This window comes from Columba livia, chromosome 5 (genome assembly GCF_036013475.1).
Source record: "Columba livia isolate bColLiv1 breed racing homer chromosome 5, bColLiv1.pat.W.v2, whole genome shotgun sequence".
NCBI classification, from domain to species: Eukaryota; Metazoa; Chordata; class Aves; order Columbiformes; family Columbidae; genus Columba; species Columba livia.
This window is the reverse complement of record NC_088606.1, coordinates 21,882,489-21,954,577: the sequence shown is the minus strand read 5'-3', so window position 1 is coordinate 21,954,577 and position 72,089 is coordinate 21,882,489. Positions and strand designations below refer to the sequence as shown.

The 72,089-nt window shown below is 38.5% G+C and overlaps 2 long non-coding RNA genes across 5 annotated transcripts; one reads left to right on the top strand and one right to left on the bottom strand.

Annotated features, from left to right (window-relative positions):
- Positions 1-24,851: 24,851 nt before the first annotated feature.
- LOC135579553 (uncharacterized) lies at positions 24,852-48,175 on the bottom strand. 4 transcript variants are annotated; one of them, XR_010472841.1, is made up of 5 exons: positions 47,366-48,151; positions 43,307-43,485; positions 41,180-42,129; positions 35,484-35,712; positions 24,852-32,083 (listed from the first exon to the last, which is right to left on the bottom strand). It is a non-coding gene; the product is annotated as an uncharacterized LOC135579553 (long non-coding RNA). The 4 variants fall into 4 exon arrangements; XR_010472842.1 differs by lacking the exon at positions 24,852-32,083 and having other exon boundaries at positions 32,095-36,255; positions 47,366-48,175; XR_010472840.1 differs by lacking the exon at positions 24,852-32,083 and having other exon boundaries at positions 32,095-35,712.
- Positions 48,176-52,334: 4,159 nt separating this feature from the next.
- Positions 52,335-58,202, top strand: LOC135579696 (uncharacterized). The gene is made up of 3 exons (XR_010473298.1): positions 52,335-52,433; positions 52,527-52,701; positions 57,650-58,202. It is a non-coding gene; the product is annotated as an uncharacterized LOC135579696 (long non-coding RNA).
- Positions 58,203-72,089: the final 13,887 nt, after the last annotated feature.

The following is a 72,089-nucleotide window of genomic DNA, read 5'->3' as shown; positions in this document are numbered from 1 at the left end:
CCCAGCCCCCACTTCCCATACCAGTTGTCCCTCATATCATATCCTCATAATATCATATCATATATCTCATATATAATAATCTCATCTCATCACCTCCATCTCTCTTTGTAAAGGGAGTGGCTTGACCAAGTTTCAGTTCATCATTCTGGGAGGAGGCATTGACCACTGCTGAGAATCCTTGACCCTACATTCCTTCAGACTGGGCAAGCCAGAGGGCTCCTAGATATTTCACCTAAAGTAACTCAAATTTGTGAATTAAACTGTTGAACTCAAGACAACTGTCATGAAGTTTGACCCCTTATAATTGGACTATGGTTTCCATAACATAAAGATAGAGGAATTACTATTAAAAGATCACTAGCTGAAGTACATACAGAATGTCAAGGAAGTTCTTGTGCTGAGGTGTTGAGGGTCCACTGTGCTGGCATTTTTCTCTCAGTTTGTATTAGCACTTCGAAGGTGTATTTCAGTACTTTTTATTGATAGGTCATTGAATCTTGGCTACAAGAATGAGGGTCACTGTAGCCAGAAGCTGTGAAAGTCAGTTTTGACTTAACATCAATGCTGCTGCTTTAGCTCTGGGACTCTGCTAGTTCAGACACAACTCTGTGGCAGATTGACTGGGGTGTTGTGAAGCAATTACAAGAGCACTTGGATACTTGGCCAAAACTGCCAAACTCTCATTACTTTCCATCAAAGTCAGAAACTCCAGGTGGGATGCCGTGGGCTTGCAGGCTGATGCTTGTCTCACAATTGTCTCCATGCCCAGTATCTCCATTCCTATCGTTTTGTACAAGGCAAAAGCCTCATTAAATACCATGTTGATTTTCTTCCTTTTATTGCTGGATTTACTAACGGCATTTACTGTCAGTAAAAACACTTTCAAGCCTGCACTGAGTCTAACATTTAATGTTTTTGTGAGTTTTCTCTCTTGACTATACACAGCCATGGACATCTTGAAGAATTGCTTTTGGAGAATTACATGAAAGCAAGCTGGCAGATACCATAATGAATTGGCAAGTGTTTATACGCCTACCCTACGTGATACATGCCCTCTGTGGCAAACAGCTGTTTGAGATCCTCCCTGTACAGGGAGACAACTGCAGCACAAGAGAATTCCAGTGGACACAATTTACCAGTGGGGTGAAGGTGAAGCTTTGAGTAGGCACAAGCTTTCCAGTAAGTGCAGTGTCTTTTGTCTTGTGAGAAGAGAAAACATTTGTATTTAGAAAATTAATTATTAACTGGAAAGGACTCTTATAGCACATTTACCACATGCATGAGGCATACATGATAAATAATTTCCTTGCTGGCATATGAAAGAGTTCCTTCCCCTCTCCCTGCCACCATGCCCCATATGCATCTCTGCCTCCCACAGACATGTCACTAGGAGTTTCACCATGAAGAGAGCTCTAATATTTTCATGAACTGAGGGATAATGAGAATGGCCTAAGGCATTAATGTGTCTGAGGCAAATGATCATCCCCTGCTGCTACATAACAGCCAAAGCATTTATGGTTAGAGCAGGGGACACTGATCCTCTGACAGTGCTGTGTTATGATGTTGTCCCAAAGGACTGAGATAATTCCATCTGATGAATATGGGCACATTGGAGTGACAGTTGCCTTGTGTCTTAACTCTTTTCTTCTTCCTTAGGAGAGTATTGTTCATTCTCAAAAATACTGTACTTGCTTCTGTAACAGTATTGGTTCCCTGCAAACAGATTTTGGCTTTAAAATCTACTTGTGTTGTCAGTCTTGATAGCAGCCCAAGAATATGGCTGTTATTTTTCCACAATGACTGTACAAATAAATAACAAAGAAATAGTGGGTAAAAATCCTGGATTAGGAAGATGTTACTAGTCTCATTCACTTAAAAGTTACAAGGGCTAAAGCCTGACTCACTCCCATATGTCTGCTAATGTGGTGCATGTATCTCTGAGTCTTATTTCTACCCTGAATAGTGCACCCTCCCTCTTTGAGACACTTTATTTTGGCACCTTAGTTGTCAGCAAAGAGACTCTGCTAGCAGAACTTGAAAGCATAATGCAAATATTTATTGGATAACACACATAAGAGAGAGTGGATTTACAGAGCTACTAGTCTAAATGTTGGCAGGCTTACCACCCTAAAGCACCTGAAGAGCCTTTCTGGCCAAGCAGGCGTCAGTTGGGAGGGGAAGGGTGCTTTCTTGAGTCAGTTCTTGATCCCTGCTGCTTTCTTGAGTCAGTCCTCTCCTTAGGACTTTATACCTTTCCATTTTGGTGTTTTTCATCTTGAAGCTCTGAGTTACCTGCAGTCTCTGGCCCAGCAATCCTGTCTATAATTTTACCTTTCTTGTCTTGCAGACTCTGTTCTATGGATTTTCTCACAGCTATTTTTCAGAAGTAACTGATTTCATGAGAAGTCCAAGCCAAGATGACACAGCTGTGTCAGATCAGAGTTGGGCCTTGAAACACTGAAGCGCAGAGCTATTCCCAGAGGGAGGAAGGCTACAGAGAAAGTAGCTTACAGCAGAGTTGGCCCTCAAAGGCCAGGATCCATAGGCAGTGGCAACTCTGTATTTTATCAAATCACTCCACATACACAGTCTACCAAACCTGACAAAAATGGGCAGCCAAGAGGTTTTATGATATACTGCTCATATCAGCTGATGCTGTACATGAGCTAATTCTGTGTATGGGATTAAGCTGCAGACTGTGATCACTGGTTTGTCAGGAAATGTCACCTTTTTTGCCATGTATGTGGTTTTTACCAGTTCCTTAAGGGACCCAACTTATTCTTCCATAGGCAACCTCTAGCACAAAAACAGCCACAGAAAATTAACCTGCAGCTACCAGGGTGCCATTTGCTAGACCTGGTTAGTAGTGTCTACAACACTACAAAAAAAGAGCTGTGTGAAGATTTTCTGTGTGACTGATGTCCTCGATGGCATGTTGGATGGTGTGCCATGGCATGGCATTTATTTGTCTTGTATGAATGAGGAAAAAAGGGATGAAGCTAAGGCAAGATATATTTGTATCTTCCAAACTACACAAGAGTCTGTGAAAGCAGAGAAGACTGACAGGAAAGGCTTATACTGGAATATGGGAAGACCAGTAATAGAAAAATATTTTTTCTCTCATTGAGGGCTGGGTAAGTTGCAAAGCTCCTTGCCACAAGTTGATATGAATGCTGGAAGATTGTGTAGGTTCAAGATAAGATGCGATGTCTTCTTGAAAGATAAGTCCATTGAGAGTCACCGTATTCATAGGAACATGCTTGGCTTCAGAGGTCTCTGAGCCTCGCAATACTGAAGCTTGCAAGGAGAACTTAAGTTTGCTGCACTCTTACATTTCTCCCTAGGTATCAGCAGAAAGGGACATTTCATCTGATCTATCATTGCTGTGCTTATATTTTTGTGTACCTTTTTGAAGGTCCTTTGCTGAAAAAGCACTTCTTATTTGTCAAATGATCAACATGGGGATGCTCTGCTGTAGAGGGACAGCAGCTATGGCCACTCTTCTGTAGTCACTCCATTGCTCAAAACATCACCAGTTCAGGAGATTGCCTCATATTTCTGCTTCTGGTTCATGGATATTTGGGAGGTAAGAGGGTGATCCCTAACATATGAATTCTCTAAACTCACCAGGGACACAGACTGGACCCTCCTGTTGCCTCTACCCACCTTGGCACTCATTCACTCTCCCAGGTCAGCATGAAAAGGAAACTCCAAATTATAAGGGATAATATGAAAGACTTTTCTGTGGAAAGTACATAATTATCAGTGGACTATAACCTTTGTATACAGTGAAATGATTACTTTGAAAAATTTTCTGATCCTGATCTTGATTTTGTATTTCATACATGACTTCTACCACCAGACTACCAAAATCTGCTCTAGCATCTCCCTACCTCCTTCCTTCCCTTATTAGCCTAAAGACCTCAATTTTCTGACCACTGTCACTAGCGTCTCTCATGCATGAATACAAGTCTTCATAGATACCCCTTGAAATCCTAATGAAAACCTTTGAAAAAATTACAAAATATGCCACAGAACAGAACTTTGAACTCTATTTCTTATAATGTCTGGGTATTTACAGTTATCTGCAGCCTGTTTACATCTTAGTAGAAGAAAAAAAAATAACTTCAAGATGTAGGAAGAAATTTCAGGTCCTGTGGGCTTGACTGTCAAATTTTCATACCTCCAATCTCAGTAAAAGCCTTTCTCTTTCCCCAGAGGTTTGTGGTTCTCTCAGATCAGACAGCATTGCTGAACATTTCTGATTATTCCCAATGGAGGAGGTTTTTCAGGGTCTACATAATGTGCTGAGCATTCCTTAACAGGAGAAGGGAACACATGAATGATGAGGTAGGGTGCAACTCTGTAAGTACAACACCAGCAAACTTCAGGTTGGTATGAAAAGGAAGGTCAGCAGAGCTAATGATGTTTGCCACTGTTTTCACTCTGATGGCAGTTTGTCCTTCCTACTCTTTAGCTAAACTTTAGTGGAGACACCTCCAAGCTAGAAGGTCTGTTACGTATCTCTTAGTCCTACATTTCCCTTCATGTACTTATGTTGGGTTTAGACAGTATAGCAAATCCATCAGCAGGCATGGGTCTCCCCAGCACCATGTTCTCCACTGCTGCTTCTGAGGGAATCTGTTAGTTCTCATGAGCTACATCTGCTAGTGCAGAAAATTCAGAGGGGAAAATAGAAGCCTTTGTCTGCAAGGTGTTTTGAGATGTCATTACCAGTTCTTCATGACACAGGAAAATGACTCACCTGTGAGCATAGGTTGAAGGACATTGGCTTGAAGCTACTGGTCCTGGTCCGGAACTCTGAATAGCCATGAGAGTGGAGCAGGGCAGTGGTGTTGTTGACTGCTACCATGGTGATCAGGACACAGCCTTGGTTCTTACCACACAAAACATCTGATGGCCAACAGAGACCCAGCTGTTGTTGGTCAGGGTTCTTGTGACTGCTTACAGAAGGGGTGTGAGGTGGACTTTTGATGTTCTAGTATGTCAAACAGGGTTGGTGATAGGGCCCATATTTAATGGTGCATTGTTTCCCTCTCATTAGGCTAAGTTCCAAGGTGACAGTGACATTTATTTACCTCACTAGAGAAATGTGAGTATACATGTTTCAATCAGTTTGTGAGCCATTCAGACTCTGGTGATGCAGGTCTGAAGTAGGTCAGTTGGAAAGGTATCTGCCATTTATGTCTACCATGGCAATGTGTATGAGGGTTGTGGCAGTCCTGAAAAAACAGAGAAAAGTCTTACAGCCTACTGTTGCATATATGCACATTTTGTAACTCTGGGGAAACACCTGGAAAGATGGGTTGCTGAGATAAAGCTGAAAGTCTCCTGTTGCTCAGTTGTTTGTAGCAAGAGGACTGTGTGTCACCTGCTATTCTTTGACCAACTCATGTGAAAAAAGAGAGATCCTCCAGTAGGCTTTTTCTATTGCATTTTTACTGTTGGCAGTTGACAGTTTATTTGCAAGCCAAAGAATGATGTTACTGCTCAGTGAAGGGGACCGCCCACCAGTTTCACAGCTAAGCCAAAAATCTAACAGAAAGCAGGCTTTGTTGTGAAATCTCTGACACCTTTTACAAACAATTGTTGCTAGAACACCTGGAGAGCAACTTTCTCTCAAGTACTTATGTTTCTCTTGTTCAGATGGAAACCAGAAGGGCTGAAAATCACATCTAAGCTTTGCACTTGTGAGGGTAAAATTTAATGTCACCTGTCTTGATGGAGCTCACTAGCACTTTAGCTGCTATTCAAGGAGCCTTGTTAGTACTTGATGGTGCATGGGCTGAAAGAGAGTCAAGCTGCCTTTCTCAGAGCTGTACTTCTTCTGCCATGCTTTTTGCCTCTTCACTGGGCTAGATGTGGTGTTTAAAAGACATGCATTAAGCAGATGTGTTGAATAAGTTTACTCCATTTTCCTGACTTAGAACGATGTTTGTGATGTTTAAAATGGTAAAGGCAGTGGCCTTAGTTTAGAAATGGAAGACTGGATACATAGGGCTGAAGATGCCTGTATGTCTGTATCTTAGATTCATACACTGAGCACTTAACAGTACTGACTCAGGCACTCTTCCTTTCCAGCATGGACTTGTTGAGCTTAATGTAATGTGGGACTTTGAAGTATGAGGTGGTTTGCAGATGCGTGTTGTATATGACATCTGAGGTCGATGTGTGTAATAGTCTCCCTTGATATGTTTGGCCCAGGGTACGCTTTCCTGCTTCCCACTGCTGTGTTGATCTTACATTTTATAGTCTGATTTGTCTGTCCCAGATTTCCACCTTCCATTATGGGACTTTTTCTGTCCCTTTATAGAATTTCAAACCTTGTTCAGTTCAGCAAACAGTTTGTTCCCCCCTCTGTCCTTCAAATAAAGTTTTCTTTGGCAATCCCTGTCAGGATAAATTCAATAACTGTTTAACTCAGAAAGATCCCTGAGGAGGAAGCTGAGAGTCAAATGCTACAATTATTCACATTTTGGTGAGAGGAATCAGACTTCTCAGGAATCATTTCAAACAAAGCGGTAACAGTTTATTCCTGCTGGATGGAAGCAGGAAGAGTGCTGGAGGGAACCTGACAGCCTCCTGAGTGCCATCAGGAAGCGTAAAATGGATGGGCAAGGAGAGGAAGGGAGAGAGGTATTAATGAAGAAAAATGTCTCATTTCCTCTCTCAGACTAATTGGAAAAATGTGTTAGTAGTTGTGGCAATGGTAATTTCTCAAGGTGGTAATAGCTGCAGCCTGTCCTGGGCCATAGACTGGACCTCTACCCGTGATGACCGTGATCAGTGTAAATGATGGCAACTTTGCTTACAATATAAATGTACACATACACACACACATGTATAAACACACCTACATATACATATATAAGGGTTTTTTTTCAACTCAGGATCTATACCTCATTTCTAGTAATTCCTGACTATTCATACAGTTGCAGAATAAGAATGATAAAATGTAGCAGAAGACTTTTGTTCTTTATTTTTTAAAAATTTTTCTAAGTGTACTTTAATTTACTGCCTGTTCTCTGTTCTCATACCCGTTTGAGGGTGTCTTGCTCCATGAAAATGTAGAAAGGCATGGAGAACAGAAGTGGTGTGATCATATTGGACACAATGTTTACAATGTTTTAAAATAAAAGTGGAATTGCTTATAAATACTGATGCAAGTTCTGGACAAAAAGTAGAAATCAAGAGATTTCCTTTGACACATCAAAGCTTGCTCATATCACCCGCCCTCTGTAGTCTTACTGCAATGTTGATAAGCTCTTTTACATTTCCTTTTTGAGTAGGGCCAGCCCAAATTCAGATGTCACTCACCTGGACTGCTCTAATTCCACTGCTTAGCTGAAGACCTTTGATGGACTCTGTTCCAACAAAAATGCTCAGTGTAACCTCTCTGTCACAGCCTTTGTGCCTCAGATATCACCACTCCCAGGCCAGGGGAGAGGCACAGCACAAGAGTCAGCTTGTGATTGCTGGGACTGAAAGGGAGTTTCCTAACAACTGAACAATTTTCTGCTCATGAGTGTTTCATACATCCTCTTTATGCTGCCTCAGTGTCACAGCTCTCTTGCACAAGATGGGACAATTGGAGGGTGAGATGAAGAGACGCAGGGCACGCACACTCTTGACCACTCCATTATGTGGTAAAAACATTTCTTAAATTCTTGCATGAAATTTCTTACGAAAGCTTCATCCAAAAATATTCACTTCTACATCTCTTCGATTGTATTTTCTGTGCTGCTGATGATAAAAGCAAAACATACAGCCCGAATGCAAAACGCAGGTTCTCTTCCAAATAAAGGGATTGGCACCTATCTTTCAGCCATCGGATTTGAAATATTCAGCCACTCTGGAGGTACTCACTCATACTCTGTCATCATTTTCTTGGCTCTTCATCCTCCTGAGATGAATAAATGAATGTCTGTGTAGTTTTGTGTATATTCATGTCTTTTAGGTGAAACCTTAACAGGGATATAGAGTGAAACTATTAAAGGAAAACATGAGTAGTGTGTTATGCCATATACCTAGGAATATTAATATGAGAAGAGAATCTAAAATTACAGATCTGGAGGTTTAACCTGTGGAGGTTTAACAGAGGAAGTGGTGTACTGAAAATTCGCTATACCTGGATTCTTAGAATAGTTTTGCTTTTATTAAGGACAGAAAAGACATTTAAAGAAGAGATAAAACAGCAACTCTCTGTTGCAGACTTCCCAAATGTACTCAGAAGCCAGCAACGTTTTAACACCTCTGAGCAGAACCCCTTTCTAAATTAAACACATGTGCAAGTTAGAGAATACCTTGGAATAATGCATCACCTCCCAGTTTCCTTGTTCTCTGCTGGCAAATGAGAACACACAAACCTCAATTTGGAACATGCAAATGCACAAAAAGATAATGAGTTCTTGAAGTATCCATAGAGAAGCCATATTGTATAAGGTTATATAAAGTGAATACAGAAGAATATCCGGAAAGAAAGTATGAATAGCTCAGCAGCTGGAGAATTAGCAAACTGAAATAAGGAGATTTCCTTTCCAAACCCCAGTGGCTTTCATACCACATACAGCAGATTTGGAGATGGAGGTAGAGCTCTCCTAGAAGCCAGTGATTAGGATATTATCTTGGAAGGGCATGGGAACTATGTTCAAACCTGTAATTGAAACCAGGCGAGCATTGCTACTCATGGCTTCTACTTTTCATCTGAGTCCCAGAGGTCAATAATTTGTAAGCCGTTGGAAAAAGTTGTCTGGGCTGTGCCCATTTCAAGTGCAAACTTGAGAGCAGGCTCTAAACCAAATGAATTGTCTTAGTGGTAGCAACCTCCTCCCCTCTGATACCTCTTTCCCCCTCTTTCTCTGAACAGATTATGTCCTTTATGTTCTTGCTTTTGCATGTCATTTACACAGCTGTATATTTTATATTTGTTCAGATATGACTGGTTCCTACACGTTACATTTCCTAGGACTCAATAGCCAGGGCTTCACTTCAACGGATGGCAGCAATGAGATGGCTATTCTGTGACCCTGGTTCAGCAAACCAGCAACCAGGCAGTTTGGGTGTGGTGTGCGAAAGCTCTCATGGATGTTCGGGAGAGTTTGACCTCTACACATTCTTGGATAAGCTGTACACTTACTCTTTGCTTCCTGAACCAGCTCTCTGGATGGTAAATGCAATGGCTATCATGGACAGACAGAAGGAGAGAGAACTTTCAGAGGATATTTGTCTTCACAATTTCTTCTTCCTTTTTCTGTTACATGATGAATCACCCACCCAAACCATGCTCTCTCACAGAGAGAAGAGCACTTCTGCTCTTCACATGTGGTGATCCTCTTGTTTAATGCAATGACTGTGTTAGTCTGAAAACACTCCTTATATGTGGCAGAATGAAAAAAAAAAGCAGATCAGAAAGGAGGGAATGCACCAGTACGACTGTTGATTTGGGGTTTTTTATCACTTAGAGAATTTTTTCAAAGTTACTTGATTGCAGATTTATATGTTAATTTACCAGAGCTTTGCCCAGGTTTCCTGAGCAGACTCCACTTGGGTGATTCTGTCCAGGTTTGTTGTATGAAAAATGCCAGTGGCCCTGCCTGCTGCAGCCCACGTAAATGCACAGAATGACTCTGCTTCTGTTTAAGGGTATAGTTTGGGGAGTGGGAAGTACAGAGAATGGCCATTATTCAAGCATATATGACATTTGGTGTTAATTTAATTTTGTCTCACTTATTGAACAACAGAACAGTGGAAAATAACAAGACTTTCCCTGAGGTGGCCATCTTTCTATATAGATGAAGCATAACAGAAATGTAAACAATAAATATAAAATTATGTCTCTTTTAAGTCCAGTCTCAGTAAGTACTTATTTGTTTTATTTATGCTGACACCAACTTAAGTTAGGGTGGCTAAAACATGGCAATTTGTTTCTCAGATTACTCACTTTATAACTTTTTGCATTTTTTTCCTTACTCAATTAAAATCCAGCACATCTAGAAGATGTTTCTGTCTTAGACAAAACTGAATTCAAATATAGCTGGTATGACATCAGTGCATTGCTTAGCTGGCTGTGAAAAGTAACAGAGGCTCTGAGATGCTGTCAGTGTTCAAGAGGGCAAAGTGCTAAAAGAAAAATCAGTCAAACTCTCAGATTCATTATGACCCATAAACTGCCTGCCAGAAATGAAATACCTGGTGGAAGTCAGCAGAGTGTGTTTATGTGTGCATGTGTGTGATGGAAGTCGGAAATGTGTTGCTGTGTGTACAAGTGAAAGAAGGAAAGTAGAAATTGAAATTTCAGTCATAAATTCCTCTCTGTGCCAGGTGCAGGGTGAGATGTAGAAAGGACGGTCCTATATGCACAGTAAATCTACTTTCTTCTTTAATTTTTGAAGAGTTTTTCTTAGTATATTTCAGTGCTTCAGGGTGAGTTATAATAAGAACATCACAACTTGATCTGTTGGCTTTAATATTGATCCTCCTTTATTCCTTCAGAGGTGCAAAGGGCACCCCATTATATACTGACTCCCTCATCAAAACTACCCACACAGTGCACGGAGAGGAAATAAGTTGTCCTCTAAGAAGCAGCTACTCGCTACAGAGAGGGAGGTGGGACCCTTGTCTGCAGCCCTCTGGCACGTCCTTTCTGCACAGCTGGAGCAGCCAGACACCCTCATGAACAGGCAAAGATGACACTTGTTCCAGTGTGTATGTCTTTGGGTAGCAGTAGTTGACTCTGTCCTGCACATATAGGTTATTGCAGGACCACAGCTGGGAACTGAAAAGGGAAGACCTGCACAACACTGAAATCTAGTCCCAGTATCAGACACCTCATGTTCATTGCTCTCAGTCAGTCACATACAGGTTTCAATAAAGTGTTATGCAGAGAGTATGTATAGAATATTTTCATCAGGGAACATACATTTTCCATATGCTCTTATTCTGTGTCCAGAGTTTCCTAGAGCAATGGGAGGGATGGGAGATCCCATCTATGCTATCAATAGAACAGCTCTGCAGTTGGCAAATGAAATACTTCCCCTGGCCCCTGTATAATTATCTCTATCTTGATTCCTGGCCAGCATGACTCATCTTCATTTCACCAAGGGGACAGACTGGAGCTAGGAATGGCAGAATTCATTTATCACATTTTAATAGAGAGGCAGCTCAGGAAGGGAGGGACTAATGAGATACTTCTAAAGAAATTAGCCAGCTTCTGTTACAGGGTTGTCTCCTGCAAGGCAGCTGCGGTGATGATGAATGGAGCAGGGCATGGCCCCATGCTCCCTCCTAGACTCTTCCCTTCTCCCTCTGGGAACTGCCCTCTGTTGCACCTTTTCCCCTGATTATCTCCCTGTTGCTGGTGTGGAGAACCCTTCATGTGCAGTGTCAATGTCCAGCTCTCATATCTTCCTGAGCTCAGGGTGTAAAGCAATTGGGATGTGTGGCACATCTTAAGCAACGGAGAGATCATAGATGAGACTGGTACTATATCTCCCACCCCTTGAGGCATATATAGAGTAGCTGTTTTTTACTGTTTTCTGCCTGAATTCTAGAAGCAGGCCCAGGAATCCCAGCAGTTCTGATGACTCAGCATTAACTCAAAATCCATTTGCAGTTGTTCAAAGGTCATTACTGAAGATTTGGTTCAGCAAGGTACTTAGAGGAGTAATATTTTTTTCCCCTGCATTTGGGAAAGCATGTGGGAACATGTTTATCTTAAGTAGGTGATGTTACCATTGAAAGTTCAAATCGGTGCTCTTGTTCTGTATTGAATCTGGTCACAAGACTGGATTTCCTTCAGAAGTGACAGTCTCGTACCACCTCATTTATGTACACGCAGATATTTTCACCTAGAAAGACTTTTTATCTTTTTACTTGCAAATTTTTGTCTCCAAACATTTTCTGAACTTTTATTCAAATGGAAAAACTGAATGGAAAAAGAAGTTCTTATAACCATTGAAAACAATAAATTCAGCTCAAACCTCACAGGTTTTGTATACAGTACTTGAGTCTCCTGCAGAAATTCTTCAAATAGACAGTCAAAACAATCCTTGGCTCTGCTGTATCTTGCATATCTAAATAAATACCAGGCTTTCTCTTTGCTTTCAACATATATCTCCTGTGTGCTCAGCTTATATCATAGAGTGTATTACAGCATGTCACAGCTTGCACTCTTTCCTACCCCATAAGGCATCATATAGCGCTCTGCAGTGGTTGAAGTTAATGGATTTTTATGTATATAGACAGACTAAAAAACTGGTGACAAAATGGCCTAATCACCTTTAAAGTCATTAGCTTTACCTCTGTATCAATCATTCAATATTGCTGGGCTAATAATCCCTAATTATGAGCTTCTCCTGGTGTTAACACTAACTGCTTCCCATTTAAATGCAGATGTTTGCTGACATTCTGGTTCCCGAGGAAAGGGAGATAACTCCCTCTCAAAGTCAAAGGAAGGGGACAGTCTGTCCTTGTGGCACCATGGGGCTATTTTCACCTCACTGAGGGATGTCGGGTTCCCTGGAGGTGCAGGTATGGACAAGGCTGGACCATGCTCTGGGCAAGTCGGGCAGAGCACCATTCCCAGGGTTAATTAGTATTGCAGACACAAGTAAATTGTGATGATATTGTAGTAATTTGCTGGCTATCAGTGAAAGCTGATGGCTGAGGGGTCGGCGTGCAGTGGTTTCTTGTGGTGGAGCAATGATCAAACATCTTGCTGAGGTCTTACAGTAGCTGGGACTGAAATTGTGTTTTAAATGCAGTTGAGTATTTCTTACATGCAGATCTCGATACAGCGTGGCTAACGTACAGGGTTAGATCCACCTCCACTCGCAGCTTTTCTCTAACTTGATGTGGGAGCTCATCACTTGTGACAGACAAGCCAGAGGAGCAGCAGATTTTCCCCACTGTCTGATGGTGCTGTACAGCATCCTCTGCTCCCCAGAACAGGACTCACTGTCCAGCCTGTGCGTGCAGGGTGGGCATTGGTGGTGTTGAGGGCTTTGAAGGGTCAGTTGACAGTGTCAGCTCTGCAGGAGCCGGTGGACGCCAGTGAGCAGCAATGCTGCCCTTGTGCTGCCCTGCTGTGGGGGATTGCCTGCCCTGCTCAGAGCTGCTCCTCTGCACACTGCAGACAGCCTGCTTGGGATTATCGGGTTTGCATCTTTCTGAATTCTCATTGCTTTGTCAGAGTTATCTCATTCCTACATTTTCCTGGCTAGGTCATAGCTCATAGTTTTCTCCCATTCCCAAAGGGGATAAAATATCTATTGTTTTTATTATTTGGACACATATATATATGCATTTGTTTTTATACTTCCCATGAAAGAGAAAGCAACCATCTCAGGTTGAGTGTTTTGTTTTGATTTTTTATTTTTCTTTCAATGGTGTACAACAATATATTAATTCCAAAGAGGAAACTTTTCCCTCTGGAGGTGCTGAAAGAAATGAGACATTCTTGTAATATCAAAATGTCCTAGCTCCTTTCTCTTCAAAATGAAATCCTTTTGCAATCAACATTTTCATCAAGTATCACAGAAAAGCATTTTCTGCTAATGCTTTAGGACAGAGTAAAATGAAGAATTAGAAAAGTAGTCTGGTCTGCCACAACCACTTCACAGAGTAGGAGACCTTGTCACTGGGGTGCTGACTATGGCCATGCCTCACTATGATATATAGTTACCAGTTTAGTGGGAATAGTACTGGGAATGTATGACACACTGCATGGGTTTAACCACCAAATTACATGGCAATGAGACCTGGGATTGCCATGTGCCACATTAACCACTGATGTAGTGATGCTGAGGTTTCTGCTTTCACAGACATTGAATTTGCCCACAGAAGGTTATGTTGGTCCAAAGCTAAGAATTTGAGTTTTTAGACACCATTATTTCTTAAGGGAAGCATCCAGAAACTTCTGTGTATTGTATATTGACTGTATATATGTGTGGTTTTGTGCATATACCTGTGTAGAATTTATATTGTCTTCTGTGTAAGTTGAGACTCAGAAAATCTTCACTCCTTTACAAGTATCGTTCCTTGAAAATGAAATCTTCAGAGATGGTGTACAAAATCAGTTTAGAAAGAGATTATTTGAGCCAAAAGAGTGGAACACAGGTGGATGGAAACAAGTGATTATACAAGTGATTATAGGGAGATCTATAGTGAGATTTATTTTTTTTTTTTGCATGTATGTTCATCTTGCAACACTGCTAAATCAGGAGAATTAAAAAGAATTTAAAGCAGGTAACTTCTTGAAGACAATCATTTGACTTTCACATTGTTTTAATAAGCAAATGAGAAAACTGAGTGGAGGAGACTAATTCATATTTTTCCTTGTGGGCATTTGCAAGCTCTGGACTCAACATACAAATAGTGTCAACGCTAATCTGGAGCACAGGGCCAGGTAGGTTAATGAAAGGAGTACATTTTTTTCTCTCTGTTATGTGGTCTTCAAAAAAGTAATTAGATATACATGATTGTTTATACTTCTTTCTGAAAGTGATTCCATTGGTAAATGTACTTTATTTCTTTGCAATGTTTGTCTTATTAAGTTTAATTTCTCTTACACCAATCTTGTGAATAATAAGGACATAGCACACTTTTGGAAAAATTATTGTGTTCCTCAATTAGTATTATTACTTCAGTTTGAAGAGGAAAAAGAGCGTTTCCAAATTCACCATTTATCTTTAATTCAAAAATCAATGAAATCAATTCAAAATAATGAGTTACTGTAAAAACTGCAGATAAGCAAGTAGATAAAACAAAACTCTCATCCTTAGCAAGACGTTCAGATGTTTAGATACTCTGAGATTTGTAATCTTTTTACAGTGTTTTTTTTTTTTTTCTTGTTTCTTTTCATTGGTAGATCAGAAATAATGATTTGTGTTGTATTTTCATTAGTGATGTGAAAACTCCATGATACCCTGTTTATTTAAAAAAAAAACTACAAGACTTCTGATACTTACTGTCTGCAAACAGACTGAAAGACTCCTAAGATTTTGTTTTTGTTGTTTGGGAATAAATAAACAGATTGTAAAAAAATGATCAATTAAAATAACTTGTAGACAGATTTTAACCAATTTTTTAAAACTTGAAGAACGGTTTGGGTCTGTTTCTCCGTAGTCTGGGCTTATATATCAGATGACTTCTTATTTTATCCAGTTCTTCTTATGGAGTCTACAAGAGCAGTAACTTTGTTTCATATTGAGTATCTTTTATCTAAACTCCCATATCCACTGTCACTTTGGGAGTAACACTTCATTTTGCTTGTGATGTTCTATAGATCTCTGACAGATGAAGTTTTGCACATCTAGACACAGCCAGTGTCTCAGGTAGCTTGAGCTAGAACATGGAGGACACTTAAAATGCTGTTGAAGGTGGTATAAAACCCATGTTAAACAGAAAAACAAACCTGCTTAATGATGCAAAAACAAAGGCCAAAATAATCTCTACTTAAGAAAATTCAGTACACTCCACTCAATAAATGGATTCAAGAAAATCCAACTTTTGCATAAAAGCACCTGAGAAACCAATTTGGTTTAGAAGCTTGTCTTCTTAGCTATCAAGCCTTCTTTGCTTGCAGTGCTACACAATATGTGAAGAATCCCACTGAAGTTCATGGAACTGTTTCCAGTGTTTCCAGTGTTTCGGCACTGCTTGGAGAGTAAAGAACTGGTTGAGAAAAATCTAGCTTCTCTGGTTTCATTTTTAAAAGATGTAGTTCTCATGAGTTTTGCTAAGACATTAAAGGTTTTAAAAAAAATCTCCTTAGGCAAATTAAATACTTGTAAGAAGAATAAATATTCTTGGAATGCAGTAATTGTTTCTCAAATTACTTTGATGAATATTGAATTGCATTTTTTTACTGCATTGTACAAAGCTTTTATAGTCCTGTTCAATATTTATTCTTCTTCTAGAGGTCTTTTGACAAACTGAGATTTTGTATGTCATACTATCACAAAATGTTGAATAATGTAATTATATACATAGGATGTAAGTTTGTATACTGACACGCTCATCAGAGAGCACATCCACACTTTCACACTAGCTGGTCATGAATGGTAATTATTTCTCTCCTCATTATCCCTTGATCTATTGGAAAAGCAAGAGGGACATTACAAGGAAGTTGATAAGGGTGAAAAAATGATGTTCAATTACACTCGCTATTTCCATCTGAAAAAAATTTACTGCTTTTTATTGGGGGGGATGGGAGGAGAGAGAGGGAATTTGTTTTCAGTAAAAAGTCTATCTTGTCTGGCTTCTTCATCTGGAGCCCAAGCTTCAAGCATCTTCCATTCTGAGGCAAAATCACCACCCAGACTGGCTGGAGGGATGGGTTTTCCTGGCTCTCTGCTGAGGACCTGAACATGGATCTCTGACTTCATGACTCTGGTGTTCATCTCTGGATGCAGCTTCCAGAGTTTGTGTCCACATCATTCCCAGTCTATTCCCAAGGTCTGGCAGGACTGGAATCTGGAAATGGAGGTGAACTGAGATTGTGCCCCAGTGAGAGTCTGGGACCTCCTAGAAAATTACAACACTATGTTTTGATTATTTCAGACCATTAGTTATGGAATTTACCTCCCGTTCTCTCATTCTGGAAGCTACAATATTAATTCTGAAATTGGATAAAGTATTTTTACAGCTTCCCAAAGAATGGAACTTCTAACTTTCAGTTACCGCCAGTCCTTATATCCTGTTTATCTTGGTATCAGTTAGCCTTGAACAAGTGGCGGCTCTAATCTGTCATTCCTAGGATTATTCTGAGCTCTTTAAGCAAAGACAGATTTCAATATCTGATATCAGTTGGTATCCAGTAAAAGCCCTAAAAGTTATTACCAGTTGCAAGCCAGGTCCTCGCTTTTGATGGAGCAACGCTAAGATATCTTAATGAGTAGGTTGTGCCCCTCATATTTTGCCACTTACTACAGTTGGAAGTTTCCTCACCAGTTCTAACAGATTCTGATGATTCATTGTTCTTCATTTTATCAGTTTGATAGTGTATTTTCTCTTCTAACATTTCAGCTTCTACCAGTATCTGTCTTTGACTGTAATGAAAGGAAAGGGTCTGAAATAAACATCTCCCTGATGCCTTCACAGGTGAAGACTAAACACATGTTTTCTGCAATATCTTTATTTTCTGTGAATTACCCTCTGTTTCTGGGAGTTCATGATTCTCTGCTTCTTGAAAGACTGAATAATATGAACAGAACAATGCTGTTGTTTGACTTTGCCTTCTTGTTTAATTGCTTTTTAATTTCCCTTTGCCCTTCATTTCAGTCTTCCATGCCTAAGTCTACCTTCCGGTAAACATACCAGTGCATATGCAGTACAGGCTGCCTCTCAAAGTGCAGTAAAAATAAGCAGAGAAAGTTTCAAGCAGAAAAATATAAACAACAAAATTTGATTATTCTGCTTGCTTTTATTTGGAACTGTAAACATCTCTTAATAATGAGGAGAATGAGCTCTCCAGCCAACTTCAGTTCTTACATATATTTATTTATCTAAAGGCTTTGCCTTTTTGTGCTGGCGTATAGTCAGGAAAAGTGTCAGGCTAGAGGTAATATGAATAATGAGAATAAGCCTAGGAATGTGTATGGTTGTGAGAACAAAGCCCATCAACCTGGGAGGAGCCAGATCTTGCCCTCCACCTTCACCAGGATAAATAAGAAGAGCTCAGAGTAGGAAGACACAAATACCAGGTATCAAAATCATTAATAATGCAGTTGCCATACAATATATTACTTGTAAATTCCATTTAAAGGGCATGTCACACCATTTAGTACAATCCATTAATCAATAGTTTACAGAGGAAGAAGCCATCTATCTTGGTCTGTTCCTGAAATCTAAACTTTTAAACAAGGAGAGATGTGTTCAAGTTCAGTATTAACTGTTCCAAAACAAGGGAGCTCGATCATCCAAAAAGGAATAAAAGGTGTTTGTTTCCTTTATCATGGGTTGATTTCAGTATGAAATGAATAATCTGATTTATCTCTTCCCTGCTTGCAACCATGAATATGTTATGGATCGCTGTTAAATTACAGTAATCCTTTCCCCCACAAAATGAAAATAAAATATAAGTCAAAGATATTTGCTACCAGTGAGCAACGTTAATTGGTTATCTTAGAAACATACTGTAACAGCCATCAGCACAGAATGGTCTAACAGTCCATTTAGCCTCCATCAGACCCTAATGATACTTTTATCAGAGACTGGTATAAATTTCTCGCAATACACCTTGGTGTGCTATAATAATAATAGAAAGATAGTTTTCCTGACCTAACTGGCCAAGTGGTCAGTGCACTGAAGTGGATCTGCCATAATCTGTGCATTTTTGGACTTTCTAGTAGCATTTTACTCTGGCATATGAACTTGGTAGTCTTTGTGCCTGTTTGTGGGACCCACACACTTTCTGTATGACCCACAGAAAGTATGAAACTGAATGTAAACTACCTGCCAGTGCCACAGATTTGCAGGATGTCCTGCCAATGGCACCATGTGGCGCAAGCACTGTGAGCCACCATGTGGACAGACAGTTGTTCAAGACAGAGCTTGTCTCATTCTTTGAGGTGGTCAAAGACATACTTCTAGTCTCCCCTCAGCTGGTTGTGTGCTGCTGTGGCCATGGTGACTTTGTGACTCAGTCTCTCTGATGGCTCTTAATCTTCAGGGGCACAATTCCTTCTCTTTCATTTTGTGTTCTGTGGTCATGTATACAGTCATGAAACCAAAGTGAGAAAATAGCTGAACCAGTAAAAGAGTTACATTAGCATTTGATGAACCTGAGCCTCCACCTTAGACCCAGAGCTGGGTTTTCACTTAGCCAGCATAACACGGCCACATTTACAAGGGACTCGTCCTTTCTGCTTCTTCAAATACTTTTGGTTGCATAATTAGCTGGGGTAGGGAAAGATCAGATCTGTGTGCTACTGCTGGTATGGATATACTCACAGTGGCTGAAGCCCATTCCAACAAGGACATAACTCCAAATCTTTGATGAGGCTTCCACTGATTTGGTCTCTCCAACAGCTCTGAAGTGAACATGAACTTAGGAGTCTGAAGAAGGAAGGAATGGCCTAACTACTTCGCTGAATCTTACACTACACTCTCGAAGCAAACTAAGGTATAGGAACCAGGGCAATGCTACATGCTACCATACATATACTACTTTGCACCTTTCATGAGGAAAAGGTTTGCATTTGGGTGGTGTTCCAGTTTTGTGTCATTTCTTTCATCTGCTTTGAATCCTCTTCTAAACTAAGAGAAGAGTGGGCTGAGTCAGAGAGGGTCAAGGGTTTGCTCCTTTACTCTTGCCCTCTCCCACTTCACTGGATGACTCCTGGCATTTTATTGAAAAAGCTGCACAGTGTTTGAACTCCTTATTGATTAAAAAGGGGAAAAAAAAGAAAAAGGAAAGAAAGATTCCATTCAGTGAGGTCTATGTATAGATACCACTGTGCATCAGCACAGGGAATACAATTAACCTTAGAGAGCAGTAGCAGTAAAAAGGAACAGAACAAACTGAAATAATAAAGCTGGCTCTGCACTCTACCATGGTGTCATGGACAGATTGTGCTGGAAAGCATCAGCACTGTGGAGCTTCGGGGTTAGGGGGGTTAATTATCTCTCTGTGAAACATTCATTACAGCACCTGGAACTACATGGAACTCACTGGGCTGAAAGTTCATTGAGAGGTTCATGATCCTTTGGAGCAAACCCAGAGTCATTCTGGCATGAAACGTTTTCACTTTGCTCCCCGCTCATCCAGCGGTCTGCCTCCTACATGCTGCAGTGCCAACGCTTTTTCTCTGCATATTTCTGTGATTTTAGTTTGGACCGTCATTCGCGGTGTTGGTGCAATATGTAGCACAACGGGGCCCTGATACTTACATGAAGCCTCTGGGTGGGAATGTGGTACGAATAATAATGCTCTGGAGCAGGCAGGACATTTTGGCTGTGCTGTCTTTCAGACCGTGTCATTTCTTCACACCCTTCACTGACTGGCCGTATTCCATCATGATTTTAAGCTTCTTGTCCTAACCTTTGAGCCTTATCTTGCTTTTCCCCTTTGACCCTAATATCTTAGTTTGCATTGCTCCATCAGGCTGGCTGAATTGTATCTTTTTTTTTTTTTTTTTTGGTTAATTTTTTTTTATTTATTTTTTTTTTAATCACAAAATACTCTCTTTGCTTTTGTTTGCCCACCTACTCTTTTCACAGAGCAGTTCAAGCAGTCAGCAGAGACTTTGCTGCTACAGCCTTCTTTCAGTTTCATGTTCAGTCTGATGACTACAGGAAATTTCATATACAAAGATGGGCAGAAAACTGGTAAATATATGCATAAAAGAACTTAAAGACAGTCTGGCATTGTACAAGTGGAACTTGACCTCTGGGATATTTCTCACTTCTCCTCCAGCACTTCCTTTCCATCTTTGCAGCACAAGGGTCTGCCTTGCTCTACTGGATGCTCCAAGCATGTATGTAGCTGCACTACAAAAAGAACCAGTATTCAAAACAGCCTCCATCTTTGCTTTTTCAGGCTTTGTTTGGAGGTTTGAATCCTTTCCTAGATTATGTATCAGATTGACTGGTAATGGCAAGAATTCATGTCTCTTCGTTACAAATTACATGATAAACTCCATTAGGGCAGCACCTGAGGGTTGAGAGATGTAGCTTTGTATTCTTTGAGGCAGAGAACAAAATTAAATCTATTTCTTTCATATACCAGTATTATTAAAAAAAGCAACAACAACAAAAAAAGGAGAAATGAGGATTTCTTTATTTAAAATAAAGCATTACAACCGGGAATTTGTGTTCTGGTCAGCTACCTCTCAGAAAGGCAACTAAATTGAGGTTGCTTAAGCAGGAAAGGCAAAAGAAATATCCTGTAAGTGAATCTTCCCAAAGATTACCTGGTAGTTAGTGACAAATCCACTCAGCCAAGTGGCATAAAGATTGCAATTCTTGGAAAGCCCTGCAGTTTAATTCAGAGGCACCCAAGGAATTTGTGTTCTTCCAAAGTTATGTCCCAACTGTCTGGGTATTTTGAGAAGCATGTCTGAGCTCAGACATGTAAATCCCAACTAATCTTCTCTCTCTGCATGTGAGGTCCCTGCACTTCCCCCAAAGTCAAGAGAGAGGAAATTGAGACACCACCGGGAGAGGACTGGTGACTGTGTCAGAACCTGATGAGATGTGCTGTGTCAGTGGGAACTAGATTAGACAGGATTTAAGGTTGTAACTCTTGAGGACAGAGATGACAGGTTTTAGTCAAAGGGTCAGGGAGACTGTATAAAAAGAGAGGCATGAGAGACTGTGAGTAAGAAGAGACTAAGGATTAACAATAAGCAAGAAAACAGTAGGAAGGAATAGAGAAACATGGTCAGATGAGGGATGAGGTACAGAAAGGGTCAGAACTGAGCTGATACTTGAGGGTAGGAGGGAAAAAGGAAAATGAATAACACGGAGAAAGACATTCACTGAGAGCATTCTAAGGAGATGGCTTAGTATCAAAGACCATGTTTTTTGCCATTGTCTCATAAATGCCAGTAATTCAGGATGAGATTGCAGACACTTGGTCCACTTAAGGGAAAATAATCTTGCAAGCAACAGTGAACAGCTTCAGAAAAGTCACTGTGGACACTGCTACAAGTTTGATGTGCACAGGAGAAATGTTTGAAATTATTAATCCACAGAGCAGGAAAGACAAATCAAATAGGAAAATGAGGAGGATGGAAGAAAATGGGCTGAGGAAAAGAGACAAGATCTGTTCCTCCCTGTCTTCTAGAACATCCAGGAAATCATGAATGTTGCCGAGTGACACCTTCTCTCAAAGCCAGGGAACAGCCAGGGAGCATGCTGTAAGCACACAGCTCTGGTTTTCATTGAGTCTGCTGATGTCATGCCACAGCAAAGCCACAAACTTCAGTTGGCTTTCTATTTGTTCTTTTGTGTGAAAACTGCAGAGATCTCGGTTTGTTTTCCTCCAGCCTGTCATCCAAACTGGTCCCATACACAGAAAATGGAAGAGCTGCCTGGTATAGTAAAAGTTGGCTTTTTTTTTTTTTTTCCCATTTTTATTAGATTAATAGCATCTTCCTCCTTTAGCTAGCAACAGTTCTAATTTCCTCTTCACTCCAAAACTTTATGTTTTAGGTACAAAAAGTTAGTTAGTGAGGCAAAGAGTGTGCTACATACCCTGAGAGATTTTTAGAAATGCTTGTTACCCAATAAATTTCTTGAACGTCTAGCAACCTTAGCACCTTGTTCTCCTTACTATCTGGCTGTCTCAAAATGGAACACTTAATCTTCAGCAGAAATAAGAAGAGCAAATGTAAAATTTATGCTTTGATGCATAAAGCACCAAATAGATACTGAGTATTAATGATGATTTCAGGTATTATTTCTGTTATGTGACACAGTTTGTCTGTATAAATGACCTTAAAATACATTTTAATGCAACTTGCTCTTGTAAGATTGTCATGAGGGCATGAGGGAGGCAAGCTGCCTAAAACAAGCGTAAGTATTAGCAGCATGGCTGGAATACTTTGGACTGTGAGGAATAATTTCATGTTATCTGCCTTTGAAATCCAGACTAAATATTTTCCCCTCTCTCATTGCATCACATTTCTTTTAAAAACATTTCTGAAGTCCCCAGGGTTGAGAGTATGATCAGGTCAGCACTTGTAACTCTGCCATAATGACTTCAAACAGGAAGTGTCACCAGGAATGAGTAGCAGTTATGGACTGTGCCAGCATGGACACTGCAATAAAAAATAAAATTTAAAAAAATAAAAAAAATAGAGGGATTTTCACAACCTAACAATTAGACAGCTCTGCCATACATTGCAGCAGACTACAAATCTACAGCTGGGCAGCCAATGCGTCTCTGCTGAGGGGAATCACAAGTTTTTTACGTAATGTTTACCTATTCTCTTGCATTCAGCTTGTGTAAAAAAAATAAAGACTTGAAGATCGACAAAAGCAAGAAAACAAAAGAAGCAGCATATAAAGTCCTTGCCTTTGAATTCAAGCCTGACATGGGTAGTGACTTTATATTTGGTTTCCAGCAAAACACCACACTATGCTAATTCACAAAATTATTACTTGCATAGTAGAGTTAATGCAACTTCCTTAGCCCATTGCCAAGTTATGAAAAACACATTTTTTGCTGTAATGAGGATGATTATAATAGTATTTTTAAGTGAGAAATCATTGAAGTCTTCACAGCACTTGATTTTTTTTTCAATGTAATTATAAAAGAAAAAAAAATCCACTTTCCTTATTTGGAATGATTTTGATTCAACTGCAATGGAATTTTAGAGGGCAACAGTACAACAAAAAAGGGAAATTCAACCTCCTGCTCCAACCAAAATGACATTGCAAGGATACACCAAGTGAATGTAGATAGTGCAGCTAGAAATTTCCAGAGGCATTATGCTCATTTCAAAGGACTAATATTTTTTCTGTACATTCTAAAAAGTGATTAAGAGTGTATGCAAGCTTTTCTTTGCCTTTTTTCCAGAACTGTGAAAATCACAATCTTAATGTTTTCTCAAATATGGTTCTTAGATCAGTTGGTGGCTTTTCCTTCATGTGCCACAATCTTAATTAGTTAATTGACTAGGATAATGTCATTGGTGAATGCCTTCTAATTTCTTTTAATTAGAAGAAAGCCTTTTAGTCAACAATGAAAATAATTAATCTTCTTTAACGAAAGAACTAGAAAGAAATAGGTTGCTTGTTCATTAATTGTTTGAATCAAAAAATGCAAAAAATAAATAATAATAGGCTCCAAAGTAAAGCCAGAAGGGAAGGGGGGTGCTATCTCCCTCCTTGTTTTCAAGATTACTTTCTTTTGTTTACAACTCATTTATGCTAACCTTCTGGTAAAAATAGAATTCAGACAACTTTCATTTTGGTTAAGAATCAAGATAAAAGCATTCATTCAGCCTGATCTGGTAAATCAATGGGAGTAGAAGGTGCTGAGGAGATAAGTTGAACCTCTCATCTGTTAGTTTGGCTTCTGAAGATACATACGCTTAGCAAATTAGTTAAAAGCTAAACTCCTGATTCAAAGCTGTTTAAAAGATTGACACAGATTTAAAAGAAGTTTGGATGGGGCTTTAAGGACAGAATCCTTATTTAAGCCATATAGTAATATTTTCGCTCTTGAGTAGTACAGTGATGGCTCAGGATGAAGAGTGTTTCAAGCTGCAGAACCTGACTTTGTACAGGGCTGTCCTGGAGTTGGACTAACTGCTCCTGCATAAAAGAAAAAACTCCAAGATTCCTATGTCCTGGTCCAGTTTAAAATTCTTGCCCCATTTATTTTCCAATTGCATAACTGCAGTTGTTCTTTTAGGTGTCCTTAGGCTGAGACGTAAGAAAGCTGGCCTGTCACAAGGTAGGATGTGACTGAACTAGTTCTAGTCCAAGTGAAGTGAGTGTCAAAATTTTCATTATCAGGCTTCCTTTGTTCAGAACACAAAGTGGGACAATTTGTGCAGTCCAGATTCCAGGTTTGTAGAAAATCTGAATGTATTCAGCAAAACCAAAAAGTCTTATCTCATTAAAACTTTTTATTGCAGAAATTGAGGAGTACTGGGAGCTCATGAATCTGCTAGAGACTTTGCTGCTCTGAGGATCTGTGTTGTCTGCAGAAGGGGCTCAGCTAACTGTGTCAGTATAAAATCCTAAAATCAGAGAAGAGTTCAGACTGGTTGTTTTGCCCAGAGCTGAGGATGCAGAAATCTTTCCTTTTGCAGATCAGGTAGAAATACAAGTGGATCCTTCCACCAACTGAAAAGTGCTGTTATTTTTTTTTTTATTATTATTTTTTTTTTTTTTTTCCCCTCCACAAGCTTTTTCTTTTGTTTGCAATAGCAAATAGAGGGAAGAGACAATACTCACAGATATCACTGTCCTTGAGACCTTTTTCATGATGAATGTTTGTTTGTTTTCCACGTTTGGCACAAGTTCTTTTCTATACTTAGAGTGATAACATGAACCACTCTGACCTCAATTCATCAGTTTATGGGGCTATACAATAAAGGGAAACTCTCCAACAGAGAAGAATGCTAGAATCACTGTTTGTGATGTGCAATGCTATGGCTTATTCTCTGTTGCTGAGCAGAGAAGGGGATGAACTCTTCGTCTCATCTGTAGGAAGCAAGGCGCTTAGAAGCCTCTGGTAAATCATTTATTTTGATGAGCTCACTTTCATTTGAGCCTGCAGCATTTGATATTCTTCAGTTACTCCCTTTCTGAACACTGTTAAGCCTTTGAGTGAATTGCCATTCATATTTATCAAGTGATGTGTTTCTGCACTTATATAGCATCTGCCATCAAGGATCTCGAAATACTATACAAACTTTAATGAGTAAGGTTTCCTAACACTCCTGGGAGGTGCAGAACTACTGTTAACCCAGTTTAATAAGTAAGGAAAGTAAGATGTAGAGAAATCAGTAAATGTGTATTCAGACCCCTTACCTCCACTTGCATATATATTTTACAAATTTTTGTTCATAGCTAAAGAAAAAATTCAATACCCCTCTAAATGCAAATTCGAAGTTGCATTTACACATTCCTTTGGGAGAAAAGGATTTTCTGCATGTGTATGTCAGTATTAAAGCATTCAGAAATGTTCCAAATTTTTGAGTAGGCATACGGCTTTTTACAAAACAAAACAATCCCAAGTGCACTCAAAGACTCATTTTTTCTGTACACACCTGGATACTGATTTGGGGCTGGCAGCTGTCACATAACTGAAAGAAACATGGCCAAATCTTCTGCAAGGGAATAGAGCTCACTGGGAGACACTGCTATGGCTTCAGACGGTGTGTTAAGTTACCAAGTGTCTCTTGCAGTGGTGGAGGCTCCTTAGAAAACTGCTACTCCCGTTAGGCATTGAGATTTTTATGGTACCGAAACATGCGCTATTTTGAATTACTGGGGCATTAGTTTTCCCATGAAGAGTCACCCGTGAGTCTCCTGGGAAAACTAAATCTTTACATTTTCCCACTCCTACCCCTCCAGGTCTGCTGACAAGCCCTGGGACCTGCCCTGCCCTTCTCCTCGTGGCTGGGGACCGAGGGAGAGTGCCTGCTGTGTGAATCAGTACCGTTTCCAAAAGAAACAGTAGGGGATGCTGTGGGGTAAAAAAACCCAATCCTCCTGGCTTCCCCTGCACCCCCCCCCTTTCTCCCCCAGGAGCTCTCCAGGACACCCCACAGCACTTTCCACTTTTAGGAGCAGAAACTCAGCACAAAAATCAAACCGGTTGTGTTTCGGCGAACACAGAGCACTAATTAAAAGGCCATCCAGGTCACATAATTGTTTTCCACTTCTATTTTCAAATTGGAAATGATCATTTTATTTAATTCCACTGCAAATAATGATGTGAAGTAGCCAGGTGGCAAGCAGTTTGATTGGATTGTTTCTAATCTTCCAAATGGAAAGATTTGAACAGTTCAACAATGTGGCAAAATGGATATTTTCCGTGTTTGTAACAGTTAATTTGTTCAGGCTGAGGGAGGCACATGACATTAAAAAAAACCCTTCCTCTGGGCATTTACCAAATGTCTGGAAACCATGAACTGACTATATCTGAGAAGCTAGGACCACATCTAAAAGAAAATTGCTGTTGACAGATTCCCAGAAAAATAATCTTCTGAGAATCTAAGATAATTAGTTATTAGACTCTACATATATATGAGTGATTTGGGGTAGGAGAACATGCTACTTTATCAAGCTCTTATTACTGAAATCTAATTCATCTGGATTACTGCTGAGGGTTCTGAATGCTTTACTGTTCCCTTATCCTAATGTGAGGTGTGATAAGCCATTGTAACCCTGAAAGAATCTCTGATAATGGCGTTTGCATCAATGCTTGGCAGATAAGGGTAGTCAAATGCCAGGTTTCAGGGCACAAACTAATTGCCTACAAAGGTCGTAAGGAAATGTTTCCTTCCACATGCTGTACTGCAACAATTATCAAGGTACATAATGCATGTTGGAGTGAGATGGCATCCTAGAATTAAACTTTTCTCTGAAATTTTATTTATTTCCCATTTATTTATTGCTATCTGGCAGGGTACCAGACCTACTGGACCATGTAACTAACTTGGTATAGCAAATCTTATGGGAAAGTAATTCTATTCAGACATGCAATACAATGTTAATCCTTAGATTTTGACAACAGACAATATGTTCTGACAAAGACTGTCTTATTAACTCTGCTAATAAATGTGTCTGTGCTGAAAACGAAAAATAGATTACCTCAATACTTGAACTACCATTAGAGAAGAAATACACATTTCATGCATGAAGAGGAACTGCTATGTTCTTTATGAGTGATGAGGTGCATTTTTTCACTCTGATTTCATATTGCATGCCATGCATGGATGCCCCATATGCACGATGACTGGGAAAAACTTTACTCTTTCCTTTCCCAGATAGCTTCCCTGTAAATATTTTTAAGTCACATCTGCATAGTTAAAAATGTCTTACCCCAGCATTTAAACAGATAATACATCCCCTGAATCAAATTTGTTCCTGATATAGGTCCAGTGATAGCAATGCAGTTTAATCAGCCATGCGTTTGGATAGCTGATTCATTCCAGAAGATGAGGCACTAGAGAGGAAAATTAGCATGCTGGCTCCTTTCAGATTAGGATAATCTTATCACCTCACAAAACCCCTAAGACCCAAACCCCAGTAACAAGAGAACAATAAGGATTTTTGTTGTGCCATGCTTTTCTCAAGCAGTGATCGATTTACATGCTGATCAAACTTTAGTGCTCTTGTTGCTGCAGACACCAATTTTTCTTACCAATTGTTGTGAATCTCTCAAGAGTTTATGGAACTCTAGTGGCCATAGACTAACATGCACACTGCCTGAAATTCCTGTGGTACTGATGCCTAGCTGCGCTGAAATCATTGCACTGAAAAGAAAATGAAGAGTATTTGCTGACTGCCATTAAGTAAGCTCTGGTTGTGGTCTGATCTGGCTGATGTATTTTTTCTCATGTTTGTAATAGACGTGATAGCAGGATTAAGGCAAACAGAAAAAAAGTGATATTTTTCATGTCATGTAAAAAAGTACTATTTTATGTTTGACACAGAACTCATTGCCGTATGTTGTGTATAACAGACCTTTTGATAGGCTCATTGTTGGTTTTTAAATGTGAGGGTCAAAGTCTGGGTCCCTGGTGAAGAAATCCCCTTTCCCAAGGTGTGTGCGTTCTCCAGAGGATATGTGATTCTGCAGATGCCCTGTTCATGCTCCTGCTCTTCCTGCCCAGCTGGCAGAGAGAGGTTGCTGGGGAGAATGGAGTGGAAGACAAAGAACCTCTCAGGTTGGTGTCTGCTATCATTACACCGTCAATAACAAAATAAAAGGAGGAAAAGTGAGAAGAAGAAGAATACAAATGAGTATAACGAAAGATTGTGATGGATGATAGCCTGGCTTGGAGCAGAATTCAAACAATATAATATCAAATATGTGTTTATTCCAATTAACTTTGTGACAGGCACATTCAAGTAGATTTAAATGCAGCTCTTAATTGGTATACTTTCCAGGGCATGGTAGGTGTTTGATCATTTTAGATAACAGAACAGCAGAAGGGAAAATTCAACTGACAGAGTGCAGAGAGAGAAGATGAAAGCTACACGTGGCATAGAACAATAAACTATTATTACAAATGTTAGTAATTAGATCACATCTATTTGTTATTGATTTTTTTTCTGTCTTATTATATTTATTTATTGCAATTGGCTTTTGCAGCAGCATTCCCCAAATTGATATAGACTGAAGCCTGATGCTAACTCCTTGGCTCTACTGTGTTTCTTTGGTGCTTGATGGGAGAGCAGATGAGCGTCCTTCCCATGAGGGCTGACTCACGAGGGTCACTCCTCAGCAAGAGACAAAGCACCCCAGTGCAGCAAAGATCTTTGCTGGTTACATGCCTACCCTGGCAATGGCAAAGTATGTGCTCAGCTTTAAGTACATGCTTATGTGCTATTGACTTTGAGTAACTCAAGGTTAAACACGTGTTAAATGCTTTGCTTTGCATGCTGAGCCTGAGCCGGGAGGAGGGAGCGGTGACAGGTTCGTTAGTTCTGTTACCAGCCATACAGTTCCCCCTTCGTTGCTGTGTTATTATTTAGGCCAGTGATGATCGGAACAGCCACAATTTCAAGCAGCAATGTGAAGTTTCTTAGGACATCTCATTACAAACAAGACATGCTCTCACGTGCCTCGAAAACAAAGCCTCTGTATTTGCATCTTCCAGAAGGCTGTTTGCTGCAAAAATGTGAAGCAATCCACAGACCTTGCCTGTTGATACTTACTGAGAACATTAATTGTCTCCAATCATTGTTAGAGCATCTGCTTCACATTTTGACAAGTGCACTTATCTCCTTCTTCTCTCCTATCCCTCCTTTTCACTTTCCTCGACTAAAGATAATGAATAAATTACAGAGAAATGACAAACGTGTTGATAATCAAGATGGAAAACAAATGAACTGAAAGTGGCTGTGTTTCTACACGAAACTGTAAATTGGTTTCTTTTCTTGTGCAGTGAAACTTCTGGCTTGGCATCTAAAAATAACAGAATGTGAGAGAACTATTAAAATGTTCTAAGAGGCAGGGCTTTTGGCAGCAAAGCCTTCAGGGTCTCTCACCTTGGTGGGGAAATGAGGATGCAGGGAGGAATTGGGAAGGGCTGAAAGTGATGTGAGAACCTGGGCAGCTGGAGAGTCAGGTGAAGAGGAGGGAGTTTAAGAGTTTAATTTTAGTTAGGATTTAATGAGTGGATATCATGCTTATAAAAGAGAAGGGGCTGGACTGAGGCTGAAGACAGAAGGCACAATGAAAAGCTATATTCTTCCTGTGCTAGACCCCAGAAATTTTACAGCTCATTCACTGAAACAGCTTTTCTAGAGCAGCTTCATGCTGAATGCTCCCATGTGCTTTTCCTGGCTGTGCATGAAACAATGATAGTGCCAGCCTGCACTGCTGTGCCATGCCCACCATCTGAGTAGGTTGATGCGCAGTGCTGGCCCAGCCCTGCAGGCAGGCAGCAGGCAGGCAGTGGGCAGTGGGCAGGCGGTGGGCAACGAGCAGGCAGCGGGCAGGCAGTAGGCAGTGGGCAGGCAGTGGGCAATGAGCAGGCAGTGGGCAGGCAGTGGGCAATGAGCAGGCAGTGGGCAGGCAGCAGGCAGGCAGTGGGCAGCAGGCAGGCAGAGGGTGGAGGACTGGCCAGCATGGCAGCCACCCCTCGGATGTGATGTGCCATCCGTGCAGCACTGGGCAGTGCCAGTGGTTGTTCCAGTCCCCTGTCACACTTCCCCCTGTAAACCCACATTTGCTACCAGTCTAAAATACATGGGGTTTTTTTAACCTTCATGCTCCTGATGTGTTTAATGGAGTAGAGCACTCCTCACCTTCTGTGTTCTCTGCTATTCCAGCCTTTGAGTCTGCCCGTAGCCCAGTTTTCCCTTTATTTGCAGCTTTATTCTTCTCATTAGCTACTGAATCTGCTAACAATCGCACTGAACTTAAAAAAGCTGCAATATTAGTTTAGTTTCTTGCCTCTCTAGGACAGGAGTATGAAACCACTAAAGAAGAAGGAACTACATGTGTGTTTTAAGATGATCTTCGATACCTCTAAATTTGAATACAGACTTTTCAGCAAAATTGGGGTAGTTTATACATTTTAAAATGCGATTGCTTAAGAAAATGTTGAAAAATTACAACCATAGAATCATTTTGTTTGGAAGAGACCCTTAATAATTGAGTTCAACCATAACCTAACTCTAGCACTAAACCATGTTCTTAAGAGCCTCATCTTTTAAACACCTCCAGGGATGGTGACTCAACTGCTTCCCTGGGCAGCCTGTTCTAGTGCTATTTGTGTAGTGGCATTAGCATTCGCAGCCTCTGCATTTTAATCACTATCTCTCTTGTGCTGAAATGGATGCACTATACAGCTAAATAATTAAATTAAACATTATTTACCTAAAAGTTTGCACAATACCTTTTGCCAGAACACAAAGGGCTGTGAAGTTGATTAATCTAATTCATCTTCCGGTTTTAAAAATTTCATGAACTTATGGCATTCTTGCTCATTAAAATTCAAAACTGGATAAATATGGAACAACTTCAGCTCACCATGTTTTTATATTTGGAGAAGACTGAGACATATGTAGAAAACAATATCTTCATAAATAAATAGTGCTGTTATTCCAATACAAGTACTTTTTTTCTGCAATGTGATAATTACTTGGGGTGGGCACAGTGGTAGGGATGATTATAATTACCATTTTTCAGCATTGTGCCATTTTAAAAGATCATTGCCAAGCTGCTGGGGGATATACTTCTAAGTATCATCAGCCTCATTACACAGATGAGTAAACTCAGGCAAAGTTAACTGCTCCCTCGCAGCAAAAAAAAGTCACCAAATGAATTCATCTGGGGGCTTTACAACTCAAAAAGTAACATTTTCTTCTAGGTTTGGAACAGGTTAATTTACTTTCAAGTTCACTAGTAACTCCAGTCTATAATTTGAAGGCTCTTTAGTTGCCACTGTGACATGAGTGGATGGTGTCTCTGGTTCCCACTGAACTTGTATCTGTAGCTCAGACTAGGAGCCTCGCTTGGCAGGCGCAACCCTCCTGAAGAGTTCTGCAGACCTTTTTTCCTTCTTGTCTGGGCTGTAACTGTTGTTACCCTGGGACCACAGACTGACGTGACATTTTAACAAGTCAGACATAGGAGCTAAAAGATTCTACCAGTTTTTGCCAGCGCAGGCTTCCCTCTGCCCCAGACCACCTCTCCTTCAGCAGCGTGTTTCAGACTCGGCAGTTCATTTCACTCAACACCTTTCAGGTTTTAACAGATAACTCTTTCCTTTAGAAGTCTCTCATGGGGACAGTCATGGCCTTTATCCACAATGTTAAGAAATAAGAAGTGTAGACATTATCATAAACACGTGGTGGCTCCCCAAGAGATCTGTATGTGGCTCTTTGTCCTGGTGGCATTGCTGGAGAGCATTCCTGCCTGGGATAGAGACAGTCTGTCACTACGCTGGGTCTTGGAAGATGTTAGGTGGGATATTTAACAGAGACAAAGATCAGCAACAACAAGGGATATTGCTTCAGTGTTGAATATAAGGAAAATAACTGGGTACATTGTCATAAAACATCTTATCCTCAACTACCATCTGGTGCTGCAGCTGCACTGTGGGTATGCACCATGTTTTACAGAGACAAGGAACAGGCTCTGCCAAAGCACAATCAACCTGATATGTGTTGCCCTTTGAATTCTCTTTTTTGATGGAACAACAATGAAAAATCACTTTGTGTGGAGAGCTGTGAGCCATGATAACGCAATGTCATTTATAATACAGTGAAGTATAAGCAGAAGCCTCTAATCACCCTTGAATTCTAACTAGGTCCAGAAGTTTCAGATAAGACTAAACCCTTTTCCTTTGAGATTATCACCTTGATATCCAGTTCAAGGAAGTTTCCTAGAAAAACAAGAACTTAAGAGTCCTTATTTGGATTCAGTATTTTAAGCTTTTAAGATTCATAAATACTACTGTAATACCCCCACCTGATAATTTAACTTAGGATATTACACAGTAAGGATGGTATTTCTTTATGGATTTTTTTTTTTTCAAGCTCTGTGCTCCCCAGATATTTTTCTCCAATACCTCTTAGGAACATATAAGCACAAACTGCGTTAGAACTGGTTAACTGGTTCTAAACTTATTTTCACACTAAAAAATACTGAGGATCTCTTCTTCCCTTCCTCTATGAAATAAGAGTTCAAAGAAGCAGTACTTTCAGATACTATAATTAGGTTTGATTAAAAAAAATAGAATTATTTTGCCTTAATTAATATAAGACTTCCTTGAGAAAATTTAAAATGCATTGAAGAGTGATTTTCTTTTAATTTTAGAAAGCTTCTCTTTAATTTAAAAGTTAAAAGGACTTTAAGGCTGATACTAGTGATGGGAGCACAGCTGAATTTTTGGGGGAAGAATAACACTAATATCAGCAACCTACTAGAAAGGAAGAATAGGTCCAGGGGTAAGAAGCTATCTTTGGACTCACAGAACAGTGAAGTTTCTGTAGAGAACACCAAATTAATGAGAAGGAGTTTTCGGGAAACGAGTGTTTGTGGCTATAGCTTCCTGCTCTAAAATGGTTTCACAAAACAAAGAAGCAAACAAATAAATAAATTAAAGGAAAGGTCAAAATAGTTCATTCTGACAATTAAAAAGATGTTTTGGCATTTAAAAATTATATTTTTGTTTTGAATTTAAATTTAGCTAAAATCATAAAACATGGTAAATAACCTTTTATTTGGCTGGAAAAATTGCTTTCATTTGAAAGAAAGTTTTGGGTCAGCAAAAGATATGCTCTCTCTTGACACACATTCTGCACACCCCTCTGCATCCCTAAAAGCCTTTAACAACTATTTTTACTTTCAGGATAAACTGAAAAATGTGTTCAGCTTTCCAACTAAAACATCCAGTGCTTGCATAGCTGTTTTTTAGGAGCTTGGGATTTAGTTTCTGGCTCTACAACTGAATTCCTGGGTAGACTTCTGGACTTGGACCCAGATTTGCAAGAGGATTCACAGAAAACTTATATCAGATTTAGTCAAAAAACTTTTAAATCTGATCAACTCTATCTAACTCTAGAGGTGCTGAAAGTCCAAGAGTGCCATAATTTTTAAATGGTGTTTTCCTAGGTGCTTAAATTCTGCTTTTGTAGATGAGCAAAAGTGCTGCAGTATTGGTTAGGCTAAAAGTCTGTCTTCTTTCTTAATGCAGAGTTGCCCTGGGACTCTGTCTCGCGTCTCCCCACCCTGTTGGATTTGCTCTGTAAAGCATTCTTGAAGCATGTTTACTGATGGTGCTCCAGGCAAAATACAGTGCAGCTCCTGTTTTCCTTGAAAACACAGATGAAGTTTCCCTGTGGGAGGTTGCCTCCCTTTCCACTGCAGTGTGGGTGTTCGGAGTCCCCAGGAACAGAGGGTCAATGGAGTGTCTCTCTGTTCTCTGTCCAGAGAAGTGTAACTCAGAGGAGGTTTGTGTTCACAGGAAGATAGTGCAGAGAGTTCTTCTGGTGTGATTGATTATAGTGTCACAAAGAAGGAAAAAAAAATTAACTCCTTGATTATATCAACAGATTGTCCCTATTCAGCAGGTATGGACTTACATGCTTTGAGTTTGCAAATCTAGTCCTTTTCAGACTGTGATGCATGACTCCTGTGCTCCAGGTTTTCTTGCTGAGGATGTAAAAGCTCCAGGTTCAGTTCTTTCTCTTAGAGGGCTCCCCTACACATTAAACTTCCACCTCCACAACAGTGTCTTAATTTCCAGGCTGTGTTCTGGCAGGAGACTACTTTTCAGGGAATCAGGGGAAGCTCTTTGTGAGGGACTTGAATCTTAATGAGCAGCAAGAGACAGAAGCATAGTTATTTTGCAAACTAATGGTAGATAAGTCCTGCATCTTCACTGCAAAAGTATTTGTGTGCTACCCAATAATGCATGAACAGTTTTTGGACCAAGGACTCCGTCTTCCTGGTGCCCCTTGAACCATGGCCATCAGCTCCTGACTACAGAGTGCATAAAATGGTACTGCACTAAGAGTCGGCAGCTGACTGGGTTTCAAAGAAAGCTGGATTACTGAGAAACCAAGGTATCCATAGTACACCAGTGGCTCAGCAGTCTTCTGCTCTCTTGTCTGTGTGGGGCCCTTGAAGGTCAAGAATGGCACACCATGGAAGGACCTCCACATAAGATTAGCCTGGGCTTTTTGGCAGCGGCTATTGTGTTCCACTTACAAAAGAAAAAGTAGTCGTTTTCAGTGGGGAAAGGTAAAGAATGACACTCTATCCTCTGTCCTGCCCCTAAAATAAAGAAAGCACTTGCCATGTCCCTAACAGTGCATCTTCTTTTAGTTTAGTGCAGAATTCAGAAATCTGACTAATCATCCTGAGTGATAGAATAAACTTAATTTGTTCTCCTTAGGCTTAATTTTGGTACCATGAAACTACTGGAAATGTCTCATTGAACACACCAGAAAGTTACTAAAATCCTTAGGATTCCATGTCACTCAGACTCTTAAGTAGTATTTGTATTTTTTAAATTGTATTCTTCCAGAATATGGTTTATTTTTACAAAGATGTCATTATTTATACAAATTTGCTTCCTTTATTTTTCTGTTAATCTGGACATAGCAATTCACCAGTTCAAGAAAACAAAAAACAGAAAGTGAAAAGAGGGCAATATAAAAAATGATCAGGCACTGTTATTAAAAAGTCAATGATTACTATGAAAGAGTATACAGCTATTTCATACATGAAACGTTAAGAAGATGCTGAAATAATCATTGTGGTAAGAATACTTAAAAGTAATTTGACATTGGTAAGTGATGATAAGTACCTGAATGGGCTTCATGTAACAGCAGTACTTGTGTGAAGGATTCTGTCTCCAGTGTACACCTGTGGAAATCTCTACACTTTCAGGTAAAGAGACTTGCAAACTAGTCACAGCAGTACTGGCTGTAGAACGTAAGTCTCACATATGAGCCAGTTTATTGCCTGTTGTGCAGGATGAATGCTTCCGCGCTGTTTCTACATGGAAGTTTCAATTTCCTAACCTCAGCTTTCACCTGGGGACATAAAAATGTAAGTTTTGAATTTGACAGGCATACATTTTTAAAATATGTTGATACTAAGAAACTGTGTAGCAGTCTCAGATATAATCTGGCATGAATATAAACTGGTAACTGTTCAATTTAAAAGCATGTTTAGGAACATAAAAAAAAAAAAAAAAAAAAAAAAGAGCAGCAGCTGAGACCTTGTCCCTAATAAAGTTTATCTAAATGTCATATTTGAAGTATTTCCTGTGTGTCAGCTCTTCTCCTTACACAATTACTGCATAGGTATTTTCACTAGTCCAGAGATCCATCTCTAGACAGTTACCTAGGTAGTCTAATCTGGAAAGATATATTTTCCTTTCAAAATATTTTTTATCTCCCAGTAGTTCTGATGTCTTTATGGAGGCATGTCTTCATTTAGATGCTGGGCACCATGCTTTGTATGGGCTCTACATCATCAGTCTCTCACAGGAGAAAATTTGGATTGGTATCTCACTGTTGGTGCCTAATGCCGTAAATTATCTTCTTCTACATGTCAGAACATGCTTCAGTGGCCTGCAGAAAAGGAAGACAGCAGTGTCCTAACAAAACATCATTAAATCTCAGTGTCTGGTTCACAGAGAGGCAATCAAGTCCTATCTTCCATGTTCATGATCACCTGGTAGGTAATCACTATAGGATAAATACTAGGTGTTAATCTCTGCCAACATGTTCAATAGTAAACAAGACACATAGTCCTGTTTAGTTTAAAACAAGAAAGTTCCATCTAAAAACATTTACTTAAATTTATTTACTGAAATTAAATTAAATTAAAATTTTAAAATGAAGGAGGACCAAAACTCTCAGGCATCCCAGAGAGTTAGGAATTATTTTTCTTTACATTGTTTTCTTCAGAAAGCATTTGGAAAAAGAGGAAGCTTGATAACATGAGAATGTGAAAGGACCTAGGAACCAATGCACTTGATCTGAACCCAAAAGAAGAGACCCCCACCTATAGAGATCCTACAGCAGGCAACCCTTTTCTAATGGAAATTTTAGCATAAAAATTGATCAAAACTAAAAGACAAAACTTCTCCTCTCAGAAGTGGTCCTATTGGGAAACATGATGATGTGGAAAATGTTTATACGGCATTTATGTAGTTTATGTCTGTTCTGGGAAAAGAGAGCAGCTTTCCCCCTCCAGGACTGCCCATAAAGCGTGCTTCACCTGTGTCCTGGTGGCTTGAAATTAAAACAAAATGCCTTATCAGTTAGAACTAACACCATTCCACATTATCAGTGACTAAATTCCTGTTGTTAGGTCTCAGTTTGAAGCATATTATATTTTAATTGCATTCAGTGTATGATCCAGGTTTAGTAGGGCAAAAGGAACATAAAATCCTAGGACAAAGCTATTTAAACAGAATAATCTCTGAAGTTAATTATATATAATAGCCAGTAAGGGGAGATGATTTTCCATTTCTTAATATTAACCAATAAATACCTTCTGGCATGATTTTTCTATTTAAAGTAGAAAATATTTGAAAGAGTGAGCTTTAGAAGAGATTATGTTGCTACAACAGACATCATAATTAACATTTATATAATGCTTCATAATGCATTACAAATTTATACAGTAATTTTAATATTTTATAGCTTTATTTAAAAGTTTAAGCACATATTACTCTTTTTTCTTTTTTTCCCTAACATTACCTTTGCTAAGAATGCCTGTTAGCTCTACTTGCTAATGGTACTTAAAATAGGTACTAACAGCTTTTATATAATTTTTGATTTTTATTTTTTCCTTAGTAACTTTCTCAGTGTTTTAGAAATATTTTTGTTGTCAGTTCACTTTTATTAGATGGTGAATTCTACTTTAATTCTTTTTCTAATGAGAAAAAGAGAGCAACATAATCTAAAACACTAAAATACGAGAGAAATCTTAAAAGAAGATTAAAAGATCTTTGTCAATCTCCCCTCCTCAACTTTCCCCCTTCTTAATAAGATCTGAAGATTTTTGTTATTTAAATGCCATAAGCATGTTTGAAATTGAGGTTGTAAACATTGTTTGACTGTTCATTCTGTGTTTTTTAGTCAATGTGTGGAACTTACAGACAGGACATGGTTGAATCAGTCACTAAAACTTGGCTGCCAAAAAGGCTGGATAATGTGAAAATCAAAGTGAAATCTTTTGGCCATTCATTTCGAAGTAATATCTTTAGACTAAATGTAGGTGGGGGTTTTTTGTGTGTGTGTTTTTTTTTTTTTTTTTATTGTTTATTTTTAAGTACAGACACGTGTAAACAGTGTGTCAGAAAGTGGCAAATTTGGATCACAATAAAAATTCATAACTCAATTCTGTTCCCTAGCAGAGTATTTCTGTCAGTAGTAACCTAAGTCCACTGTCACCAGTCATATTTCAGAATGCTTTCAAGAACTGGCATGTTCAGAGCTGTTTGTGAGGAAGCCATGAAAGATAAAAGGAGAGCAAGCCCATTTAGCCAAATGTTCATTTATTGGGATTAAGAGGGAATCTTTGACCTCAAGTTGCATGGTGGAATTAGTTCAGAACTGTGCCCTTTATTCTGCAAAATGGAGCCTTTCATATATATAGGCAAATATATTCGCTTTCAGAGGCTCTGTTTGGAGAAGCAGGATTCCAGACTTGTTGAGTAGGTGGTCCAAACTCTGATTGCATTTACTTCAAAGTAAAATCAACAAGATATCCCCTTATCTCACCAGAACAATTGTGTAAATGTTCAAACATTGATAATTACTGAACTTTACTTTATTCTCTTTCAAAGAATCAATTTTGCTAATTTTGTGATAAATAAGGAAACATGACATATTCTCAGGTGACATTTTACCCCAGAGCTTCATGTCTTCAGTGAGTGACCTTGTGTCACTGCTATTACCAATGCAAAGACATTCATATAAAATTTTTATCTTAGATCAAAAAAGCAAATCCAAATAGGCTCCAGGATTGACGTCCTTTGAAACAAGATATTTCTTGAGGAAAATAATGATTGGAGGATGTTACTGGCCTGTGGCAAAGCTTCCAGCGTTCTGATTTCCCAACCAGCCACTGGCTTTCAGGTAGAGCCTTTTGCTTTGATCAGTATTTGTCAATTCTTAGTCTGCGTATTCCCTTTGTTTCTTCACTGTAATTTTTTTCTTGATAGAGGTTATTTACTGTGTATTTTAGCTATCAATTAGGAGGAAAGACATGGTTTTGAGGCTTATGATTCTTTAGCCTGTACTATTAATTATATTATTGTTGCTTGTCCTAAGTGGTGGTGTTATTCATATTTTAATTTGTATTTCATGAATGTCCAAAGTCTGAATTGATCTGTCACTTCCCTTTTGCTGGGCATTCTACAAAGATGATAGGAAAAACCTGCAATCTCTTCTCCTTACAGCTGACAGTTAAGGAAAACATTCAAGACAGTACTTGTAAATACGACTAAATTTAAAGCACATGCTTGAAGTCTGCTGAGAACACGGATAGGCTATCTGTTCAAGACAATTTCCTCTTCAGAGGTTTGGCCTTAGATGGTTAAATAAATGTCAATTATCTGTGGAATGTTACTAGGAGTTCACTTCTTTGGGAAATGATGAATATTTATTTAAAGGCTTTTTAAACATTAGTTGGTGACTCTGTTTTCAATTTCACTACACATTTTTTTTTCTAAAAGTCATTGACTATAGTTTTAATTACTACAAAGTTCTTGCAAATGAAAGTTATCCAAAGCAAAATTTTAAAAAAGCAAACAGTGCCTAAGATAATGTATCAACTAAAAGGCTACTTAATAATATGTTTTTATATTAACATTTATTCCCGTTTGCACAAATGCCTGGATTTTATGTTTTTGTTTTCATTGCTCGCTTTTAGATACACTGAGTAGAAGGACCTTCTTTTAAAACCTGAACTATCTCACAGTGTATTAAGAGTATTATTTTCATTAACTGACTGAATTCTGGCCTATATGAGCAAGAAAATGAGAACAAACTCTACAATCAAAGACTGTCCTTTTGTAATATCTGCACAGGCAGCATCAGCCCTCTAATCTTTTTCATCTAATTTGTAGGGTTGCCTGTCAATTCAGCACACAAAATATAGCTGTCCAGCCATGGTTATGTTAATTTTGTATATATAATAAACCCTATGTACCAGAACTTTACACCTTTAGATTCTAATTCTCTTCACCTCAGTTGCATTGCTGTAATGTAGACTAAGTCTTCTGACAATCATGCACAATATGCTCCAAATAAAAAAAAAAACCCTGTGCATACTTTGGTTTTATGTCACGATGACAAAACCCCATCTGTGAGAAAAGAAAATAGGGAGCAAAAATAACAGGTAGATTTTTTTTCTCATTGAATTTCTTAGCAAAACTCTCTGGCTGCAGCAAGGTAAGGATTTTATCCCACATTTTTCCTGTGAGCATTGATTATATGTAGCGTAGCCTGACCACTGTTGGAAATAATATTATTCTTGAAATGTATCTTAGTTTCACAATATCAAACAATCCTACTCAATGAGTTACTCTGCCTACAGTTCTACATCTTGGTTGGTCACTGATTAATTTATATTCAAGGGACATTAACAATTTTTAAAAGGTTGACACAAAAATACCAGCATCATCCTTGTATCATTTGAGAGTAATTATAGAACAGTTCAAAAAATTAAGTTTTCTCACATGTTAAACTTAGTTATAAAGTTTAGTTTTCTATATTTTGTAAAGGTGGTTCTTTGAAAATAAAAATACAGGTAATTTTCTCAATAAGTTAATTAAAACTACACACACAAACCATTGTGTTCACTAACAGATACAGTATTGGATCAAAATGGCTGTTAGGGAGTCCTCTGAAATGCAGTACATTCTCAGACATGTTGTAGCATTCAGGTTTTAGAAATAAGAATTTACTGATGAGACAGAAGGGAATGGGTAAGCCCAAATAATGAAGTACCAATTCATCAGAAATATTTTTTTCACTGGAGCATTTGTGAAAGCCAGACTAATTTGAGTTAACTTTTTTACCACATTCTCACAGAAGAAATTAGTACTGCTCTGTCAAAGATTAACAAATCCCACCGAAGTTCTCAGTTAACTTCTGGACTGCTTAACTCACTCTATGGCTATAGGCAGATCCCAAAGTCAGTTTCTCTTTAAGTGATAAATTTCAGCTGCAGTTAAGAACAATAACACACCATGACTCTGTTCAGTCAAATACTTGTCTTTTCTGGAAAATAAAATCATATACATTTTATTTCAATGTACTAACCCACAATTTTTATAAAAGGATAGGATTTTTTTTTTCTTTTCTTTTATTTTCTTTTTTTTTTTAAGCTTATAAATGAACACGAATGCTGGCTCCTTAACAATTCAGTTCTGTCAGGGTACAAGAGCAGACACTTTGACAGCAATGAAGATGCTGACTTCCCTAAGGTCCTCCTGATCTTCTCTGCCCTCTAAAAATGCTGCACATGAAAACCCACCTTCAATCAATCGATGAGCAGATTGATTTCTTCCCACTTCTCCCCATATGTGAAATGATCTTTCCAGAGAGTGGCAATTCAATAACTGGATTAATTTCATCATTATCTCCTCCAAGAAGGGTGGCAAAATACTGCTGCTTTAAGGGGGAAGCAAAAAATATGAGGAAATAAAACTAGGACTGTATAGCAAAAATTACTAATGACCAACAATTTAAACAGTGCTAGTGCATCCTTTGCAAAGCTGGGGTCTAATTCATTCTTTGAAATCTTGCCCAAGTCAATAGTCACTGAAAATAAATGCCTGAAGTATACAGCAATGAAAAGGCCTCTGCATGCCTTATTTTCCCACTTAGCTTATCCATAGCCATACCTACAAAGAAATATATGGAATAGTTGTGAAAGTATGATGATGTTGTGATAAAGAATCATAACACATTCTCCACTTTTTTTTTTTTTTTTCTTAATTTGGGAGAAAACTTCCATGTTCCCTTTCTGAGTAATTTTGATCTTCCAAATCATTCTTCTTCTGTGGTGAGTCTTCTTGCTCATGCAAGAAATGCATGTGCCAATTTTCATTACACTGGGCCATATGAAGAAGCTCCCTCCCTGCTGTTTCCATGGACACAAACACCCTTTTAAAATCCTCTCTGATGGTGGATCAAAGTGGAACGGGTTTGTGAAGTCACTTTGCTGTCTGTGTCTGCAGAGGAGAGAGGGAGGTGGATCTCTTCCCTCTCACGGGATGTTCAGTTGTGCACAGATGGAACAGGACAAATAGCAAAGGTTTATAGGAATCAATGTTTTTTCTCTCAGCTACTAGACAAGGAATAGGAAAAGAGAAGGGAAGGAAAAACAGAGTGAACTGGAAATTGGGAAGCTGCCCAGTGTCCTTTTCAGGGTTCTTTCTGATGTGCACATACAATGTTTGGTCCTGAAGTCATAATCCAGCTCTATATTAAAAAGAAAAAAAATCCTCCTTTACAAATTGGTTAGTTTTTACGCTTTTTAATCTAAAAATACCACATACTGCAGCAAATGCTTTTCCTTAAAAAAGAGACAAAGTCCATAATAAAACTGTAATGAATTGCATTCAACTTGTTATCTAATGTTGTATTATTTGAGTATATGAGCTAAAGGAACTCACAGGCCCATCTGCCATATCGTATTATAGGACCACCTAATAAATGCTTTCATTACAAATTTAGTGAGTATGGCCCTTAGGGTAAGAAGAAGCTTTGAAATACAGTCTCTGGCTCTTTGTTCACTGATAGGCTTTCAGTCACTGCTACATGCAGAATGTGATATTTAAGAATATTGGTTGGGCATATAATAAAACAGGGAGAAAACTCTGGCTTTGAATCCATGCTCGAATCATAAAATTTGCTTCTCTTTCTGCAAATATGGTGATTTTGGCCTGGACCTACCTTTTATTCAACACTGAATTTTTGGATTACAATAAGGTTTCCAAACTATTTCATAAATCTTCTTTTTATCTAATCACTTGCCTTATCAGATAGGCTTTGATTTTCCTGAGCAGTGCTGCTGAAAGGATGAGTCACTGTCCTCAATCCTCCTTCCCACCAATTACCCCTGTTGCTTCATCTTCCCTGTGGTCTAGGACCCCCGCATTGGTTCACCACAGAGCTGGACCTGCCCGAGAACCAACCAACCTCCAATACTCTATACTGTCACTGAAGCAGAGTTGAGGGCTAAATATTTTTTCTGTTCAAAGGAAAGACTGTTGTGGAGTGAGAAGGCTACAAAATGTCTGTTATTCAGAAGGAGACGGCAGAGTTCTCATTCTGCTGATACATTACGGTTGAGCCTCCCTGCCCTTAAAATGCAAATGTGTGTTCCCTTGAACCCTTTTTGCCATCTCTGACATTTCTATAGCCATGTTGTGAACTGATTTAGCAATGTAAAATGATAGAGAGTTGAATCAGAAAAAGAAAAAGAGTTATTTTCTGGTTTGACTCCATGAACAATCTCTCTGTGGAGTTGGATGAATGATGGTGTTGGTCTAAAGGACAAGAAAGGACAGGTAGTTGGGAGCAGGGAGTGAGGTCAATAAGACATCCTTTTAGCTGCAGCTGATTGTTACATTGGCTTACATGTGTTGTCCTTTACCTGTTTTTTTTCCTGGAGTGAGAATACCAGAAGTAGGAGACTGTTCGGCGATCTGTGCTTGAGCTGAACTAAGAAACTGAAAAGAAAGGCAGGAGAACAGTTGAAGATATAGATGTAAATGTAATCCTACGGGGAGACAGGTATCCTCCTTAGGCACAGGAGTGATAGGAGGGGCAGAGCTGAAAGACAAGAGCAAGAAAAGAAAATCAGAAAATAACCCCCAAAATGGCTTTTTTTTTTTTCCTACTGTGTTTGTAGAAATACAAGCTGATGTGCTTTCTTCATAAATAAACATCCTACTATCAAAGAATATCTTGTATCATTCATTTCCTCTAATGTAAACAATCCCAAGTTCTGGCTAACTGCTTGCACTGAAGTGTTTATAAGACTGTTGTCATTGTTCAGAAAAATTAGACTGCATTCATCATCTACTTTCTTGGTGTTGTTATAGAGCAGAAAAAGGTTTATTTTAGAGACAGTATGTCTCAAGCAGGGAAAGCTTGCTGCAGAAGAACTGCATTTCAAGTGAGCAGTAAGCACTTACTGTTACCAAGGGAGACCTTATCATTATAGCAATTACAAATCATGTTAAACAAAAGCAGCAGTAATTATGGTTTTATTTGTGGGAATCAAGACATACAGTTATGAAGAAAAATGAGAGTGAGGGATTGGGTGGTTCCTAATGGATGACACCAAATTCACAATATATGTATATAAAAAATGGTTATTATATGACACTGTCACCCCAGCCATTAAGTACCATGCCAGAACTAAAGATACAGGTAAACACAATATCCGCCCAGCTGTGCACAGCTGTAGAGAGCCATCAAAACCCAGCTGCAGCTTAGTGGTTCTCTCAAAAATCTTTCAGGAAGCAATTGCTAAAGCCTGTATTGACATCTCTTTTGACAACTGCCTAATCTCTTACAAGTTGTTGGTAAATGCTGCTTTATATCATCTTGTCACAGATTGTCAGGGGGGAAAGCAAACATATTTTTCAAAGTCTTGTTCAGGTACGGTTTATCCCTGAAGCACCCTATGCAGATTTCCTCCTCTTCCAGAAAACAACTGGCAGTGGGGAGACATCACTGATGCTTCAGATCCAGAGATTTATTCTTACCTAAGTAAATCTAACCTACAACATTTTCACTTAATCCCATGCTTGACATTTAGACACCAATGTGAATTTCAATGGTCATTTAGATACCTTCCTTTCATTTCCAATACAGATATTTGAAGTCACAAAATACAGATATATGTCCAGGACCTTGAATGATCCAAACGAGTATTTGGATTGTCACCCATTTTAGATTACTAGGTCCAGGCAAGTTACTGAATCAAATTCTGAATTTCTAACTACTTAAATTGGAAAGTTTTCATATTCGGGGATTTTCATACACAGTAGCTTCCTACCCAATTTTCCCTAAGTAACATCCCCCCCCCTTATCACTGGGTACCAGACAATTTGTTTTTAATGTCAGCCTCTCTCATTAAATAATTAAACTGGATTAGAAGTTTTTCCCAGCTCTACTTTGCTTCACTATACTTATCTCTTCATTGTTTCATGCCTGAGAAGGGCTTTCATGTACCAGAAAATGTCTGTATTTTCTTCATTGTGCCAATCTAACATCACTTGTCCTTAAAAAAAATCTCATCTTGCTTATGTGTATGTATGTCTGGCCTCATGCTTAAAGGAAAAAGATAGGACCTGCCTTATCACATTTGTCAGAAAACTTCGTGTTGTGGTGTGGTGGCTTTTTCTGTTTTTTTTTTTTTTTTCCTCTTTTTTTGCTCAGCTATCCTGCCTTTCTAGTTTCTCATCCCAGTATACTTCTGTACTGCAGGAATGAAGTACAGGGCTACTTATTGTGTTCCAGTCTGTGCTGATTCTAACATGCAGTAAAATGTCAACATTCTGCTATTTTTTATTTTCAGTGAGATCCTTGGGGAAAAAAAAAAACAAAAAACAAACCCACAACACAACACAACACCAAGAAATCACACACACACACAAAAAACCCACAAAAAAACCACAAACCAAAACAAATCCCCCAAAACCCCAAAAAGCACCAACCAACCAACCAACCAAAATCACCCCCTCAAAAAAAAAAAAAAAATCAACAAACCAACACAAAACTATGATATACTTAAAAAGACTAGTTTAGAAATTTCAAAACATTCTGAGGAGAAACATACACTCAGAATATTATCTAATAATTTAATAACTCTGGCACATTACACATGATGTATTAGAAGTTGGTGGTAGAATGGGTCCCTTTTCTCTATCTGATCCCATCACTGAACAAATGGTAGTGCTGGTGACATTTGTGATTTTCTCAGCTCTTAGACCAGCACATCAGCACAAACAAGATATTTATACTGCTATTGTTATAGGTCTGGAACTTCTGATTCTTTCATGCTGGCAGAGCTTTGTAACAGCAGAGAAGCAATGGCAGGATTGCAGGCGTATATGTAACCCCAGAGACTACCTGGAGCCAGAAGTTCGTTTGCTTCTACTGGTACTCTACATTTTAACAAAATAATCAGATTCAGCTCTAATTCAGACATGCTGACAGACATGGGAGTGGCTGGAGTCAGAAACAGAAACGTGTCCTCTGCACCCTTGTAGTTAATTCAGTCAGTGTTTGAATTTATAAGAGCTTTAAAACTAAGTTGTTAATAACCCTTTTGGCCTGAAAATGTCATTTAAAGTCTTGGAAGGAGAACAGAACAGCTCTCCAAACCTCAAACATTATGAATCTGTTCTTTTAAAAGTGCTTTTTCTCATGTGTCTGTCAGTTTGTTTGTTTTTACGGTTTCTTAATGACACAGTACTGCAAAAAAGAACAGGATTGGTTGGGTTTTAGTAAGTGAGACCATTAATAAAATCCCTTTATAGGAAGCAAAAGTTTATAAGAAGAAGCTGAACTCATTCAAGTCAAGTAGGAAACTCGTACTGTCCTTTTGATTCTCTGAAGTACAGTTTTCCTCACTGGAGAAAGATCGAAACCAGAGCTCTAGCCCTTGATTTCTTCAGTCTCTGGGACCACTGAGTGTGAAACCGCATCACGCCAGAGACTTCTATGCTTCATGCAGAGAATTTTGTAAATGCAGAGAGTCAAATTTACAGTTACTTAAAGCTAATCAGTGTGTTTGCAAACTTTGTTAGGAAATTTCTCATGTGCTTGTCTGAACAGGGTAAAAATAATCTAAAGGACAGGAGAAATGTTGTTTTTAAAATACTGGAGGATATGTATTTTAGTGTGAAAAAAAAAAACACAACAAAACCCAACAAACTTTGAGGAAAAACATAAAGGGTAAAGGAAAAGTTTTATTGAGCTGTCTGACGTGATGTTGTTTGTTTTCTGTAGTCACAAACCCCAAACTAATCCTGAGTCTTAGGAAAAGAAAAATTAATTGGGAAAATGCTAGAGAAAATTCAATTTTTACATAGTAATTGGTGCATCTATATCACAAAAAAAGCAATTATCCCTGGAACTGCTGTAATGCCATAAATTCTCCATCTTAAGGATCTAACACCAATATGTACTCTTTCTGTAAGAGAGATTTGATCAAAACAGCGTAGAGACTTTTTCCTAGACAGAGGTGTTCAAATACAGTCTTTTTTTTTTTTTTCTGTTTGGGAATCCTTTTCTGTAGAAACTAGAGGATTATTTATTTTGCAGATGTCTGAATGTAAGAATGCTTTTCAGCTTCTGAACAAACCAGGGAGAGAAACAAGCACAATAGCTCTGGGCGTATTTTCTTTCCCTGACATGAAATGCTGTTTAAAAGAATTTGGGGATTTTTTTTTTTTTAACATTTCTCAAGGATTTCTAGATGTGTAATTACCACACAGTAGTTCTAGCCCAGGTGCCACATGCAAAGACCTCAGATGTCTGTATAGATCTACCAGCTTAGTGATTTAGGGCAAGCTTGTAACAGGAAACAACCTTAGTGTGTCCCCAAAACACTGAATTTACTAGGCAAGCAAGCATCATCAAAGTAGTGTAGGCACAGTAGGTCCAAAACTTCCCCGGTGTAGGACATCTCACTTACCTGGGATGCTTTTCCTTTAGTGAGCATTTTTAGGCTGAAGCGGGCTTTCTCATTCTTGTGGGCTTGTTTTATTCCATGCAGTTCTCAAGTTTTTGTTAAAAATAAAAAATAAAAAATCTCACTTGCTAAAACAAAGAGCACAGGAGGAACATACATGGGGAGGAACAAAGAAAGATACAGTAAGGAAGACAAACAAGGATATATTTTGGCCTTATTATCTAATGAAGGTTGTCAGGGTTTTTCAGTAATTTGCTCGCTTGGATTAAATTTCTCATGGTTTGTAAGTCCAAAGACTATGCAGAGAAGCCAGAAACCATCTGGGTCTTCAACAGGGGATGCTCCAGGAATTTGTTTCTGTTCGCAAAACTTCTCTCTTCTGATTTCCAAAAGAAAAGATGGCTGGTGCAACCTATGTTCTCATCCTTTCAGTCCTTATTTTAGGCTAAGTTTTGATGTGTCTAATTTTAATCCCTTGATTTGCAGCTCCGCCTCACTCTTTACACATTGCCTTTGGATTGTTTTAAAAATATTGCTGAGCGCATTCCAGTCTTTTTGAACCCTTCTCATCCATATAAAATAATAGGGTGTGCTGTAGTAATTAAAAAAACATTGTGTTACTTTCCAGAATGGAACACACTAGGACTAGAATTTTAGTCCCAAATTTTGCAGCACTGTGCCAACATTTTCTAAACCTTAACAAAGGTTTGGTTAATTAATCTTCAATTTCAAGGGGAGACAGACTTTTTATTATCTGACCTGAACCAGCCCTCCCAGTTCCATTTGGTACACATTCAGTATTAGGAACAAAATAGAGTACTTAGGAAAAACCTAAACCAATCACCTATTGCACATTTCTGAATGCTTTTTAACCATTTCTCTTTCTTATAACTCAGTAATATTTTGACTTAATCGAAGTTCTTGCTTTTGTGCGAAGTCAGGATAATTTATTATCTGTCTTACAAGTTCACCAGGAGAACAAATTGGAAGACAATAAATCTGAACTTCTTATCTGTTGATTTTATATGTTATGTTATTTATTTTTTTCAAATCCCCTTGTGATTGAAAACACAGAAATGTGTTTCCACATCTGACTAGAGCAGCTCCAATTAAAAACATAAACAGTTGCTATTACTCAGGAGCAGCAAGTGACCTGGGAAATCTCTGTGACTGTCACAACATTCCATATAGGTTTGCTATTTCCATTTTAGTCCTCTAAAAATACAGTTACACAGAAGGATTTAACCTCTGTCAGGAGATCTTGTACCCAGTGTATCCTTTTGCTCTTGTGAGGATCTGACTTAACATTGCACAGGAAAGAGGATGGGTCGTATGAGGAAGCCTTTTTGTCTAAATAAATGCTTTTCAGCAGCTGACTGAAATTATTGACTGGCTTGTACAACTCCACATCCCCTCTTCTCTGAAAATGCTCGTTGCCTAATTAGAAAAGCATTTTTTCACTCTGGAGAATGCAGGGGTATATCCTGGCAGCCCTGAGCTGACTCTCTCGGGATGGCACAGGGGTAGGGGGTAGCTTTAGGACAGGTACCAGTTTCTTATTTCCAATTCTAATCATCATCACGTTCAGTTTAGGGTTTTTGGAAGATAATGTTTTAACCATATATTTTAGTATGTTTCTTAGTTATCTGAAAGCTTAGAATGTAGCTACCTAAAATCTTTCTATAATCTTGGTTAAAATCCAGCAACCGTACAATTTTAAGCTTGGTGAAGCCAGGTAATCAAACAACGGCAAAGCAGAAAGTATGCAGCATGGAAAATTTTCTGAGTCTAGCTTCATGAATGTTTTGTTTATTATATTGAAGACCAAGGGAAAAATTATGTTTACAAATTAGGAAACATAATTTAAAAATACTCATTTGACATCTGCTCTGTTTATCTTCCAAACACCAAGTCTCTAAAGTGTCCTGTGTGAATGCATTAAGCCATGTATTGGCCTTTCCTGGTTTCCATAACTTGAGCAATTTACCTCCACAACTAGGCACTGGCAGATTGTTTCTACAAACTGAAATGCATTATGACTACTTATGTCAGAATAAAACTTTGTAGGGAATTGCACATTTCAACCTGTCAAAATGGATAGGGTGTTTGTGTGATATACAATTAAGCCAAAGGAAACAAAGAGTAGTATATAAATCACTACACCTAATATGCTTTTAAAATGGAGGAGTGCTTTTCTAATACTAGGATTAACTACATCAAAAACTTAAATGGGAATCCACCTTTATCTAATAGTAATAATATGGTGTACTACGTGACACTGATTATTCAGTAACTTCAAAGTGCTGTACTAGAGTCAGATCAAATTCTGGTCTGGCTGTGTTTTTTGCATACTGCAGGGTTCACACATGATCAATATCAAGACTATTAAATTGATGTAATGAAGAAATGCTGGTTTTGTATTTCATCTAGGTTTAATTTCAGATTTTGAATTCCTCATTTCTCCTCTCTTCCTCTGATTTCAGTCATTTAACATTTTGGTTTAAGGTAAAATCTCAGCTTCTACAGACATGGAAAAACAAAAGCTTAATTACAACACCATTGATTTGCATCAGTATTCCTGTGCTAGCAGACAGACAAAAGCAAGGACTGTGCATAAAATTTCACACAAGTAGAAATGAATACTGTATTTAATGAATTGAATAAAATATTAATCCAGAGAAAAGAAATCATAATGGAGATATTGTGAAATCATATATATAGTCAACAGAAATGGATACAAAATATGTCTAGTCAAACACTGATGAATTGAGAATTTCATATTATGTTTTAGAAAACAAAATGATTTTTCCTGTAGATCTTTTTTCATATGAGCTTTTTATTTTACAAGGGATTAGACGCTATGCTTCCCTCTGCACTATTGTATAATGTATTCTGGAATTTAGATTTGCATTTTTGGGACCCTGTTCTATAAGGCTTTTCAGGGTGAAAGGTCCTACTGTCTTGGCATTCTTATTGATGTTGACCAACAGCTAAAGAGGCATCACATCGGTTTTGGAAAAAATACTATTTTATTATTGGCATGGATTGCACTAAATCAAACTGAGTGGTCAGTAAACTGGATAGTGCAAGCCTACTCTTGTTTTCTTAGGAGTTTTGTAAGAAATACGTCATCATCAGCCTTCTGATGTTTTAAAATCTTTAGATATAGCTTTGCCTAGAAACTATCTTGACAGTGCTGAAGGATTTCTTTACGCCAACACAGCAGCCTTGAGAAATATAATCTACTGAAGGAGTGTTACAAACAATGTTAATATCAATGGGCTTGATATTTTACATACATTTCTAGACAACTCTAAATATGAAAGAACATGTGATTTTAAAATGGTCTATAAAAATTTTTACTACAGGGATTTTGCTATGTTAATTCTCCTCTCCTACTTAATGTCATAAACTTTAATATTCATGTAGGCTCTTTCTTCATATTTAATGAATAAGCTGTGTATCTGGACCATAAATATGTTCTGCAGACTCAATCACAATAAACACAATTACATATGAAAAAAAATGCAGACATTGCATGTCATAACATAACTGCATTAATTTGGGTAGGCTGATTAACAAGGCTGTGCTTTGATATGCTACAGTGATGAAGGCAGTCACCAGATTGGTACTGTGGGATAATCTGTCATCCGCTTGAATTTGACAAAACGGCACTTGTTGAAACTTCATACAAAGAGCTCACAAAGCTTTTGCTCTCTTATTTTATCTATTTTTTTTTACATGACTGTCTTAATGGGAAAAACAGCCTAGCTACAGCAAAGTGAAATATGAAACACATGGCTGACGGATATACAGGAAAGAATCTGCCTTCTTAGTGGGCTGATCCTGAGCCATTTTTAACAACAGCAAGAAAGGCACTGAGGACTGATGATGGCAGCCCATGGGATTTCTGCAGCAGCCAGAGGTTAAATCCTACATGCTGAATAAAGTCCCAGAGCAGCGCCTACCTAGCCTGCCCCTCTAGCTTGTGTATTTTATTTTCTGTTTGACTCTAGTAGGCTCCTGGGCCTGTTAAGTACTTGCTGCATTTTATCCCTGAGGCTACTGCCCATGGATAGTGATCTGATAATCTAGATCAGCCTTCAGACTCACTGAGTACTTTCAGGAAATCTGGGATGAAGTCACTAGTCTAATTTTGGTACATACTATTTAAATTCATATTATTAAAAAAAATCCTGCCAAGTACAAAACCTACATGAAAATTAGTTGGTGCAAAAAGCACAGTTCTTCACAAGTGTAACACCAGCAAAAATATACTCCCATTTTTCATTTCAGGCTATGCAGCTCTGCCCTCACCCAGAATACATCTCACTCTGGGTTTGCCAAAGGATGACCATCATTTAATAGTCTTTGAAAAACTCTTCAGTTGAACAGTTCTATACTTAAATTGGACAGTGTTATTCCAATATTTAATTCTAAATTTTTTCCAGAACAAGGGTGCAAAATTCCTCTCTTGATTCTTTGAGCCTGTATAGGGTCGGATTTACAGGAACTAAAAATAGAAGACAGAACAGTATGAAGTTTCTATCTTTATTTCTAGAAAACTGAAATAGAAATCAAGAAGATAGAATAATAAGCTAGTAGAAATGAATTTTTTGAGTTAAAATTTGATATGCTTTTTCTCAGACGTTACTCACAAGCCTATGCTCATAAAACCAAGGATACTCTGAGTTATGTAAAAATGATGAACTTCAAATCCCTAAATTTCTTTTTGGTTTTAAGCCATTTCTCATCTTTGGAAATATATTTGTGCCAAATGTTTCAGAGAGCAGTTTATCGCCTGTGCTATAAACACTCTCATGTGCTATACATCCAGGGTGGCCTTTTAGCACAGGAAAAAAAAAAAAGTCAAATAGCACAGGAAGCATTGCAATTCACTAATATAATCCCAGACCTCCTTTATTTTACCAGGTATCTCACATTCTCCCCTTTCCCTCTTTATGTTTTTGTCAGGTCACTTCAGCTTACTTTCATCATCTCCGATACTGTTTGTGTACTGCAAAGGGATCTGAGCATGCAAGGCTAAGTATAAATCCGTACAGTTGGCTGTGTATGTACACCCATACACTTAAGTGAAAAACATTTGCTGAAATGTAATTATTTGGCATACAGCAGTTTTACTAGTTTTCTTTTTCATTGCCAGGTTGGTCTTGTATGCAATAAGAAACCATTCATGTTTGCTTGGAAAAGAAGCAGAGCAAGGTGTTAATCTGGAGATCTCTGCCTCTTTGGAAGTGATATGATTGCTAAAGATCACATAGGCAGATCTTCCATCTTAGAACCAGATCATAGTGTCATCACAAGCAAAGCCTGTGCAGGTGAGATGAATTTTCAACTGTCAAGCATGAGTTGCAGCTTCACCTCTGACCTTATGTTTTGTGTCTGACCAGCATCAATGTATGGCTTTTTCTTACAGCGGTTTTGTACAACTGCCTATTAATACATACTTTCAACTGGCAATGAAAAGGCCCATTTGTAGGAATGTTATGAGAAAGAAGTGTATTTATTTGTTTCTACAATGCACCAAAGATGAGACCAGCTACCTGCTGCAGATTAAGATGATTTTTTTTTTTTTTTTTGTATAACACAAGGCTAATGGTTACTATGGTTTTATTTCTTCTTTTTAAAACCAAACAAAAAACATATGGTTGTGATAGAATATTGAATCAGTATGAAGCACGAGCAATATCCATGTGTAGTATGTACAAGGAAAAAATTATAATCATCTTAGCTGAGGACGATACATATCCTTAGATGTTAGCAGTAGGAGATTATGGGAATAGAAGTATGAGAAATATATTTTGTGCATCAAAGGGCACAGAATCAGATCATATGTGGCCACCAAACTGGTAAGCTCCATATCTGAATATTTCTGGTTTGGTTTTGTAGTGAAATCTTACTCTCCTACTGAGAAAACTGAGAACTCATTATTATACCAGACATCCTCTAAAGCAGATGGAATACAGGCACAGGTGGGCCATAGGCTATTAGTAGACTGGAAAATACTTATGAGGATGGCATCATCACCTGATTTAACCCTGGAGACACAGACCAATGTTAAAATATTATTTTCTGAGTTCTCTGCTTTCCAAGCTGAATTAGAAAATCAGTCTGGACCAAAACAGAGCTTGGATAGGTTTCTATTACTATTGATAAATCAGGAGATTTTTTTTTTTCTTTTTATTTAGGATGAACTTGAGACTACAGGTCTACCATCTGAGACTGTCAAAGTCTCTGCTGACTTCAGAACTGAGAAAGCAGTTAAGGTCCTTTGACTGACCTGATCCTTAGAAAAAATAATTCTGTGAATACAATAAAATACTTTTTCACACTCTATTTCTAAAAATTCTCTAGCAATATCTTCTAATTCTAGAAAAACTTACAAACTTTTCTCTGGCTCTTCTTTGACTTTTACACCCTTTTCAACTTTATGTCTGTTTTGGCACTTTAGATGAGTTCAGTTCAAATGCCAAAACTCGTAATTAATTCCTGACAAATGGCCCAGTACAGCTTACTGGCAATTTAGTTATATAATAGCTAAAGACGTCACAGTAGCTCCTCCTTTGGACAGCAAAAAAGGAAAAGCAATAGCAGTCTTTTCCTCTCCAAGCCCCATGTGGATACTACAAGTTCTGGAAAAGCATATTTTATTATATGTAGAGTATTTTATATACAAGAATTAACCTGTAAATTAAATTGAAGCCACATTCAGTGTCAAAATGATAAAACAAATAATGTTAATTTCCTTGCAGGTTTTCGGTTCTTTTTGCTTATTTTCTCTCATTCCTCTTTTGTCTGGACAAGAGACTATTGTAAACCAAGGAATGCTATTAATCCCTTCCAATGACAGAAAACTAAAGCACAGGGGAACTGAATAGCTTATGCCATGAGTATGGGCTTCAGACCTCCTAAAACGAATCACCTAAACGTCCTCTATAGTCAATAGCTGTTTTCATAGGGCAGTTCATTCTATTTTAGGAAGGGATGAATCAGCCACTACAGCTACATTCTTCCTTCTATTGAGTAGTGAGAGGTTTAGCAGCTGGCTTGGAGGACAGGTATGCTTTTGGGTAGTGAAAATGAGGTCATGAGCTACACTGTTAGTCTTTAATAAGGCTGGGAGTAGAATCTAGGAATACTGGCAGGACAGTGTCTGTATGAGCCACTAAACCATCCTTCTTGTCTAAAGTATATCTATTTTATTTTTCATGAGCCCCATATATCTTATTGTAATTAATTTATGACCCTCTACCCTGGACATTTCAGAAGGCTATTTTTTGTGATTTAGTAGTTATAGTATTGAATTAACCAAGTAAAAATACATGAAGAAGGAAGCCATTCATAATTTATGTATCAGTGCTATTCTAAAACATTCAGTTGTTCCTCCTAAAAGGCAAAATTCTTAAGTTTCCTTTCTTAATAAACCAACTTTGTGACTGCTTGAGGAAAAGCCATTATGTAAACAAAACAAGTAGCTGTTTTTTGCTCTGCGGAAATAATTAGTAGCAAAGAATCCAAACTTAATACCAATAATAATGTGAACTCATCTGTCCTTTGTGACATCTAGCTTTATCTAAACAATTCTCTTAGGAACAAGGTATAATTTAATGTTTTTTGCAAGATTTCTTGTTCTTCCCCCTAAATATATAAGCAATAGCTCCTACCTCATTGGTGATTTATTTAGTTTAGTCTTTTTACAGCTTATGTTCCAGTTTTGATTTTGACACAGTATTAATATGTTTGATGAGTTTGGGATTTTCTATGGTTAGTTGGCTAGATCACCTTTCAGAGGCTGATTAGTTGCATCTAAATAAATATTTATTTTGACATTGCAAATGGTTTATTATTTTGACCTTTCTGCTCATAGAAAAATCCTGCCATTAGAATCTCTCTCCTACAGCACTTCAGCTTTCTTGACATTAATATGGTAACTTTTTCCCGATTCTTTTGTCTTAACTTTTCATGACTGATTATTTCTGAGCACCAATAAATTAAACTTGCATGGGATGGTCTTCATAGCAAGTATAACATTCATTGGGTTTTTTAGAGAAAAGCAGCTCAAACATTGTGCCTAAACATTTCCTGAAAGCTTATTTGTATATTGTGCACTTAAGTTTTTGTAAGTAGATATTCTTATTAGAATCAATATTTCCCTTATGTGATATTTCCAAGGCCTTTAACATGATGCAAGTGAAAATATATAATTACTTGAGCTTTTCTACCACACTTACTGTCCCCATGTTTACATCTCATTTCTCCCTGTCTTCTTTCTTTTCTACTTTCTCAGTTAGGCAAATAAACAAGCCTTTTAAAATGCAAATATTGATATTTAAAATAATAGAGTCTCTTGTGCAAGAGAAACATGAAACCTGAAAGAAAATTGCTATTCAGAGCTTTGGAATCTCCCTCTGTTGGAGCCTGTGGTTGATTATAAGCCAGGGTTGCATGGAGGAACAGTGATGAGAGCAGGGAAGTGGCAAAGATGTTCAATTTATTTCCATCTATTGCTTTCTGGACTGATGAAGACAAGTAACACCTAGCTTCAGCTGACTGTGTCTATACTTAGTGTTACAAAGCTCCGTGTTCCTTCTCTGAGCATCATATACGTTGCATTTTTATTTAGTATGTAAAGTGACTATCACAGGTAAAATTTGCAAAGTACTTTGTGATCTGTTCAGAGCAAGAACACCTTAGACATGTATAACAGTTTCTTTCAGAGGCTGCATACTGACCAGTGCTTTAATGAGGTCACTTATTAGAAAATTCTACTTCGTTTTACAGGCTCCTTGTCAAAATAAATTTTGAAATGTGTGACGACACTTCAAGTCAGCAAGAGCTCTGAAGTTAATGTTTTCCTTAAAATGAAAGCACTATAAACAACAGAGTTTCAATTTCTAAACCTACATTTTGGTAAAACACAAGGCAATGAACTAGAACACAGTGATTCTTGGAAGAAGAAAAAAAAAATCTCAGGTCTGGGTTTGAGACAGACAGAAATAAAGGATCTCAGTATCAATTTTTCCCCTCATGTCTGTGTCATTGCCATTAGGACCATTTTTTTTTTTTTTCTTAGTCTTGCTTCATGTACTTTCAGTAACTTCCCAGTTATGACGAATGCTGACTCCTGAGGGAGAGTCTTTTTACCAGGTTACTTTATGTGCCTCCTCCTCTTATGAGGCTTCTAGTCTTACTCAGCCTGCTGGCTATATGTCTTCTTTCCACACCGCCCATCACCCCTACCTGGTCTCTTGGCCCCAAGAGCAGTCCCAGGGGAACCCTTACGCAATGTACAGAAGCCTAAGACAGAAGAAACTCTTCTCTGCAACCTCAGAAAAAACCTTGTAACCACACAGTAGACTGGGAACAAAAGACAGACAATAGCCTTCAATTTATATAATTTCTATTCAGGTCAAGTTCCAAAATTCACTCTTTTTGACAACAGATATGCTTTCATCTTGATATGGATATTTAACAACGATATACAGCAAGCTTCAGTAACAAATTATAATTTCTTGGTCTGGAAAAATGCTTTCTTTATATGATCTTTAATGTTAATTTTTTCATGGTGTTGATGCTGGAGGGACATAAGGGTCTTACATTTTCTTTGACTTTATTATGATGGATGTGTTATTGAGACTTTCTAAATGACGTAAATGTAAAAAACTTCGCAATCACATAACGAAGTAGAGCTTAGAAAGTTTATTGCCCAAGATCTATATTTTGTCTAGACCAAACATAGTAATAAAAAAACATGGAGAATAAAAATTAAGCTGAATGGAGTTCAATTTGCAGTAAACACAAATTAAATTGGGACAAATCACTACAGTTAAAATATTGAAGGGAAGAGCATAAAGTGCAGTCTTCAATTTCTGAAGTCTGCAGTTGAAGTTATTACAGTTGAAGTCCACTTTACGGTAGGAAAATGAACCACAGCTGGTGATGGGCTTTAGTGTGCATAAATCAGGAATGCAAAAAGATTGAAATAGTAGTATGGGCTTATGTGCCTGCCAGGGGCAAAGAAGGAACTCCTTTACTACCCAAGATATGTAACTCAGCTCTGGATTTGTTTTAGAGCACTAGAAACAGAACACAATTAGTGATAAGCTAAAATAGTGAACACTGATACTCTTTTCAATGTTATTATCTGCTGATTGCCTGACTGGTGTGTTTCATGTGCATGTTCAGGATTAGCACAGCACTTTCTCCAAGGCCAGGCTGGTTGGCATGATTCAGGTAATTCTTTTTTTTTTTGGCTTTTTTTTATAGTGTTGTTGGTTCCCTAAAGCCTTCTGGGAATTCGACTTGGAACTGTTGTCACATAGGAATACAGGTGATCCTCGTCTTTTATACTCATGGCATGGTTGTAGCTTTTTAACTTTTAATGTAATTCTACATTTTGTTACAGGAAGAGTGAAAGTGTATTGTAGACTCCTTGAGACTGATTTTTTTTTAGATGGTGCTTGCTTCAATAGTTTTCTCCTATCTGGCATCCTTACATACTTATTGTTCAACACCTTCTCTAGTGATTGGCAACTTGTCTTCCTTCTATGAATGAAGAGCTGTCTGGCAGTCACCAGGCTTTGGAAAGGGTTAATTTCAAAGGATTCCTGCTCTTCAGTTGGCCACTGTGTTCCCCAGACATCAGTCTGAGAGGTGGGTGACTTCAACAGCAGATGGTATGAGACCTGTTCATATAGCAGAAATGCTCAGATTCTCCATTTTAAACTCTAAGATGTGTAAGCACTTTTCTGAAGGCTTGATAAATGTAATTCTCTGTCCTTTTCTGAGTCTGTCTCTTCAGTATTTATATTGTCTCTTAGGCTGCACTACACAATATTTGAAATAATATTCATTGAAATACAAATAGGATTTTTCAATAGCAGAAGAATCATAGATATTTTAAAATATTCAAAACATAACTTACTTTCTTTTCAATTGCAATTACACACTTCAGGGACATGAAAAATCAGACCCTGATCCTAAGTGACTAGACATGTGAGTATCAGGGATAAGTCTCTATAGACTGATACACTTCCCTATTTGCAGTACCTGAGCCAAGTTTGAGTAATCATAGAATCACAGAATCACAGAATCGACTGGGTTGGAAAAGACCTCAGAGATCATCAAGTCCAACCCTTGGTCCAACTCTAGTCCGTTTACTAGATCATGGCACTAAGTGCCATGTCCAATCTCAATTTAAAAACCTCCAGGGATGGTGAGTCCACTACCTCCCTGGGCAGGCCATTCCAATGCCTGACCACTCTCTCTGTAAAGAATTTCTTTCTAAAATCCAGCCTAAATTTCCCCTGGCAGAGTTTAAGCCCATGCCCCCTTGTCCTATTGCTAACTGCCTGGGAGAAGAGACCAATCCCCACCTGGCTATAACTTCCCTTCAGGTAGTTATAGAGAGTGATGAGGTCACCTCTAAGCCTCCTCTTCTCTGTACTAAACAAACCCAGCTCCCTCAGCCTCTCCCCATAGGTCTTATGTTCAAGTCCCTTCACCAGTTGTGTTGCTCTTCTCTGGACCCGCTCCAGCACTTCAATGTCTTTCCTGAACTGAGGGGCCCAGAACTGAACACAATACTTCAGGTGTGGCCTCACCAATGCAGAGTACAGGGGAAGGATCACTTCCCTTGTCCTGTTGACCACAATTTTTTTGATACAGGACAGGATACCGTTGGCCTTCTTGGCCACCTGGGCACACTGTTGGCTCATGTTGAGCTTCCTGTCAATTAGTACCCCCAGGTCCCTTTCTGTCTGACTGCTCTCCAGCCACTCTGCGCCCAGCCTGTAGCGCTGCAGGGGGTTGTTGTGACGAAAGTGCAGCACCCGGCACTTGGCCTTATTGAACTTCATCCCATTGGAATCAGCCCATTTTTCCAGTCTATCCAGATCCCTCTGCAGAGCCCTCCTGCCCTCCAGCAGGTCGACACTCCCTCCCAACTTGGTGTCATCAGCAAATTTGCTGATGATGGTCTCAATCCCCTCATCTAAATCGTCAATAAAGATGTTAAACAGGACTGCCAGATTTACTTGTTTGCACAGAGAGGCTGATTCCTGTCAACAGAAGAGTGGCTTTACTGTGCTAGAGTTAGATAGCACTGCCAACTCTGTGCTCTCCTGATGTAACTCAGTACCAGAGCTAGGCTGGCTGGCAGTGAGTGTAGGATCCAGCCTATAGTGTATACCTGCTGTGATATTTCAATAGGATGTGCATTTCTCAGGAAGCTTTCAAAGTGTACCCAGCAACAGCTGTTTCCAAACCTCAGCCTCCTTTTCAAGTAATAATTTTGTTCTCATCTTCTACTGTGCTTACTAGCAGTTTATTTTTTTTTTTTTTTTAAAGGAATTTGTAGATACACAAAACTCCCTCATTTGCTGATTTTGAGTATCCAATAAAACTGCCTTTGAACCTCAGTTTGGTCTAATCACTTAATTACGCAACTGTCATGGTTTAATTGCAATCTGACATTAAACTGTGGCAGATGCTCTCTGTTACCCCACAACCTCTCCACATAGGAAAAGTTAGGAGGAGGGAAGAGAGGCTTCAAGTTGGAAAAGTTTTTAAAGGCTTTACTAATGCTACTAATAAATAGAGAAAATAACACAAAATATACAAAACCAATCTTGAATATTCCAGGGTAGCAGTTTTGCCCCATGTGGAGTTGGTGTGACTCCAGTGGCTGCAGGGCAGGCACCCAGAAGTCCTGGGCAGGACTTCACAGCAAACTGGAGCTGGATTCAGGGATGCAGGGTCTGGAACCAGGTCTCGGATCGCAGGCTTGGCAGGCAGGGTCCTCTTCAGATGCCGGCCATAGTTGAAGAGCGCAAGACCCTCGTGATCTCCCTCTTTTATAGGGTGTATGACATGGATGGGATGGAATACTCAGTTTGTCAGTTTTAGTCACCTGTTCTGTCCACTCCTCCTTGCAAATACCCCTCTTGCGATGGAACATGTGGAATTTTATCAGGATTCTTAGTTGTTATAGCAATAAATCTAGTCACGAGCTTCTCCAGCATTCCATTGGTTACCCTTATCAGTTTCAGAGCATAGTTTTTGAAAAACATGCAGTTACGTAGAAGGCGCTTAGAATAACTTAGCTGAAAGGAAAATCCACTAAAAGATAACTGGTCTTGTTTATAACAAAACCAGGACAACAACCAGTTGATAGAAACCTTATTCTTGTAACAGCACATGCACTTAATGGGACAGAGTCAAGACGTGAAAGTTATGTGCATAAGAAGATTATGTGCTTAAGCAGTATGCACTTGAAATTAGTAGAGTCCCTGCCATATTCACCACAGGTAGCAATGAGCTTCATCACTTAGAAAAAGAAAAATAAGCCACATCCTTCAAGCATGGAGAAAGGCAAAGGGATCTTTTGCAAATGGCTTTCTTGACTGCCTTCCTACAGCTAATTCACTGCAAAGGACAGATGAAATGACATTTCTCCTCCTCACTACATAACAATTATGAGAAATTTGTAGTTACAAAGAGTGCATCTAAATGCCTGATAAGAATACCTTCCTTTGGGGCTCAGTGATGGCTTTTCAGGGACCATGAGGATGCAAAGAAAAGCAGTTTGGGTGGTGTTGTTATCGTCTTAGTATTTAGACAGACATCACCCATTCATCCTGCTGCACCCTCCCCCCCCCACCAATTGGATGTAAGTCAAAGCATCATTTGAGTATTTAGACAGAATGTCCTCTACCCACCAAATAATTTAGATATGTGTCAGTCAGAGTGATACTGACATCATCCATCAAAGAATTACTGCATGCAGTCCTCACCATGCCAGCTTGAACCTGCCAGTCATGATTTCTCACCTCCTTTAGGAAAATGCTGGGACACTTTCACCGACTTCAAGTTTTCTGAGCCAAATTGTCATCTGGTGGAAATCAGGATATCTTCATTAAAGTCACTGGCACAATACCAAGTTACTTTCCATAGCCCAGAGTGTTTAAAGGCCATGACTGCAACTGTCCTTTACACACAATGGTGAGAAGAACTGGAAGTAAATTCTGCTGAATTCTCTCTCCTTTTAAATCACAATTAGGACCAGCTACTAGCTATTCCTTGTAGATGAAGCAGGAAATATCAAAAGCCTGTTGAAATGAATTAACTGATTTCAGGTTCAGATTGCATTTAGTTAAATTTTGGTGGTGCTGATTACTGATGATAAGTTATTTGAGATGTTCCTGTTTTGTGGTTATTCTAGTGATCTGAGAGTGTTGAAATGTATAAACATCCTCTTGCACCTCACAGTTCTCTCTCTTCTTTTTAACCCAAATTTTCCTATCTCTCTCTCTCTTTCTTACTTCCTCAGTGGTCATGTATTATAAACCAAATAAAGATTGTCAGCAGTTTTTCACAGATATTTATATACATCGACTATATTTAACACACCTATATTTATTTACTTATTTAATATATTTTTGACAGGCATATAATATGCTCATTTTTCAGTAACTGGCAGTGCTCAAATAGCATGAATGAGTGTCTTCTCACTGTGATTATAAATTGGAAAGACGATCCTTGCCTGTATTAGATGAGTGTCATGAGATCCTCTGGAAATGAGCTAGAGAAGAAAGAGACAGCTATCTTTACATTACATTTCACAGCATTTAATCTCTAAATCCTAAATATTCGAATGACCCTGGGCTGCTTATTTTAGATTAAAGTGGTAATGATCCCTTTTCCATTCAGCAGTAACATTCCATCCTTCATCACACTGTGCATCACAGCCATAAAGGGTCCATAATAAATAGTTAAGGAAATTTGTAAAAAGAAACTGGCATTACAAAATAAACACATTTAGTGAAGTGAGATTTGTGTTGACATGAAAGCTCTCATCAACTTCAAGACTAGGTATAGAGAAACAGATTTCATGTGTGGTGTCACCTGCCAACGACCCTTGATTCCAGCTGGAGACATGGTGTGCGGAATTCAGCATGTATTCAGTCGTCAAACTGCTGGCACCACATTGTCAAAAATACCATCTGAAACTTGGAAAGTGAGAACATAAGGAGATGAATGCCTGTGTGAATTATACTGAAACTCCTTGAGTTATCACCTGAAAGGTGTGGAAACATCTACCATTACTGATATGTAGGCCAATACAGCTTTACCTTCCTGTGCAGGAGCTGAGTCTGATCTGGACATTAGTGACTGTGCTGTAACTGCAGTCAGCTTGAAATGTACCTTGTCTCCTGGTGTGCCTGTCAGCCCACCTGACCTCCAGGTACATGTCTGTCTGTGGACATTCTGGGACATACTAAAACACCAGCCACAGCTGGGCATGGGGCAGGGGCTATACAAACAAAGAAACTCTGTTTTGATATAATGAACATAACTTAATTGAAAAGATATTGTAATTTTCCAAGAAAAAAATAAAATTAAAACAACAACAAGGATTTTGAGGAGTTTCTGATAAACAATTTTACCTGACAGTGGTAACAAAACAAATAAATGAAATCAAAAGGAAAAACATAACTATTTTAGCAGAAGAGTTATCCTTCTGGTGAAATCACTGTCCAGATAGGTACCTGATGATAATATCAATTGTTCCCCTGTCTACCTTTTGGTACAAGAGGAAAGAAGGCTTGCTTTTCATGTACTGGGAATGAAAGCAAAGACTACTAAAATGCAGCAGAATGCAAACACTGAACTTTGTTATTATTCACATATGTGAGAAGTAGTTTATAAGGAAATTATTCACCAAAGTTCTTAAGGAATGAACAAATATTCAAATTTACACAATGAAAAAAGCTGAATTCAACAAATGGATAACTGAATTTGAGTTCTTGCATCCCTGTAGTTCACTATAGCCTCATTTTTCACCTGTGCTGTGGATGTTTTGGAAGTCCTTCTGAAATCCACTGTGTAGATTATGGAGTATCCATAGCTGGTGTGAGTGCAAAGGTTTCCCCTGAGATTAGGTTGTCTGGGATTCACTGTCTGCTGACATACCAATCTGTCTAAGCCTGTAACCAAAGTGATACGATGCTAGGCTAGAATTAAATTATTAGATATTATCTTCATCTTTAAGGTTCCCTCTCTCTGACAGGCTCTGTGTTTTCTCTAGGAGGCTATGTGAGCTATAAATGAACAAACCTGCATATTCTGTTATTTTTTATGTGACAGAATTTAGTGCTAGAGTGCTAGCTGACCTATACCAAATTTCCCATAATCTAAAATATTTCCCTCTCCTACCCCCAGTCTTTAATAGATTTAAAATCTCAAGTTCTCACCCAGCAGTAAACAACTTGGAATTATCTCAGATTTACTATGAGGCAGAAGAGTCCTGTCATCAGCAGGGGAATGGCCTTTCACCAAGGGGCAAGAGTCCATAAAGCGCCTTGCATTACAGCATGATAAGAGGGTGCACTTCAGCAGTAAGAATTACAAGCTTCTGTGTACAATAAATACAAGGTAATTTCAGATAGCTTTCTTTCTACACTTTGTGCTGTGCTTCTATGGGAAGAATCAGCAGCTGAAAAAAATCACATCTTCCAAACCTCTGTAACCTAATATTTAGTAATCATGATTCTTGATCAAAAATTGGTATTTTTGCATGATTCAAATAGAAATTAATACAACTTACATGCAGTAGGAGCTGAGATCTGATGCACTTATTACAGGTGTGTGCCTAGGATGCTGTAGCTGGTTCTGATGGGGTAATGTAGACCGTCCACACTGAAAGAACTTATGCATTCTGGTAACAACTGTAGAAAGTTTGCATGCTTCTTTTACATTACTGAAACTTAGATACCTCTACAGCAATTTTTAACAGCATAGCTGTGCACAACAGTTTATGACAGAATGAAAAATAGCAATTTAAACCGTATGAGCAATTTGGGACAAAAGGACATTATAGCTACCTTGGCTGAACGTTTACTGAGAGGCTGAATTAATGTCCTTGTTCTTCTCAAAAGTGCTATTGACGTTTAGTTGACCAAAAGTTATTTGAGCCACTAAAACCTATTTGAATAATGTTTACTGGGAGCACAATATATGGAGATGTTACTATGCTGGAGGGAAGAATACTCCTTTAAAATAGCCAACACCAGCATGATTAGTCTTTTTTTTTTTTTTTTTTTTTGGTACAATTGATAATTTCTTTTCCTATATTAACTCCATGAATCTATGAGATTTCAGGTTCACGAAGCTGGGTAAATGTATGTCCCACAGGCTTTATAGCCAGGATAGCTGACATTTGCTCTGCTACCAACACTTTTTATACACTTCTGTAGATCAATTTGTTGCCAGCCGTTTGTTACACTGGTACTAGGTTTTTAATGCTCAGCAAGAAAATTTTCCAGTACACCTTTAGGTAATAAGCGTCTTCAGTAAATGTCAGATACTATTTCTTGCCTTATTCCAGCCTTCTGGCTGGGGTGTCCTGTTCTGCCTGGCTTCTTGTTCGGCATCCCACCCATGCCTTTTGACTGTTCACTGACTATTGTGTTACTGCCAGTTTCCAGCCTTTTGCTTCCAGACTGTTTCTTCTGCTTCTTATCTGTCTGTGTGGTGTTTTTTATCCTGAGCTTGGTCCATTTTTCTCTCACCAAATCCTTCTTTTTACCAAAGTGTGTGTTGGGAATGATACAGATTTCTTGCACATTGTGTGTGGATGCAAGAGGGGAAATAATTAGGTGCCTGGTCTGCACAGTAGCTCCAAGTGCAGTCAAGTTCTTCCAAGGCACACATTTTCAGTGTAATGAGAGAGGACCAACTATTTGCAGAAGAGACTATGTCTAAATTGTTCTTTGCAGACATGGCTCTTCTTTGCCCACCCGTCCCCCAATGCCTTTCCTCAGCATACTTAAAATGTTTTAGCAACCAGCAAGAACATCAGACATGTTTGTGAGATAACAACCAGGACACAGTATTAATGAAGCTGTGAAATAAAAGGTTAGAAAGGCTGACCATATTTTTCCTGCTACTGAATCCTGTAAATCTGATCTTTTATTGCATCTAGGAGAACAAACTGTTAAAGGGTGTGATTCCTGCTGCTCCATGGTAAATCAAACCCCACATCATCCAGCAATCCTATGAGCCAACTGTGCAAAAAAAGGAAGTAAAGGCATTAGTTCATTTCAGGATTCCAGACTTTTTGAAAAAACTGCATTTGTTTGAATAAGAAGCAATATATTTTCCTAGATTTTTCTCTCCCTACTCTGACTAGTTCTTCACTGAACCTTCTGTTGTATGCAGAAGCATAGTAAGTTTGCATACACAGTACAAGATGCCTGAGTGCAAGAAAGCTCCAGCCCAATGCATTATTTTATTGTAAGAAGCTCCCTTAAGAGCATAACTTTATGCTTAGATCTGAGTGGAGACATAGATATTTTGCAATCTTGTAACTGAGGCAAAGACATTAATGGTATAGTATGTTACTGGATGCTAATACAAGCAAACAGGCAAACCCAATAAGCTTTGTAATTTTCTGTAGTTTTCCTTTAATGGCCTTGGGATAGGCTTTGTGAAGAGTATGACTAAAAAGAATTTATCCTGAAGAGTTCATGTTCTTTGGAAAAACAGATTTTAAAGATACTTTAAAGGTTGGATGATTATTGATATGCTACAGCCTTGCAGTGAAATACCAAAGAGAACTACAGGTGCACCTGGTGTTTGCCTCAAGGCTGTACTTTGATATGGTTTCTCTGAGGGAGCTTCCTTCTCTTGGGAATTAATTACAACCTGTTGATCGCAGACTCTGCAAGCTGCCACAGGCAGCTTCTCATTCCTTCTCTGACAACCTGTGCTTTTTAACATATTTGCATCTCTTGGTCACCACCTTAGTTCACAGAATCACAGAATGTTAGGGATTGGAAGGGACCTCAAAAGATCATCTAGTCCAATCCCCCTGCCGCAGCACCTAGATGAGATTACAAAGGAAGGCGTCCAGGAGGCTTTTGTCAACAGGATACCCAAAGCAGGGTATATTCAATGTTTTCCAACTTTTCACATGGTTACTTTGTTCTTCTCTCCTTGTTCTTTTTCCTTGTCACGAAAATATTTTAAAGATCTCAGTCTTGTTCTAAAGCAAGAGTGATTGTCTTTCAAAGGTATGTAGAGTCGGATGTGAAGTATTAACATTATTTCTTTATAATTCTACGAGGCCTGGGAGCATTGTGGACCAAGACCTCAATGTACAAAGCACAATGGAAGTACAGACTACAGAGTTCACTGGTACTGTTTTTGCACAAATATAATATATACCTGATTTGAATAAATGGTAATGGTTTAATATGGGGCTCGTGGATAATGAAAATTTTTAACATGTAAGAGCATGAATGGCCTAACAAATTCTAAATGTTATCAACTTCTCTTGTTTATTTGAATTTGGAATTAGTCAGTAGATAGAAAGATGGTACTACAGTAATCTTCTTTTATCAGTCTACTGCAATTTCTGTTAAAATAAGAACGCATGTGAAATACACAACCCAAACTTTAATGGGAAGACTTCATAAGACATACGGTGTACTAACTTATTTCCAAGCTTAGGTTTATCTACCTGCAAATGACCCTGCTAGGAAAAACCTTGCATTGCTATTTTAAAAGCCCTGACTCGGGTTTTTTGAATTATTCTTCTGAGTGTGTTAGAAAACCCACAATAACCTTCACTGGCTTCATGGTTGTAAAATAACTGGATTTATATCACAGGATGCCCTGTTTTACTTTGGTAATAGCTTTAACAACTTCTGGAAAAATATTATCATGTTTCACTTGAATTGAAATATTCCTGGATACAGAACACAAGAACTGAGATATACTTCACTGATATTTAAAAGGGAAAAAAGGCTTTTAGTATTAAGAAGCCAAATAATAAGGCTTCCTTGTTCTTTGACATACTGACAATAAATATCACAGACTGAATGAAGCACATGATGAACACAAACATGATCTAAACACAAGTAATCTCAGATACTTCTGATAATGTGCTATAATCTTGCATATATTTAGGGCCAAATTGAGAAAGATAGAAATATTTGTGCTATATTAATAGGTGCTTGCCATTTCAGTTTATATAAAGAGACTTTAAAAATAAAACTAAGGATCCTGAAATCTAGAAACAATAGAAAGAAATGCTGGAAAAATGTCTAAGTAGTTGCTTATTTCATCCCCTTATACCTGGCAGGGTCAAACTGTACCTCGGCATTTTGACTGTAACAGATAGTCAGGCTGGCTTGTTGTCTTTTGGGCAGCACTTTGGTACCTGAGAAAGGATAGAATCCAAGAAAGCTAAGAGGTGAATAGTACAGATTCCCACATTTCAGATAAACTTTGGTACATACATACAGAAAAATCCTCCTCCTTACCCCTTGCTTTGCTTAACTGCCCTGCCTCAGTTTGCTTTTTCTTTTTTTTTTTTTTTCTGGTAAATGTTATGCATTAAAACCTGAAATTTAACAAAAAAGGACATTTTCATTGGAAAAAATCATTTGAATGATTAGGAAATATTCAACTATTTCTACTGTTTTGTCTTTTAAAATGACTTCATATTGCTCACAGTCTTCTCTTTGTTCTGTAACCCTAATTCTTCTGTCTCCTCATAAATCCTCATTCCATGGCTGGGTGAACATGTCACAGCTATGACACAGCCTCTCACATCCAGCTGGTGTCTGAGATCACTGAGCATTGCTTCAGAGATCCATTAAGAGCTTCATCTGCTCATTCCATTTCAAGATCTGGTTCACATGTGGCAGCCTTTACCAGGTGAAGACTGTGTCTTTGATATCTCTGTGTCTGATGTTTAATCTGCTTGAGTAAGTTCAGTGAACCTGTAAGATTGGCATTTTGCCCAACAAAGCAGCTGATTTTCCAGGTTAGCGTCTTATACTTTGATAATCAGGAAAACTCCGTATACACAAGAAAGGTACTTTGACTTGCTTTGAAACCAAATCTTTTCTGAAGTAGAATTTGTCATGTAGGAAACAGGGTTTATTAACTTACATAACAGTTGAGAAAAACATTAATTATCTCACAATTTGATCCTTCATTTAGTGTGAAATCAACAGATTTGAATCTGTAAGAATTTTTCCTTCCATGTACTACCTAGACCCGCTCTTCTGGTTTTCAGTGGATTCTTCTGAATTGTTGCTAAAACAGGGTGACCCTATTTTGATTTTTGATTATTTTAAAACTTTTTTAATGAGTTTCTTAATTAATCTTAACAACAGATTGGCTAGTCTCATTAACTTGCTGAGAAAAAAAATAATGAAATAGCTTTTACTTTAGCAAGGCAATAGTAAAGTTCAAAGAAAATGGAAGATGTTTCTGCTGCAGAAATTATTTTCGTGCAGGGGACAGGTTCTGAGGTCTCTGTGATTAATAGACATAATTAGTTTACAAAGGCTGGGAAACAAGGTTATCTGATTTTGTTATTTACTCTACACCATTGCTGGCCAGAATCAATAAGATAATGATCAGTTTTTGCCTCAGTGTGGGGTTGAAAAAGAGGGGCAGAGAAGAAGATATTTATAGCTTTTCCTTTTGGTCACCATCCATGTGATAACTGAGAATTGTTGCTGCTGCCCTTAGATGCTGTGAAGTGTCTTTCTTACAGTACCTATGACTCATTGATTTTTGAAAAGTAGTTGAAAGTCTGTCTTCCAAGGCATACTTTATCACCTGCTCTGAAATGATGTATCACTATCAGCCATGTTGCATTTAACTCTCACACCAAATTCCAAGCATTCAAAAAATGATCATGCTACATGGTATCTATTACCTATCCCCATTTCCACAGTGTGTACATGCTTCTCTGCTAAGTTGCAAGAGCTGCTTTTCTTGATGCATTCCTATCCAGCTGAGTGCCTTGGCTTTTAATATATCTGGGATATTTCAGTTGTTTAAATAAGCTGTTTTCTAAACCATGTAATGTGTGTGGGACACATATAACATACATGTCTAGTGTGCACAGTACTGCCACATAACCATGTAAGCTCTAAACAGGCTCAGAGCGAACTGGAAGCCTTCTGGCTACTGAACTCTGACAGCTGATTCCCCATGATTAGACAGCCCTGGTAAGCCCTAATACCTTATTTAGAGACCCCTCAGAGTGATTTACATTGCACCACTGTATGCAGTGCTGGCTGGTATGTTTTGAAAATCTTACCCAGAATCAGATAAGTGTCAAAGATGCTTTGGAAAGAAGGCTTGCAAAAGTGACATCTTCAAGGACAGGACCTTTGTCAGCAGGGGTAAATGTGTCCACAATAAACTGCTTGCTCAAAGCAAGGCAAAGACTAAGCATACATCATAAAGAGCTACATTGCCCACTAATAAAGCACTCCATGCATGCAGCTGTCATGTGAAGCTTTTTTTAACAATCTTGAAGACTGTTTAAAGTATTTTGTAGAACAATTCTTGCAATGGTGAGAAATTTCCCCTGAATTATTCACTTGACAGCTGGAGATGCAGCTGTTAAAAACAGCTCTTTAGGAAGAAAAGAAATTAAAATGGGTAGGGAGAAAAATAATAATAACCAAGGAAATGAGGGAAATGAATAGAGTTTGTTTGAGTGAAAGGAGCGTGTGCAGCAGAAATGTTCTAAGGAGTGTGCTGAGGAAAAGCCACATTTTTCAGCATTTTCTTCTGATTTCTTTTCCTTCTCTAACTTGTACATATTCAAGGGAGAAGAAGCAAAAAGCAATTTATGCAGCTCAATATCAGATTCTGCTTTCCTGACGAGGTCCATCACCCTGAGAAGCTGTGAGTGCTTGGGAAGGTGTTGATGCTTGCAAATCAGCTAGCAACACAGGCCAGACTGAGCAATCTACCTTCTTTTTAATCAGAAAGGAAACAAAATACAAGACTCCATTTAGAATATTTTCTGTTGTGTTTTTTTTTTTTTTTAAAGTACTGCATTACTTTAACAAAGTTCTACCTGAGTATTATTTGTATTTCAGATGATGCCATTCATTTATAGGTTGTATTATTGACATTACAGTATTACTTCAGAAATCAGTCAAGCATTGGCACTCTGTTGTGTCAGGAATTGTACTGTTAAACAACAAATTCTCTATTCCAGAGAACTGTCTACGAGACAGAATGTGGTAGGTGTATCAAACAGACCAACAGATAAAAAGAGGACTGGGAAGAAAAGCCTATGACAAAAGACACAGAAATTATTAGGAAAGCAAAGCTCCAGCAAGGTAGCCCAACAGAAAGCTTGGTAAGTCCCATATCAAAATTTCTATTCATAGGGAGCTGCAGCAAGCCAGTGAAGGTTGTTACTTGTGACACATCCTGCATATTAAAATGTAGAGCCTGGATCTCAGTTAAAAAAATGAAGACTCACAAACTGTTTGTTTTTAAGTAAAAGCCTCAACACATAGGTGTTTCTAAAGAATTGTCATGAAAGTGTATTGCTTCTGGGACAGGTATGAGAGGGTGAGAAGTCTTTAGATAAGAGATCTGCAGCTACCTTCTGATCCTACTGAGTTCAGATGCTTTAAAATGATACCTAAACTTCTAGCAGCATTTGGAGAAAGGGAGGTGAATATATCCTCACCATTCCAAATATTCTTGAGGCATTTTACTTGGAGTTTGGCTTTAGTTTTCCACTTTATTACAAAAATGACACTGCTTTGTTGACAGAGGTCCACTGGCACATGCCTGGTATAATGAAAGGAGAACCCAGCTTGACTGTCTGCAACTATTAAGGTTATATGTGCACTTGCTTGTTATATGAGCTGTTTGCATGGTACTGCTTCAGAGGTTTCTTTTCTCACCATGTAGATGTGATGTATTTTCTGAAAAATAATATTTATTTGGAAACTGAGCAATTGTCACAAGTCCTTACTTATCTACCCTGGATCTGTGGGCAATCTCACCAGTCTTGTAGGGAAGAACACATACACATGCAGCAGCAGCTCATGCAGACGGTGAGCCTGTGATTCAAAGCAGCCTTGCAATTGGGTTGCAGTTGGGTCTGGATTAAAGGAGAAAATGAGGAGGCTGTTGAGCCAGGGAAAAAACTAAACCCCCTACACATAATTATAATGCCCTATATATTTTCACTGAATATCAATATATTCCTCAGAGAAAAGGTGCCTGTTGGCAGTCATCAGCTTTCTGCAGAGGACAAAAGAGCTCCATCTCGCTCCAGGCTCACAATGATACTGCCCTCTGCCATTTGACTCTCTGTCAGGCTTTGTAGAAAGACTTATGCAGAGAGAGGACATTGTTTCTTCAGCCAAATAACTGTTGATAGTAGGTAGACTTAGTAGGGAAAATTGGATACCCAGGCTGCACTGGCAAAACCTAGTCCTTTGATCCCATAGCTTTCCTTGATTCTACACCGTGTCCACAAGACTGAGAAGATCGTTGACAAGAGTTGGATGTCAGACTTCTACCTTCCCAAATAAGATGGAAAAACAAAGGCCTCCTCAATGTGAGGTTTCTCTTGCAGTGAACGTACCATAGGAGATCTTCAGCGGAGGACTCTGTGCACTCCATTCTCTGAGGCTTTGGGTGGGATCCAGCTTTGCCTCTCTTAGACTGCCTGTGTTTGTGAATTTTTATTACATTTTCCTATAAAAGTGCAAGGTCTAATTGTTACTTGAAGGAATATTGAGTCATTATTATAAGGCTCATTTAGTCAATATGCCTGTAGTCACACATTTATAGCCTCTGACTTTACTTCTTCAATCCTTACTTGTTGCTGCAATTTAATCTTATGTTTTCTCAAACA